This window comes from Xiphias gladius, chromosome 16 (genome assembly GCF_016859285.1).
Source record: "Xiphias gladius isolate SHS-SW01 ecotype Sanya breed wild chromosome 16, ASM1685928v1, whole genome shotgun sequence".
NCBI lineage: Eukaryota > Metazoa > Chordata > Actinopteri > Istiophoriformes > Xiphiidae > Xiphias > Xiphias gladius.
The window spans coordinates 10675308-10747396 of NC_053415.1; the positions used below are offsets into that span (position 1 = coordinate 10675308).

The following is a 72089-nucleotide window of genomic DNA, read 5'->3' on the forward strand; positions in this document are numbered from 1 at the left end:
GGGTGGGATATAAATGCTTGCAGTACACAAGGGCGGCAAAAAGCTGAGGGTATGACAGACTGGCTTACCTGCATATCTACTAGAGAAAAGAGAAGGAGATGCATGCCCGAGGCCCAAATGACAGAAATCTCAGTAGCTAAAAAACACCTTTAAGCAGATAAACCAGTGACAGTAACTTGAACCTGAACCTTACCACTAATCATCGTCAGTATTTTGGCTGAGGACAGAGTTGTGCCAAAAACTGCGAAGAGTTAGGGATGAAGTGTTGACATCCATTTCTCTTTGAGCAAAAAAAGTAACCTATTGCAGTTTTCTACCTGCATAGTCCCAAGTGACTGAAGAGACAAGTATGCTTGACTGAGCCAGAGAGAAAAGGACAACAGAAGAAGACGATACAAGGGGTGAAAGAAGACACGACGCAGCCAGAAAAAGACAAGGTAGGAGAAAGGAAGGCCAAAGAAGACGAGACAAAAGACAAAGTAAGCGAACACATAATAAGACACAAGAAAGGAAGGCAAGGAAACAGATTTCAACAGGACAAGACTTGAAAAGACAAAGGACAAGCAAAGCAGCAATGGGAGACAAGACCATATAAAGAAAGAGAAGGCAAGCGAGAGAAAAGAAATCATTCGAGGGACCACATCAAACTTCAGTGTACCATTGGGATCAGTTGAGTGTGAGAGGCCAGAGAAGAATGGCATGTCAGGCATTCAGCACTGACTCTTTCACCCCGCTGGCAGGAGATTCAGCCTTGCCAATCCTCATGCACCATGCCTCTGCCACTGATTGCCTGCCAACTACTTCCCATGCACACACCATGGTTTCTGCAGGTAAACTGGGCTCTGAGGGTCTTCCGCCCTGTAATTTTATATATTTTCTGTTGTATCATTTTTTTTCATGTGTGCTACCTATAAATAATCTGTTATGCACAAAATTAAACTTTGAGGAGAATGGAAACTCATGGTTCCTTAATGATATGGACCAGACCCCACATAGTGTTGTCATGATGTGAGATCCCGGCTGCAGGAAGAAAGGCCTTGAACAACTACTTCAATCTTCCATTTCAACCTTGTGAAGCTATAAGAAGAAAGGGTATTCGCATTGTGCCTTTTCTTGCTCTGAAAAAGCGTAGATTAGTGCGTTCTGCAGGATTTTCTTGTACTGACAGTAAGTACACTATTGATTATAAAGGAAGTCCTTTGGGTTCTGCAGGTCAGTCATGTCTCATGTAGACCTACAAGTCTCTCTTATAGACCTATGATTGAACCAACTGTGCTGAGCAACCCCACTGATGCCTCCTTATCAAGGTGCAGTTGTGTTGGAGGAAGATGAATTTAAATGAAAAATACATTTATTCAAATCCAGACCAAAATATGTAAATGCATCTGCTCAGCTGGGTTGGCCCAGCTGTCTCTACTGAGTGGATAATTGCTTTGAGGATATGTTTTCAGTATGACAAAAATCCCCAAGGTATTTTTCTCGATGGACTATTGTGGAGAAAACTTCCTGCGGATTTTAGTCCCTGCTGATTGTTACTGCTTAGAATAGTCTGGATTAGATTGTGCGAAACATTAGTCATACACTACATCTATCTAGCAGCCGGTTAAACATAACATGTAAAATGGATTTTTCCACTCAGACAATACTTTACATGTGGTATTTTGAGGATGTTATTTTGCTGCTACAAATTGTTGACTTGGCCTATATAATTGTTTGCTGTCTTCCAATGAGTCAATGAACAAAATGTGTAACGTGGCCATCTAACATAAATAAAGTCTGTAATTACAGAATAAGTAAAATTCACAGTTGCAGCAGGATTTTCCTCAGCGATACAGTATTTTTAGTGTTTTTTAGGACAGCCTCATAAACCTTGGTCAAACCATAATCCGTGACACAGGAAAACACAGAAACTGTCTCAATGGTACTGTACCAACTCGGAGTGCATCGTAACAACACCAATATGATTGCACTAGAGCTTGGAGTGAACACCAAGTTGCATAAAAATATGAATACGTGAATAATTATGTAATTAGCAGAGTACATGACCAGAACAATGTTAACTATATTAAAATACAATTAACAGAGAAGAGCATTCACAATGGCTTGTAAAGCAGAATCTTTATAGAGAAGTCATCCTCTGGCAGGGAATTGGTGTCGTTATAAATGTAACACTTCAAAACCATCTCAAAGTTAATTCCCATGGTTTTAGAAGCACATGATTTGATTTGCCACTACTTCTGTGTTCTTCATAGCTTGGTTTCAAACTAGAGCTGTGCTCAGATCCAATACTACTGTAACTGACATTTCCCCTTAGTGTCTAGTTTAACATATTAATCTGTTCAAATCATACTGTAATAACAGTTCTCCCTGTTCTGACTGCACTAGCATGAGACTAACATAATGGGGTGATATTGGCCTTGGTAAAAACTCAGATATTAGCCATCATCACCATCTTTGTCTGTCTTTCTGTCTGATATGATGAAGCTTTATTCATGAATAAAGCAGCCAAAACAATTTACATTATATTTCTGATCAGAGAAGTAGAAGAATGTCTTTATTGGGCTTTTAGGGGAAAGTTTTAGTGTGCGTGAGGACATTCATGTCTGTGGTGTTAATGTAAGTTCAGAGGCACTTTCATGAACAATTGTTTAAGAGCCCACTCGTCCAAGAAAATAATTTAAACAAATACGGGTACCAGCTGCTATCAGCAGTTCCAATTTAAAAACATATCGTTTTCAAGACTCTTATCTGTTGAATCGTAGTCTGGACTATTCAGATCCTGACTAGCATGTCTCTGCAGTTCTTGGTTTGCTGATCTTTTGTTCTCTGCTCAGACTGTAACCACATTTGTCCCCATCAGTATCATCTGGGTTGTCGCTGGGTCAGACCTCAAAGCGCTCCCACATGCACCTGTCCACCTCCTCCCTCGGCAACGCTCTTGGTAACGGCCCCCCAAGCCTACATTACCCAGTCACCCCCTGTCACTACAGCAACCAGCAGGCCACCTATGGCATGATGGCAGGTAAGTAGTTGCGGTGGCGTTTGTGACCACTATGATAACAAAGCTGTGACAAATTTCTTATTTACACATGTTGGTTTATTGGGTAGCTCATTAGCAAATTTAATTAATTATTTAGGTTATTTGTTAAGCTAAAACTTTCAAATATTCTTTGGTTCCAGCTTCTCAGATGGTAATGGACTATGTTTATAAATCAATTTCATACCAAAGTGGTTTTCTCTGTTCATTGCTGTTTGCCTGAAAAAGCCATCAATCTGACAATTGTCACCTTGGAGATTCTCATTTTTCTGACATCTTATCGACTACATTATTAATCAATGAAAAACAGTAAAAAGTAAACAGATTATTCAACAATTGAAATAATTGTGACTTTATAGACAACATTATTCTAATTGTTGCTGATGAGGATGTTGCTTGGCAGCAATTGCAGTGCTGAAACTAAATAACAATGCTGATGATGACTCATGGTATGGGTAATGGTATTGATCTCACGATGACAAACTGTAGATGACAATGATGAGGACAATGACTCAATTGACTGCTAGTAATTATTATGATGATGTTTAAGATGCATTGAAATCAAGTCTCAAAATCAAAAGTCTGAGGTGGCCTGACTTGCTTAATTATTCACTCTCAGTCATGTTATGTCGGATTTAGCTGGTCACAATCTGCATGATACTAAAAGTAAGGCTATTTATTCGACATGCAGGAAAGACAGATCTAGTCACAGAACTGGAACTAGAGTTCACATTGAAGTGTCTCATGTGGAGACATCAATATGGTCAGACGCTCGATTGAGTCTGGGGTGTTCAAGCTAATATTCGTGAAGATGCAGTATAACAGTGTCGTACTAACAATAATTGCTGTGATAGACGGTTTGACGATTATTATCATTGACAATGGCAATTATGATGATGAAGGCCTCTCTCTCTCTCTCCCTCTCCCTCTGTAGCTCAGGAGATGCTCTCTGCCAGCATTTCTCAGACTCGAATCCTGCAGACCTGTGGTGTCCCTCACCCTAACATGGTGAGCGGTGCAAACCCATTGCAAGGTAATAGACTCTCTCCACACGCTCGTAATCATTCCCTCTCTTGGCCTGCGATTAAACCCAGTAAATTTAGCAGACAATTTGTTTATTCTCCATTTAATTTTAAATCTGCTACCAGTTTAAATCAATTTCAGACTTGATTAGCTGGTCTAACGCTTGAGCTCTTTAGCGCACTTGTTAAACATAACTGTCAAAGACGTGTTGCCACTAAATCCCCTCCTGCAGAGAGAGCAGAAACATGCATATACAAGTAGTTATGTGGAAAACAATCTCAAAGAATGGCATTACTGTTAAGAGATTTGCTATTTTTTCATGGCACAGGGAGACAAATTCAACTCAGTCATCAGTCTTTTAATATTTTTAGAAAATATTTTTGACAGTCAACATGTGATCAAGCAAAGCAGTTTTTGATGCAATTTATCACAGTTGCCTAATTCAAACAAAAACTCATGACTCATGAGTCAACTCATGACTCATTGATATTATAGCCTCTCTAAGCTTGCAATATATCCTACTGAAGCTAATGTGCAGGAACAATATTGTACACTGGATTTATTGCCTTAACTATACGGTCATTACTGCCCGCAGTAGTTGAAGTTGTACACCTAGTTAGGAGGAATGGAGCTGGAACTTATTTTAAATCATTCTCCTGCACAAAGTCAATCAACAGCACAGCGTTTTTGATTTGGTTTTTGAGCATAAAATACACCATACAACTGAAATTTGTTTGAGAATAACATATTTAGATCTCTATTCTACACACTAGGCTTTAAATCTGGACCACAGTCACATATATCTTGTAAAATAGCAATGTTCCTGTGGTAACTGTTACTGTGCACACTCTGCACCCTCTCCTAGGATGGTGAGTAACTTCACGTTTCCTCGTGTTTAGCAGCTCAGGTTCAGAGATGGCATTTTGTAGGGTCAAACCACTGCGTGACACCATTGCAGTTTTCTTTCACAGACCTAAAGAAATGCCCAGACATATTCAACAGGTAGAATCTATCAGACAGGATGTCAATGCACATGAGTCCTGCATACTAATTCATCTGAATAATTCAAAATGAATGTCAAAATGAAATAAAAAGCATAAATGAAGACACAAATAGCCTTTCAAAGGTCTAAAAAAGATTTAAAAAAAAGAATTTAACTTTTGATGCACTTCTTTGTGATAGAATGTATAACTGAACTATTACAATTTCATATGATATAACCAAGTGGGAACAAATACAGACAAAAAAGAATATGGGCTAAAATATAACCTATGTGGCAGAGAACAATTAACATTTGCAGAAGAAATAAAATTGTTCCCTTTAACAGACAGAACTGTCAAAAAATAGGATTCTAATCACTCCAGCATAGTGTGATATGGACCTACTCCTGTAAATGGTCTAATGAAACTTTATGGTCAGCGTTGTCAAAAGCTGTGCTAAAATACAACAAATGCCCACGTTTACTACCATCAAGAGATGATTTTTCACCTAATAAACTCAGTTTCTGTACTGTCAAGGGGCAGATTGAAGGTATAACAAGTATTACTGACAGTCAATTTGAGTGAGATCAACTAGTTTGCAGCTTTTGTCTAGAACCTTAGAAAACAACGTAAAAAAGGCATGTGGGAAACTGGGAAGACAATTGTTTAGGACAAAGGGATGTTGCTGAGCTTGAAGTAAGGAAAGTATTAACAATTAGAAGACTGAAAAAACCAACTGTATAAAAAAAACTCCTTAAGAAATTTAGTAGGAGGCATATGAAGTGTGCAAGGGTTGGAACTTCTGTGAGAAACTACCTCCAATAAATCACAAAATGAAACTTATTCAGAATGGTCAACAACAGCGCTCAGCAGAGGGATATTTGAGAGGAAAGGGGAGAAACAGAGTTAATAGCATTAAACAGAACTTTTGTCCTTTTGTTTGCTTTCTATCTTTGCTCAGCATTAAGCTGCTGATGTTGCTACACCACACATGTAGACCAGCTGTAGGGTCCATGTCCATGTACACAAAGGCTTGTGAGGTGCTTTCACAAACCCACTGAGGCCATATGTGTTTTGAAAGGGGCTGGCTGCCCAGACAGGCTGGGCAGCCAGCCACCCTTCAACAACTGCTGTGGGCACCATAGCATTGCTGTACGTACACCAGGAAATATAAGAGCGGGTATCAGGCACAAACACAGCAAAGTCTTCTCTCTTTCGTCAGAAGGGTGAGGGAAACAGGAGGCGTCAAGCTGAATCACCCAGGACCTAAAGAAACTGCTGTTGTTCTCAGGGGTGAAGTGTTTTGCCTCAAATCTCTCCTCACCAAAAGTAAACAAATAAGCCGCAGGGATACAATTTTTTGATTTTAATGTTAACAGTAGTACCTTAATTGACAGCAGTTTATGAGATTTTTGCCAACTAAGTTCTCTGAAAAGGGCTTCAAATTACAGGCATTTGCAGGAAGGCAGACATACTGCACACTGTACCTGGATATTATCTCATAGCCTTAAAAATAGATTTCAAGAGAGGGAGTCCAGCCTCTCCTCAACACCTTCAGTACAAGAGAAAATCATTTATGCAGACAGTTTTGAAGTAGATTCTGCCACTTTGCTCTCCAGCTGGTGTATAGATTCACCTGAACAATTCAGCGGGTCAATGACAACATCTTTTTTTTCTGTTCCACTTTGGAAGCCCAACCATTTTGAACAGGGGGATTGAGAGGTCTATTATTACATTTAGTATTTCTGCCACAGAGATCCTCCAGAGAGAGTCCAGAACGGACAGAACACTGCTGTTTTCTGGCAATACTTCTACTGTATATCGGAGTTTCAAATGAAGTGTGTGTAGCATTGTTGTCATCTCAAGCTCAATAGGAAAGAGGTTGCCGTGCGCTACATGGTCAGTTTAAATGAGCCGAGCAGCTGAAGGGTTGCAGCTCCTCCTTATTGGCTAAGTAGAAGGATAGATAAATCATTGCCCTGAGCAACGTCGATGAGGGGTTGAGATGAAACCTTTGTGAATGTTGATTAGTCGGGCTGCTCAGAATATTTACCCTGCCGTCACTGGTATAGATAGTGTGGAATAAATATCGGAAACACCTTGTATAAGAAAACGCAGTTCAACGTCACAAAAACGACAGCATCCAAAATGTCCATAAATTTAAATCAACACTTCTCTAAAACAGTTTCAACAAAAACGGAACATTATGACCGTCATAAAGGCAGGATCTATTACAGGGCTTTTGTATTAGACTGCAATAGTGTTAGCTAGGTGTTCCTAACAAACTGACAACTGAGTGTATGTCCACTGTACAGGACCTTCGTCCTGTCTAGTATCTCTGATAAATAACATGTGATAAAACATCAGTGCCCCTTCATTTCAATCCCATTAGTTGAGACTGAAACAATCAATGCTTTTTATCTCCCCAGTCACTGGATCTATAAATTCAGGTATTGTAAAATAGTTTGCACTGCAACCCCACTAACACAAGAGGGGAGTGTTGCATTGTTCATTATAGATGTAGTTTCAGCAATGTTCATACTGTTCATACTGCAGCATGTGTTCTTCATGACAAAGATCAGCATGGACCTGCCGTTGGCCTTTTCTTAGACACTAGGTATTGCCTATTGTCTGGTCTTATATTGTGAACATGATGTAGTATGATTAATTACATATTTTTTGTGAAATTAATCAATTCAGTTATTTTTTCTCCACTGCAGCTGTGTGGAGTAGTGATTCAGTGGGGAGCATCGTATTCCAAATCACAATTAGTCATCCAACCATCTGGTGTTCTGGCAGTAATCTGTCATTAGCACTAAACAAGAGAAGAAACTAGGGATTAACAGCAATAGCCACCAGCTCCACTGCATCTCACCACTTAACATTAGCAGCCACCTTTACAAATAACGAAGAATCTTGAATATTAAGGTTACTGCATGTATGATGAGCATGTTTCAAAAGGTTGTGCAATGTTTATTTCTACTGAATACAGACCTTTTCGCACAAGTATAAGAAGTGAACTCAGCTTTGTCTGGCAACACTGAGGCCACTGACAGGAAGATTCCGGCGAGAAATGTTAAAAGGCCTTGTTAATTTATGGGTAAACTGGAATATATTAAGTTAAGAGACAGTGAAAAGAAGGTCTATTCACCAAGCCCATGAAAAAACAACAATTGTTTAAATAGTAATGTCACATACTTGCTTTTCAGACCTTTCAAACTCATCTCTCTATTTTTATCAGCAAAAAGGAGCAGGCTCGGGTGTCATAACATCCCCCAAGTGTAAAAGTGCAAAATTAGATTTCATTCCATACAACATGCCTGCAACTGTCTGGCTGTAGATGTACTAGTGACAGCATCCTCTGTTTCACTGGAGAATATAAGTGTTGCATGGTCTACTTGGGGTTTCACAAAACTGACAATATATTAAAAAAAAAAAAAAAAAAATCAAGGGGAAAGGAACTGAATTGGCTTAAACCTTCATTTCAGGAGCGGGTGGAAATTGTCGTATTGTTACATTTATTTCTATCATAGCAAAATCATGGACAAACGAAATGGCAGTTTTCATTCCCAGTAGTTCAGTGTGTCTCACAGGGGCGTTTTGTTTGCTGCTGAGACAAAGGCTCTCAGGATATATGTGGGAATAGTGGCCATGCTGTTTTCAGTACCCTTCTGACAGTCTGAGGGTCTCCCCCGCGTCCCCTCGCGTCCCCTACCAACTCATTTTCCCCTCTCAGGCTTTCCCTCTCTTTCTGCCCTGTCCCTCTCTCTCTCTCTCTCTCTTTCTCCAGGGTCTCTTACTTCTTGCTTGTATAAGTTTCCCGATCACAGTCTAAGTGGTGGTTCTTGCGCATTAAGCCATGGTTTCTCTTCGCTGCCCTCGGCCCTCCTCTCGACTGATGAGGCCCCTGGGGGCCCCGGTGTTGGAGAGATGAAAACTGACGCCCAAAGGAAAAGCATGCGGGACCCCGAAGATGCACCTGCCATGGACTCCCCACAGATACGAGAGCTGGAGATGTTCGCCAATGACTTCAAAATACGGAGGATCAAACTTGGTGAGATTCTTAAATAACTTGAAATTATCTCACTGTCCAGCTGTAGCAACTAGATACCACACCACAAATGTTCCTGTCTTTGCACTCACCTAGCTACTTCTCTGCCCAATGATTTCAATAAAATGTTTCTATTTCTTTTTCATTTTGACCTGCAGGCTACACCCAAACTAATGTAGGCGAGGCTCTTGCTGCAGTGCACGGCTCAGAGTTCAGCCAGACCACGATCTGCCGCTTTGAGAATTTGCAGCTGAGCTTTAAGAACGCCTGCAAACTCAAGGCCATTCTGGCAAAATGGCTCAATGAAGCTGAGCTGGCTGGTGGTGCGTCACACACATAAACTCCAATCCAACAACCTCCATTTAGAGCAATTATTTAAACGTAACCTTCAACTGTCTTATCTGAGAAAGGTAAAACAAATAATTTTTATTAGTGTGATAGGATCTGTTAGAAAAAACTTTATTACCGCCAAGCTTTCCTTGCATGATTGTGAAGATCTAGCAGTGGCTCGTACATCATCTAAGACAGTGGTTCCCAACCTTTTTGCCGTATGACCCCTTAAATGAATCAGTCTCTACTCGCGACTCCTCTTTAAGCTGTAAAAAGTTTCAGCTGGGAGAGATTTTCTTTTCTCGTGTATGTTCTTTCTTCTCTCTTATACCAAGAAGGTCTAGGAAACATTACAGAACATTCTGACAGCTGAGATATGTGATTTTTTAAAAAGGTGTCATTAATGTTTGTTCTAAAGGTCATGGGGAAGTCATGGTTAGCCTTGTGTTGACACTTTGGCAAACAGTTGATATGCCAGTTAATAAGAAGGCCCAGTCGTTCAGGTTATTCAGCCAGCAACAATGAGTAGGTCACCTTTATTGCTGTGGTGCTTGAAAGAGGGTGTCTTTTTTTCCTTTCCTTACTAGAAAATACATGTACACTAAAGTAACAACAAATTTTCTTTCCTACAGCCTTGTACAATGATAAAATAGGAATGAATGAGCGCAGGAGAAAAAGGAGAACAACTATCAGGTATCTACTGTAAGGACCAAGCATAAAAAAAACATACCCCACAAATATATGTTTCTTCTTCAATTTTCCCTTTCTTCTCTGTCCCTTGCTCCACACTGCAGCCTTGGAGCTAAGGAGGCTCTGGAGCGCAGCTTTGTGGAGAAAAGTAAGCCATCATCTCAAGAAATAGCCCGGATAGCCAAAGGCCTCCATCTGGAGAAGGAGGTGGTGAGAGTCTGGTTCTGCAACCGACGCCAAAGGGAGAAACGTGTTAAAACGAGCCTCAACCTCAGCTCCTGTTTGACCAAAATCAGTCCAAACTGCATAGCACAGATGAGTAAAACACAAAGGCCACTGACGTAATTTAAGATTCAGACAGAGAGAGTCTGTTCACTGACAGAGGCTCCCTCATGGACACAGCTATACTCCACCACAATTTTGCCATAAAAACCTGTCTGTTTGATTTGAACAGAAATCCCTTACTGCAGTTTTCTTTGTCCCATTTTTATGTTGTTTTTCTTCTTATTTACTAGAATAGAACTTTTTCTTTACAGTATTTTAACCTCCATTTAGCCCAGAAAGATTTCATTAAAAAAAAAAAATAAATATATAAATCTCAAAGAGCAACAGAGCCAATATATTTTCTTTTTCAAAGTTGAAACTGAAGAGAAAATGTTTTTCATTAATTGCTTATGAGCTGCAGATTTGTTGCTGCAGCCACCAGTCCTGACATTTAGATATACTGAATCTTGGCTGTTCCTTGTCTGCTGTATGAATACTGAAAGGACACCAATTACAATTTAATACATCAGGCCTGAGCCTCTCTAAAAACAGATGTTCTCAATACTATCCTTCACTTTTTCCCTTTCTTTTTGTGCATGAGAAGGGAAATTTTCTTGTTCATGAAATTAAGTGTTCTGCATTTACATCTGCATTTAACAGCAGGGCTCTCTGTGCTATAGTTGTATATGATTGTGTGTTTGTGATTAGAGCTGATGCCTCTGTGTCCTCTTTTTACTTACCTGTCACTGTCTTATGAAAAATGTTTGATGGTGATTTATTTAAATGAATATAACCTTGGTAAAAACAGTAATATATTTAAAGTTTCACAACAACCTATTTATTTGAAATGTAATATATTATGCTGATCTACTTACAACCTCTTTGATTTATGCTCTGAAGTCAGGGATATGTGAAACTTTTTGACATTTTTGTCACCAAATGGATCTGAGGTCTGCTGTTTCCGTGTTGTAAGATAGATTTAATTTTTCCTACGTGTTGATGTTATGCTTTCGTTGCTGCTGCCTTGACAAAGTGTCATACGAAGACAAACATCAGCCAGTCTGACCTGATTGGGATGACAGATGTAATATGTAAATATGCCAAAGACATACCTGATTAGTTCAAGATTTTGCACTTGTTTTAAGAAATTGTCCCTTTCGGTTACCAGACAATGAAAGGTAAATCAGTTCAGCCCATATCTGCCAAACAATAAATTCTGTTTTATGATGAACTACATGTGCAATCATTACGCTATGAATATGGAGTGTGTGCGGGTTTACAGCGGGAACTGTACAATTCATGGGGGTGTCACCGGGGATGCATGAATAAAGCCAGAGGACACCTTAATTCAGAAATAAGCAGTCCCCACTGTGATTCATGTACAGCTGTCTAACTGGAGTGTTGTCAGGGGAAATATATGCGGCAGGGTCAACGATTGCCGCCACATTTCTGAGGCTGCACAGCGGAAAGTCATAGCACAGTGTGCTGAGGAGGATGAAGCTACTAAGAAACTTCTTAGTGCTGGTGACACAGATGATGCCATAAGCTTTGATACTACCGCGCTTGGAAGATACGCTTCTTAAATGAAAATGTTTACTATTGGAATTTTTCTTCACTTTTTGTGTATTCAGAGAACATTGGATCCATACCACTTCATTGTTTATTTTATGTTTTTTTTGACATTTAGATGGTTTTTTTTTTTTCATCATCATTCCAGCCATCCATTGATTTCTGTGCATTTCTGCATGGTATGAAAGTCTATCAGCAGAATCTTGGTAATGCAATTTCCTTGCAAACTGATTTTAAGTCTTCATTGCTTTACACCAATCATGCCACCTTGACAAAAATTTAAGCAGACTTGATGCTCGTTGTGATGGACCTAGAGCAAGGTTCTAGAGTCTGCAATTCATATGGAAATAAATCGATGGGAAAAGGAAAACCGTAAGAGGCTCAAAAAAAATCTACAATCACAAAGTTGTACCTGAAGAAACTTTTTATTCCTTATAAAAGCCATAAACCCTTTATAGAGTCACTTTACAATGACAAAGAAAGAGGCAAAGATCAGTATACATACATCTTTTAAAAATTGTGAATTTCCTAATGGAACAGAACTGAGTGTCAAAATCTGTTAAAACATAATTTCTGCTCACAATCACAAAAGACTGTTACAAGTTAAGAAGGATTTTTAAAAAAAAAAAAAAAAAAAAAAAAAAAAAATCCTCACTGAATGGTATATTGAACATGTCAGATACATGCAAGAAAGAAAACATTTTTATTTACTTTTGGCAATCAGTAAGGAAAGGCCGGAGAGAGAGAGGAAGACTACATTAATATGAGCAGATGTCTTCATCACTGAAGCTGGCTCACTGATCAATAAATCACTGTATAGAGGAATCCACTTCAGCTCTGAAGAAGAGAAAACGTCTCTTGGATCACAGTGTCATTTTAGCAAACACTTCCATCATGTTGTTGCTGTAGTGTGCGTTTGTATGTTTGTGAATGAGGCGGCTTAAAATAACAAATGACTGTAACTGCACAGCAGCTGAAAGAGAAGAGGGACTGCAGGACCAGTGCCATCCCACAATCACTGTGTAAATCTTAAGTCCAATATAGGTCACACAATCAGATAGCAAGCATCAACCAAGAAGCCAAAAAAAAAAAAAAAAACCTCATTCGATAACTCAGTGCTATCAAACAATCGATTTAAAAACTCTTTGATTTGACAGTCTATCATTAGTCCCAATTTTTGTTTAGTTAAGTTTTGTCTCACAATCTGTACAGCACTGCATCTTCACTGGTGCTAATTAGATGTTAGCCAGTTTGCCCTCAGATCAATCTGTCTCATCTGTCATGCAAGTAAAGTAAAGGCTTTAATAATAGCCCAAAGGCATCAATGTTAGTTACAGATTTCACATGCAATTGTCTGACTTCACTTCCTATGGTAGGCCACCCAATGATTTTAAAACCATGATAATTAATTAATCTAGCTGAGCAGATTGTTTTTCTTTGTGTGGTTACAGTTATCAACTGTGTGATGATGATGCATTTTCTCCCTTCCACTTGCATGGTAAAGTAACTGTGTGTTCCATCTCTGATACCCGAAAATTACAAAGGAATCAAATGACAGCATTTTACCCACAAAATAATGGAAAACTTGTCCAGACTATGCTTTAAGAAGAATAGTTTGCCTCAGAGAGAACGTAAATCAGACGGGTTTTAAATTAAGCAACGGCTACAAAGATAACAGGTAAATAGTGTGTGTAGGAAAAATACAAGTTCCATCTGCTTAATGAAAACCCCTAAACTCTTTTTAATTACCACGTACCATCCATCTTCCGTCACATGAAAGCTGACAGATTACATGGCTAACTCAAGTTTGACCAAGACATCAGATGGGAAAAAGCTAAATCCAAGGTCATATACTGTAGCCCTTATAAAGACAGAGTTGGGTGGCAAACAACAGTGTAGGTTGTGTTTCAGACCAAGCATCTATTATTGATCCACCTTCAAGCTGTGGACACTCCGATGCCATAATAAATATTATTTGCGCATAAATAGATCAGATGTTCTGAGTTCATCGTCTGTAAGGCAACCTGCCAAAGAATGTGACAATATGTATGTGTTCATGTACATCTTAATGTGTGTGTGTGTGTGTGTGTGTGTGTGTGTGTGTGTGTGTGTGTGTGTGTGTGTGTGTGTGTGTGTGTGTGTGTGTGTGTGTGTGTGTGTGTGTGTGTGTGTGTGTTTGCATGTGTTGATGCGCACCTTTTGTTACACCTGTAGCATTTGAACATGACAAATTCAATTGTCTTACAGAGTCTCTATCAATCAGTATTAATGTTGCACTGGTTTATACTGTGAACATTAACACAAAGACAACAATTAGTCCACTCCCAGAGCTCGGAGCTGTCTCTCAATCTCGTCATCAGAGATGGTGGCTTGTTTGGAGGAGGTGGCGCCGGGGACACTCTTTCCTGCAGCTGGAGCTCTCACCATCTGGAAATGAACATGGGCAGAAAAAGCCCATTAGTAGGCACACTCAACTCAAACTTAACACACATACACAGTCACAAAGCTTGGTACTTGTTTTAAGACTGGCTGCTATGTACAGCTGCGTACTGACACCTCAAAGCCAAATCTAAAACACCTGTTCAGATTCATCACAATTACTGACAATTATACTGGAAAACTATTAGTTTAACTCCGTGTAACAATTCATACTGCATAAATAATATGTGATGTCCCTTTAAATTACTATTACCCAACTAATCTGTAATGTAAGAGGGTGTCAGTTAAACAAGCGTTATTTTTATTTCAACTTAACAGGGTTAAGTTGTTCGAGTTCCCTTTTCAACTTTAATCTCTTCTTTAAAAGGTTTGTTGGTTAATAGTTAATAGTCAAATGTTTTCTGTACTGCAACATTCTTAATGCTTTTTAACTGGTAGTGTCACAACAATCTGGCACTTACAGCCAATAGGCATAATTAAATTCAAACTATTATAAAATGACATTTTGATCTGCTGAAAACCTGTACTGTGTTTGTTGTTTCCCACACTTTATAACATGATACATTGAAGGATAATTCCAAAAACTATGCCCGAAAACACATTGTTGCTTATTGGCTTATGTTAGTTTCTCCCAAACTGCAAGCCTTTATTGTTTTGCTTTTCCGAGAAAGTGCATAATACGATGTCTGCTCAGTCTTTTATTGTGATTTAGCAGGAAATAATTACCCCCGCTAAATATAAAAACAGTTTTGTTGGTTGTTATGAAATCTGCCTGTTTGTTCTCTCCAGGTGTGGACTCTTGACTGGGTTTGCGTTTTGTGTTATGAGATGTAATAACTCATGGAGCCCCCCAGGGGGAGCCAGACACACAGCGCATGGTTAGCCTGGCAGTTACACAGACTACAGTATTCAGAGCTAGAAGGGCTAAAGGCTAGCCCCACCATGCGGCAGCTGGCATACATTTTAACAGTCGAGTAAAAGTCATGTGGAGCGTTTACTGTTCAGTTCATGTTGCTAGGGGTTGTGCACTCCATTAAGACTTGTTTCATCTGTAAAAGGGGTAGTAAAAATTTATGTTTTAACTTCTGTATTACTGTTTCTCTAGTTTCTACCTAAATAGTGGTTACACTTGAATAAAAATAAATGAGATCCATATTGTCCATGTGCTTAAAGCGTTTTCTAACAGCAGATAGTATAAAGTTAACGTCTGTTGGCTATATAAGGTCAGTGATGGTTTCCCTCTCTCTCGCTCTCTCTCTCATTTTTAATTTCTTACCTTTCCTGAAATCTCAATGCCGATCTCATCCAGAACCTGGTTGACAATGTCCTGAGATTCTTCCTCATCCCCAGACTCATCAAAGATCTCATCCAAAGTGTCGTTGACTGGACAGATAGTGAGACAGGGAGGCAAGAGATAAAACCAGTTAAGTGCAAGTCAAACACATTGATTTTCGGTCACCGTCTGGACTTTATAGAGTGAAATATCATTTGGCAATTTTTTGAAAAATGCTATTTTACATTCAGACTAGTAAATGTATGTATTTATGGATGCTTGTATGTTGGCATTTATGTATTCTTTGAAATCAAAAAGCCGGTCTATACGTATCACAAAATCATATTTTTATATTTCCCTTTGCCTCATCAAAAAACAAACTGCAACGTGTCACTCCTCGCACCATTCACACATATCCTAACAATCCGGTTTTGGCAAGCCTGTAAACAACAGAGTTCCTTTTGGGTGTGCATGTGTGAATTATGTGTCCTTACTCATGTCCTCGGTCATGCCCATCTTCATGTTCTCCTTCTGGAAGTCCTGCATGGTCTTCAGGGTCTTCTGTGGATCCATCTTTTTATTCACTGCTTGCATTGTCTGTTGATATAATAAAAGAAGGTCAGAGAATTAATCTTAAGGTTTTTTATTGCTGCTGCAATTGCTCTTGAGCAAAGAAAAAAAAAGGGATGTTGCAAATAAGGAAGACCTCACATAATGCTGGAATTTTTAGGACTGTCCTGTGTCCTGTCCTTACACAGTCTTCTTTCTCATAAGAGAAATATGTGCAAAATTTAACTTGAGCTAGATTTAAAAGTTTGACTCATATGGTCTTCATCTAGAGGAGTTTTATTCTTACAGAAATACAGAAGGTAAATTCCCTTTTATACAGACATGGCAGTTTCCCAAGAAAGATCATTCGAGATGACTTCCGCACCTATTACAAATCAGTGTCCCAAGGAAATATTAGCTTGGTTGAAATAGGGTTCTAGTAAACCTGCTCTGCATATATTAGCACATTTGGATATTATAAGTACTACAACAACACAGACTAACTCACAAATTATGCATCTCCTTCCTTCCTGTGAAGGAGCACAGCACAAATGTGGCCTACTTTCACAGCGGAACCAGACACAACAGAAAAGAGTCTCCTGTCTCCTCTTTACTGTGGTTGACATACTGCTCCAAATCATGCTAACCCACAGCTGCCAGTATCAAGGGTGGAAAGTGTCACACTTTTCACTCAAAAAAACTGAATGGAGGCTGCAACTTTTTTTCTAGGAAAAGCATACTCGTCTGTGTATAAACAAATTTTGCAAATGTCTGACATAAAACAATTAACACATTTTCTCTCACACAAACACAGCCACACACCCACCTTATCACACTCCATTAAACTGAAGCCTGATTATATTTGGCCTGTCTGTGTTTGATCAGTCAGACTCTGTATAGTACATCGCTCCTGGCCAATTACTACCTTTCACACTCCATTTACTACAAGACTTGGTTTTATAAATGAACAGATCCCACATTAATACTTTAATTAGAACACTAAAATATTGATACAAGTAAACACTGAGACTAGTTCATGTTCAAAACAGAAACACACCTAACTTGTGAAGTGAATATAGTGGATATCTAATGTCTAAATGGCCATTTAAGTATTAACCGAAGTGTGGGCAAACCTATAGTATTTAACAAAGGAATTGTAGCTGTTCACTTTTAATATATCCATCTCTACAGTATGCAGAGTTTTCATAAAAAAAAAAAAAAGATTACGAAGACATATAAACAATAAACTCAGCAGACTGTTTTGGTCTCATACAATGTGCAGGTAATGCTTTCGGTTGTCTTTTAACACACGCACATGTTAATAATTATTATTTCTTGCTTGTTGTTAACAGCGCAGACCTTTACTCTTACAAACTCAAGTAAATTTGCCATCTCAACACATCACTCAGAACCAGTTGAACGGAATGACAGTGCCTAGGATTTTACCTTGGCTGTGGTGGACATGGCACCAGCCATCTTCATTTGGGAGTTCATGACCTTTGTCTGTGTAGACATGGAGGTGACCTTAGAGCTGACGGCGTATGTCCGGTTTTTCTGCTTCCTCAGCTGGACAAGCTGCTTGGCGAGGATCTTACATGCCTCCCGGTTACCACTCTTTGCCATTTTCTTGATCTCTGCCTCCTGGAGAGGGAAAGATTAGGATTTGAGCACTGCATACACTTCCCTGACACTTATAAGACTTAAACATTTTGCCTGAATTTTCGCTACTTATCACTAATGATGAAAACTTTAATAATGTCAGTATGCACACTTAGCAAATGAGTGTGAGTATGCACAAGGAAAAACTGTAAGAATTGAGTCAATTTTCCACACAACAGAAAGGTATGGTACGACAGAAAAGACAGCAGGGAGAGCAGCCACTAATTGCGCCAAATTCTAATTCAAATATAATTTAGTTATCTGGAACAAATCCACTGAAGCTATTGAGGGTGCTTGAGCATTTCATTTAGAGATACTGTTCCTATATGCATGCATATAAATTATCAATCTATACTGACTGAGAGAGTGTATATCGCATGCCTTCTTCTTCGTAAACACTTTTTATGTAGTGTAGTTTAAAATGTTTTTTGTCCACTCATAATCAATCAGACTATAATCTTACACAACTTGCATTGGATAAACATACACAAATGAGTATACATGCATACACTCAATATGTATTGATAAACAAACATATCCACAATGCTCCCAGGAGACCAATGTGTTTGCAAATATAGACATAGTGAACACAGTCGTCCAGTTCAAATTTTACTCACTGATAAGCAAATACATGCTTTTAGCTTTGGTAAACATCAGAAAATATACTGATGCCCATAAGGATCCTGTGTGTGGGCATGTATGTGTGTGTGCATCCCAGGAGAAAAGAGTGAAGCTCCAGGTTACAGTAAGCTAGCCAGGCCTCTCAGCACTGCTACGTGCAACAGCTCCAGCATGTCTTGCTTATTTCTTGTGTGTGCTTTGAAAGCATCCTCTTCAGGAAATAACAATCAATTATTTATGTTTTATAGTACAAAAGCAATAGATATTCTGACTCTCTGTCTCTCACTCTCACACGCACGCACGCAATCACGCACGCACGCACAGGTGAATTAGGCGCAGTCTGTATTCGGCTGCTTGCGAAGGGAAAAAAATCTATTTAATGCCAAGGAAAGAAAAATTATAGCTGTGTGAGAAAAAAAAAGGCACACAGTGACAATAACAATGTCAACTGCACTATCATCTGAAAAAAACTATGAATGCATTATCAGGGAAAAGACAGAGTTGAGGGCAGTGGGAATGTAAAGCTTCTAACACCTTATTTACTGCCCTGGCAGAAAAGGAGGTGGAGGGGGTTGATGGATAGAGAGTGCTCTCCTAGATATTTAGGAATGCAGCGAACAACTGGGTGGCTGTTAGGCTTTGCCTGGTACTAACTGGGAATCTGCATGTATTAACGAGGGCCAAAATGATGCGGATTTCTCTGAACAGATAGACAATGTGTTGAATTTTACAGATGCTTCTACAAACGTTTTTTTAATGAATTGTTTTTTTAATGTTTTGAAAATACATGTATTTTTGTTTGAGGAAGGCAAATTTCATCCTATTTAATTTGTTTTCTGCATGGTATAAAATTTACTTTAATACATTTTAACAACTGAGATAAAGAAAAACAAAGCAGATATTTTTACTGACCCCAGCTACTGACACTTGTTCAATAGAAAGATTAGGGGAAAAAACAGGCGACTAACTGTTAAGCAACATCCAACAAGTCCAACTGTGATTAATAAAAGAGATGTAATGGAAACGTTCATGCATTGTGAAAAGACTTTTTAAGGCCTTATATTCAAATTTAATTATGAATTATTTCCTTTGCCCAGCTAGAAAAGAACATGCATGTCCTAATTTTCTGAATCTGGACCTTCATGACATGTCTGTTTCTTTTCTCTTTTCCATTGTCTTTCTGATTTATTAAGTCCTATAAAAATACATGGAAAATGAACAACTTGTCTTTAAAAGTACTTTGATCTTTGGGGGATAATCTCTGCTCCCTGCCATTGTTAAGCAGCATATGCATGTGAATGTGCAAGTCTGTGCATACACTCACTGAAAGCGTGCATCTTGGGGAGCAACAGCAGGTCATGATTGTGCTAAATTGCAAATATAGGTCATTTCCATTTCTTAGCGAAAGTATCTTTTATTCAGAGCATGCAACAAAGCTTTAAAAAACTAGACTAATTAGCGGAGAGCATTAACGAGAAATAAAAATGTGGTTCCCTAGGGAGGTAATTATGTCCTGTATGATATTTACTTAATACAACAGAGGGGAGAGGACACAGCTGGCTTCTTTCATCTTCAGAGACGGGGAATGTTATGTGCATCTGCGAATAAAACCTTATCGTGTACCGGTGTATGAGTGTATGTCTGTAAGAGAGAGAGGTTTCACTTGCCCGAAGCAAAGCCACCATACCAGATCTAGCTTGTCTATTCAATTAGACCCATTAGCCAATCCGGCTCAATCCCAGAGTGTAGGAAATGGATGTTGTTGGGAGAGCAGGCAGTCTTAAAGCATTGATGCAATATGTAGAAATCTATGGAAGATGCATAGGGATATGTTGTTCCCGAAACAGTGTGTGTGCTTGTGTGTGCCTGTGTGTGCGTGCGTGCGTCTTTGGTCCCACCATTTGTTTCTCTTGTTTCTCCAGCGCTGCTCTGTCCCTGGTGATCTGTCTCTGAGTGCCACGCAACTCCTTAGATTGTTCCCTGATTATGTCTTTGAAGAGAGAGACAGTAAGGAGGAAAAAGCTCAGTTAATACTCTGCGAAACATGTAATGCCTGTACATTTATAGCACCCCGCAACCTTTTTCTCATACCAAAATGCAAATACACACTCTCTGACTTGATGTGATTATTTGTATGAACTTTCACTTTTCAGCATATGAAATATGGTTTCATTTCACTTGTATTTTGACAAGAAAGTCAAGCTGAAACACACTTAGTTTTGTCAAAGTTCACCCCTTTAACCCTTTCTCTCAATTCTTGTTGAATAAATATAAATATATCACTGTGTGGTGACTACTCCATTCTCAAAATCTGGCATCACTCAAGACTTGCATAGCCTACATAATCAGAAGCTGACAGCTGAACAGAGAGGACCAGCAGGAAGAATGTGGAATACTATCTTTTTTCTTCTTCTATGTGGTTTCAAGGCAAAACACCCTCAGGCGTTTTTTTCCTTCTTTTTCCTTAGGTCTTTTCAGTGCGGTACATGTCCAGTGGTGAAATATGGACTGCTGAAGAGGATAAAATTAGTTTTCAACTTGGATGCCACTAAATTTCTTGTGCAATGTGGTTAGAAAGGGCAGGGTCTAGGTCAGCTACGTGGAAGAAATCTAAAACATCTATTCAGTGCCCATTGCACATTGAGCATTCACTCTGACACTGCCAACTGTGGAAGTGGCGTCATGTGAGATAATGTATGACCCTGAAGTAACACATTCATCCATGGCTTTAGTCTGGACACTGACTAAAGAGTAAATACACTAGATTCAGTCTAAATTTTGAGGTGCTTCTGGATGCCCTAATATACAGCATCTTTTTAGCCCTTTTACATCTACGTGAATCCTTAAGCAATAAATAAAGTGACAATACAGAAAAAATAAATACAGAAATAAATTAATTAATCAAGCCAAGTAAAGTCAGTTTTATTTTAAATAGCCCAAAATCACAAATTACAAATTTGCCTCACAGGGCTTTACGATCTGCACAGCATACACTACCCTCTATCTTTTGACCCTCAGTTCCAATAATAAAATAGTCCCCTCGAACAAAAACTTTAATAGGTGAAAAAGGAAGAAACCTCAGAGAGAACAACAGAGGAGGAATCCCTCTTCCATGACGGACAGACGTACGAAAGATGTGTACAGAATTACATAAGAACTGGTTCGGTGTGCAGAGTTGAACATTTTACTGGAAAAAACAAATCAAATAAAATAAAGTACTGAAGAATACATTTCTGAACTAGTGATTCAGTTCTATATTCATAAGCTGCTACATAATAGGAAATATCCCTTTTCAGAAAAAAGTGAACCATCGACAAAAAACACTTGTTCTTTCCGAAAAGCTCAGCAATGATGAACTTAGTCAAGATACGTCAGTGTGTTGGACCACTTGTGAGAGAGATACATGTATTCGTATAAGGTGACGTGCCGCCAACGTCTCAAAGTGGGAGGGATATCATCCTACAAATATGTGTGACCCCCCCCCCATCTCCATTCGCCAAATAACCAGAAACCACTTCATCCACCTCACCCAGGGCAACAACCAAAAAACTACGTCCAGCCAGGGAGAGATGAGAGAAATTCAGAACACGAGAGGATGCGGGCACTGCGTAATGTCTCAGCTGAAAAGACTTGACAGTGACTTGGCGTGGAGGTGGAGGTAACACACCACAGTAAGTACATTATGCAGATGATCGTATGAGTGAAACTGGGATTACAATGATGGGAGGAGTAGGTAGGCGGTGCTGTGAAAAGACTCGCCTTTACCAACAGATCCTATTTTTAAATGTGCAGATAATATACTTTGATATTTTTATGGAATTATCTGCACAAAATAAGTTTAAGTGGGGTTCAGAAGAAGTGAAGTTGAGTCTGTCCTTCCACTGGAAATCCAGCTCTAAGAGCGAATATAATCAGTATTTGAAATAGAATGACTGATTCATTAAATTTGATAAAAGAGAAGCTGGGGGCTTTCCATTTTGACCTTGTGAGGGTGATTAGCTAGCCTGGAGAAAAATATATAATATTTAGATTGAAAGGCTTTTAAGAATTTTGACACTTGTTCATTACTGACTAAAATGAACACATCCAATTATTATGACAGCATGACAACCTACCCCTTACATAATTCAATTTTAATCACACCATTTGAGATTACATTGTGGTTCATTTTTTCACAGCACAGCAAGGCAGTTGCTTTAGAGTCTAAGTGTCAAACACACGTGGACAGTAATGTATTCCCTAGAAACACAATGTGAAGAAGAGTAGCTGTTGGATTAATCTGAATAAATAAAAGTCAATGGTAGAAAATAACAGTTAGAACAAATGTTAGATCTTCTAATATCTATTTTTAGTGACATATTTGACGTTTTGACATACACTTTATGATAATTAGGGCTGATGTTTCCGATTTCTATTCAGTCACTAGAAAACAATTACTTAACCTTAGCTCTAGTGTAGCACAGAAAGACAACTTCTTCCTACATGGACCTAACGATAACAGTCAGCTAACGATTACCGTTTCAGCAGCAATATTGTTGCTCAGACTTACACTGTAAACTAGCCATATACAACGTGAACAGGTTCTCCTGAGCTTTATTAAGTCTGGTTTTGGACGTCAGCCAACTGTGTTACTGGTGACTGAGACCCAGAACAAGTTAAACGGGTTAAATGTGAAAAGCTAATTTAAGATGGAACAGCACAGTCGGGCTAAAAACAAGTTAGCTAGCTTTTTACACAGAGCAAACTTACCGTCGACAGTCTTCTTCTTGAAAAGGGAAGCCATGTCGCTGCTCTGTGTCCACTTAATCACCAAAAACAAATCTTGTATTAATATATTGTGTTATTCCTGATGTTAATACCGCCGTTTAGCTGTCAGACCGGGGCGGCGGGTCAGTTTAGCAGACTCGGTTTCCTGGTTGACTTTCTGTTGTCGGAGTTCCTCCCTCAGCTGACTGACTCAACGGCTCCGCGTGACGTCACGGCGGGACTCTCACGCTGCCTTCACTGGTACCTCGTAAAATGCCCCAACGTGATCAGAAAATTGTTGGCCGGCAGGTCGAAAATGAATGACTGCGGAAACTGTTGAGTCTGAGTTCTGCTGGACACTCAGGCTTAGGACTGTATGTGTCTGGGGTACAGAGGAATAGCACACGAATATGGATCTGGATCCAGATATCTATAGAGTACAGTACAATAGCAAACCAGGAAAAGCTGGACAATGGTAGTTCTGCTGCCGTTGCCATTTCATGGTCAGTAACTGCTTGGAAAGTGTCCACACTATTTATGTCGTGATAAACATATTATGTGTCATAGTCAATAGTTATGATATTTCAAACCCAATGACAGCTGCTCTGGTGATCCATCCAATGAAAAATAATATAATGAAGGTATTAGCAATGACAGTAGTGACAAGTATAGAGGCATCACTATAGAAGCTATAACAAAAGAAAATAGCCACTTTTATTAAAATGAAATTATACTGAGACACAAGTCCACTTTTTTGGGTTATTGGTGTCCATTGAAACTAGACCTGCAATATTTCATATAGTCCTTGAAAGCAGCATAAAGGCAGGGAAACTGTTAAGAACATGTTCATTGGCAACAAAGAAATGTCTTATTTTGCTTAGTGATAAGTTCAGGCAAGCAAATTAAGTGATGTTGACACATGTGGGTCACATATCATCTATAGTTTGAATGGATTTTACTTCTCATATTTACATGATATTTAATACAACTGATGTTGTCATTGGTTTTCCCTTCCTTTTAGTCTTTTACATTTTACCACAGCATACAAATATGTAAACTGTCATGAGGAAACAATCCACAGAGGAAGATACTGTCTATAAAATCACACCTTAGGCTTCCCATAGCAGCATAAATTCTGTTACCAATTTCATTCTTTGCCTCTTCATCCCCAGAAGAGAGGGCTTCCTCACATTCCAGCGTTTCTTCATATATTCATATTGTTTTATTTCATATTGCAGCTGAGAGCAACTTTATGTGAGGTGGTGGGTCTCTTGAACCATAACCAACTCAATTTGGTGCATATGTGTGTCTGAGGGTGGTAGTGGGAGATAGCAAAGGAGGTGCAAAGTGGGAGGGGGTGTATCTCAGCCCAGAAATAGTGAGTGCCAAGTTATGGATGGAGCAGAGGAGAGAAGGGTGACTTTGAGGAGAAGGAGAGGAGGATGGGTAGCCCTTAGCTCTTTTCTCTATCTCCAAGGGAGTGTGTGTGTGTGTGTGTGTGTGTGTGTGTGTGTGTGTGTGTGTGTGTGTGTGTGTGTGTGTGTGTGTGTGTGTGTGTGTGTGCGCGCGCGTGTGAGTGAGTGTGTGAGCGTGTGTGCAAGTGGTCGCCTGTATGCATCAGCATGCCGTCCTGAGGCGTTGTTCTTGTTAAGGTTATTAGGGAAGATGTTTGCCGCTAATCAGTGGAGGACTACAGGGACCCCCACTAAATGTCCTCATCATCAGAGGGCCCCAGTGGTGATAAATCTAGCCCCAAGCACCCAGAGGGCCTGCAGGTACCAAGCCTGTATCTGGCTCTGGTTTTACTGTTACAGTGTAGCGGCATGTAGCTCAGTACTTGAGGATCAAATTTGGGCAAGAGACGTCTCCAAACCAAGTAAAAAGAACACAAAAAGCAAAACAAATTAAAGAGATATGTGGCAAAACCTTTCCACTTTACAGACAGTGGATACTGGTGCAACATATTTTATATTAGTAAGTGCAATGAAGGAAAGTTACTGATAAAATAGAATAAATAAATAAAATCTGAAGAAATGCTTCTCTTTCTTCCTTCACTTTCTGCAACTATCTATCTCTTCCATTCTCCTCCTCTTATCTGTGATCTAGCCCAGGGCAAGCAGACATCTAATGCTAAGGCACTAACTACAGAGTTTATGGACACACACACACAGCAGAGAGAGACGTTCATGTGTGAAATGAGATCTCCGCACAATCAGTGGGAGTCGCAGCCATAAAGCGCACCAAGCTTTTAAGCTTTAAGGTATCATCAAACAAATTGCACAAATCCTTTCACTAGATGACTGTGGAGTTGCTGTATTCTTTTAACTGGATTTTTTTTTCTCTTCTTCACAGATAAACCCATTCATGGACATCCGAAAATGAAACTAAGTGTTGTGTCCAGCCGTGAGGGGTCTTTTTATTTTTCTGAAAAAGACGAGCAGATATTTTGTCCCAAATAACAATTCATCCATTTTTTGTTCCTTACAACCCCCCTAAAATGGCAAGTGTTCCATATTTCCAACCACCTTTATTCTTGCAACCTTAATAAACAGTCATTTAGACTCATAAATTACGGTAACACATGAACTCTAACTTGAAACACTTCCAAATAAATTTTCCTCTACTTTAGCTTGAAAAATTGCAGAATGTCACATTAGAAATCAGATTATATCATCACAACAGACAATCCAGACTCATGGTGTCTTATTTTCTACAGTAACAGGGGGCTAATATCCAACCCACATATCATCACATATTTTTTTCTATCTTGTCATTTGCATTACAATGTCAACAAACCTCCCTTAGGCGTCTGCTGGTTGTGTATCTCATTCCCATATTTATCACACATAAATCCTGAATCATACTAGGATATAAGATATGACTATGTGCTGCATTCTTCCTTCTGCCACTGACATGTAAGTGGGCTGAAATATGTTTGTATGCAAACACAGAGAATAAAGGGCTGTGATGGGCGGCACGGGATTTCAACCGCACTTTTTCTCTCTCTGATGGATGGATACTTCACCGCTACCCAAATGGAGAGAGATATATAGAAATAAGCAGGGAGGACAGATGGAGTACCAGGGGGATAAAAGAAAGAGGAGAGTAGAGGGCAAAATCACAGAAAAGAATAGAGGGATGAATCAACAGAACAAATAAAGGTAAGGGAGAGCAAGGACAGTTGGAGAAGATAAAGTTTACAGGCTTTTCAAAAAGTCTAGAATAATTGGGAAACCTTGATCTAAACAGAAACCAAAGATCGGAGGTGAAGTTAGACCCATCGCCTTTACTCAGAGACATGTTTGACAAGGCCACCGTAAGAGGGGTTACACGGCTATATGCTGCTAATATCGTCCTTTCTATTGAAGAAATTGTTTGACATTTCATGAAATATGCTTATTTGCTTTCTTTGCTTGAAAGTTTGGTGAGAGGCTTGATACATCTCTCATAATATGTAAATAGTGGAGAGGATGTGGGGCATATGGAAGACATATGGAAGACGGGTGGCAGAGAGAGTGGGAAGACATAGAGGGATGGTAGAACGCAGGAAGACAGGGTGGCAGCAGCAGGGAAGGCAGAGGGCAGGGGAGTTTGGGATGGTCTAATAAATCGAGTCAGTGACTCCTCTTATTTCTACCCATGGGATGAATCCAGTCGCGCTCACCAGCGCAGTGCAGCATCCGGGAATTGTGGGTAATGAGGGCTTATGCTCCCCTGTAGTGTTTGCTCATCATCATTGCCACCGCCAACCTCCCCAGCCTCCCACGAGGCGCACACACACACACACACACACACAAACACACACACACACAAGCATGCAGATTTAGCATTTAGATACTGGTATGGAGTTATACATATAAACATGTGCCGAATTACACACACATCTTGCAGACATGCTTTTGGTTTTGTGAGTAAGGTCAAACAGCGAGGTGTTATTGTTTAAATCGGCTGCTGGCGCCAATTTTGGATGTCACACTCAGTGAGGCACGCACGGTTCAGTGACACCCTCTTCTATCCACAGGTCCTTTTAGCCTGAGGAGGCCAATCTATCTGAGGGTAGATCCAACATGCATCAAACCACAACCCTCCTTCGCCCTTTCTCTCTTTCTCTTCTGTCTCTGCGATCTGTGGTCCTCCTCGCCCTGGGGCCAGTCAGTGACCACAAGAAGTAGGCTGGTGGTCCCAGCAGGGGCCGAGGCTCAGACATACCATTAGCATGAGGGAATTAAAGTCATTACAACTGGAAGGGCAACGGAGGACGAGTCCTTCGCTCTGTTGAGGAGGTTCAGGAAGTTGGGTGAGGAGAAAACACTTTGGGAAGATTTATTAATCAGATCGTTGAGAAACATATATCCAATATGTAGTATGTGGATGTACTTATACTGATAATATATATTTGTACATGCAGTAGTGTTGTGGATGGACCGTACTCTGAATGCCATATTCGGAAAGGTTTAAAATAAAAACGAGATGAAAATCCTGTGTAAATCAGTGTTATTTTTAATGAGAGGTGAGCAAGTAGGTAAGGTGAGTTTGTCAAGTGAGAATCATCAAGCTGGAAGAGCAAAGAAAGAAAAAAGATTTCAGTCTCACACCAACATTTTAATTTTGGTTTTGTAATAAATAATTCATGTTAAAATATTGAAGGCCCTCTGTTTTGATTTGGGTTTTTCTTGTTTGTTTTTTTGTTTTTTATACAGTTACTTAGCATCTCCAGTGTAAAGGTTACTTGCTGGGATCTCTATGGTGCTCGGGAGAGCCTAACAAACAGAGGCTTGAGAAAACAAGGAACTAAAATAATCAAAACCAAATACAGAAAAAATACAGATAAAACAAGAAAATACAGAAACACTGCAAAAGACATGTATCACAGTGAAGCCCATCTAAGACACATCAGACATGTTCCAGGACACAAATGATTGATTTAAAATTTCTTTTAGCTTTGAGATTTATTTATTCAGTCTTAGGTCAAACTATTATTTGCAGTTATTTGTTGCCCACAATGAATCGTGAAAATATGAGCACAAACAGCACAAACGCAACATTTTATTGCAGGAGTGAGCCAATAAGACTGAGATCGAACTCTTCAATCTGCCCTAAATGTTGGCATCAATCTGCCCCACAACTTTGTGATGTGGGACGCCCCCAAAATATCTCACCCAGGGCCTCAAAAGACTGGCCCATGGTAAAAGTCTTCATTTATTCAGTGTTTTTCACTCATCCTATGTGTCACTCACCTCTGCTGGAGAGTTTGCTATTAGTGTCACAGATATTATGAGTCCATACGACATTCTTCCCCATGTCATTGTTTAAACCAGACTTCAGAGTTTATCTCTTAGAAGTGATAGAGCAAAATATTATGGAAAGAAACCTGTATGCATAATTTCACACATAACCAAAATATAAACCCAAACGTCAAGCATGAACAGTATATTTTTCCAATTTGCTAAGGATTTTCAGGTTTAACATTTAAATCCATGTCCAGCTTTTGTTTTAAAGGAAAAACCTTCCTAGAGTGGCCCTCTGGGGGGGTGGGGTACATCTGTCAAGTGCATAAACATGACCCTGTCTTTGAGTCTCCATCTTCTCATTAACTTTTGCCAGGCAGCCTGGGCAGTTTCCTTTATCTTTACACATGCAGAATATGAGTTAAAACCAGAGGATGGACTAAGCAATTATCTGCTTTTCAAGCAAGGTCAGCATGGAGACTCTGAGGGAACCAAGTATCCACTGGTCACTTCATTAACAGACAGGCGGTATGGGTGCAGACTGTCAGACATGCTTCTCTTTGTCTAGTCTTTGCAATTAAAACTCCCATTTCCATTTGTAAAACATGCAATAATGGCTAGAACAATTAAAACTGAATATGTGAGATCACTGAGATAATGAAGTGGCAAAAGAACGTTGCTTCTGTTTAATAAAAAAGCCCTTATAACAGTGGGTTTTTTTTCTTTTGGCTTCACATGGAAACTCCATTTCCATTAACTTACAAATGACTCTGTTTTGCTCATTAGAGTGAGGCCACAGTGTAAATGATCCAAACATGTTGTTTTTTCTCTCATTTAAACTGAATTATACATCAAGACTCATGCTCTAGTTTTAACTAGAATCAAATAGTCTTGTACGTGCAGTAAATAGAGTATATTCTGAATATGACCGTGAACAAAAAACTCATATTGCATCACTCCAGGTTCTTGGAGATACACTAATGATTCTTTAATTAGACTTTAATGTCTGCAGTCCTCCCCCACTTCCAACACACACTATGAATAGGGTTTCTCTAGTCAGAGGATACAGCTTTACTAAAGCAGCAATGGCAGGGAGATATCCACCTTGAATATACAGGCAGACACATATCTATAGCTTGTGTGTAATAGAGGGAATTACTTTATATAACTGGTATATTACCAGTTAGGTAAGGTGGCAGATGTTTGCTCTGTTTGTATATTATATATTTATTATATATAGTATATAATATATGATATTTTTTGACTTAAATAAGGGAATTCCACCAATTCTACACATCAAAATTTGTTAAAATGTTTTAGTGAGTACTACGTACTACTATGTAATCATATAAAGTAGTTGATAAACTGCCTCAAGGGACGTCACTTGAGGCAGCACCAGTTGGGCCCAAAGACTATGGGTTTGAAAATAAACAAAATATATGGGGGTATAAAGTTGGAAAAAAGTGAGCTTACCACACCACTGTAACCCGCTTCTCATCTCTGTTTGAGGGCTAGCAGCTCGAGGCCACATTAGCTGCATTTAGCACACCTGAATCTCTGAACTGTTGGCGGTCAGTTGCATTGTGGGTAATGTAGGCATCAGATTTTGCCAAGGAAGAAGAATGCGTGAAAAAAATAAGATGATATCTCTGGATCTGTTGCATCAATTTTGATCCTTTTTAAAAAAAAAAAACTGTCCATCATGAGTCCATCGGTGTTGTAGTAACTCTAAATTGTTTGAATACTCTTTTAATGCTGTAGCAATTCAAAACATTTTAATTGTAAGGTGTATGACAATGTCATATTAAATGAGTGGTGGTATACACTAAGTAAAATCGTCACTTAAAAACTATGACATTGTCTAAATATAGTTTTGTTGGATTAACCCCTGAGAATAAAAACTGTAATTTTAGGAAGGACAACTGTCAAATTTTAAAAAATGACACGCACGAAGATATTAGCAGATTCAGTTCAGTCACAAATGATTTTGAGAACCCAAACCGATGTATAGTAAAGAGACCCTGCATGTGCACCATATTAATTAGTTTGCCTGATTTTGTGCAGGAGCCTTGTTCATTCTCATCATCACCGCTGTCATCATCATCTTCAGGTTGTGCAGCTAGTCAGCGCAGGCAGGTGTGTGTTTTCTATAGACTCTCTCCAGGGCGAAAAAATTTATAGCAACCATACCACAAAATTCATGATGCTGCACTCTGCTTAATGTGAGAGATCATCATCAACAGCACTCAGCGTTCTCTCACACCTGCCTCATCAGGAGTGCAGTGTAAGGTTGAAAAAGATAGATCTTTTAATTAGAAAAAAATCATTTGGCAGGATACTGTGCTTTTTGCCGAAAAGGAGTTTGACTAACGCATTGTACATTAACACTGGTAAAAATCTTTTTAATTGTCAGGATTGTCAAAACTTAAAGGGTTGGACTTCAGTGATTTTTTTTCTTCTTTTACCTCTGAGACTCAGATCTGGGACACAACACTTGAGAGCTGTTTTTTGGTTTCCTGGGATATATCCCCGAAACAACCCCCCCTCCCAGAGAAGGATTTTTCTCTGAAGTGTGTCTGTGATCTAAAGTAGTGGAAGTTTATTAAGCATGTAAATTTTCTTTAGATCTAAAGCACTGGAGGTGAGCCTCGTTCTTTGAGGGCTGTACAGCAGGAAAAGCAAACAGTTCTCTAACTCCACTTTAATTTCTGTCCCTACCCTTCTCCTCCCTCCGTTTTCTCCTCTAAAACATCCCCTAATAATCATCTCTGATCCTCATTAAGGAGCAGAGGAGGGGAGGCACAGGCTGCTCCAGATGTTTGGCGGAAAAACCCCTGAGGTCCGGCGTCTGTGTCAGAGAACTTGGGTGTATCTGTCTGTTGTAACATGCGCTATCAAGTGTGCACGGACGTGTTCGCAATAGCGCTTTAAATCTGTGCGTTTGATGCTTCCTGCAGTGTCTGTAGGCATGACTCTGAGTGTTCCACTGTCCCACTTCCAAAGCAGGCACAGACAATGAGCGACGAGATTTCCTCTGAGAGAACACTAGATGGAGATGTGGACAAACTCTGCCATCTCTGAATGATTTTAAAATCAGTCTCTTTGTCTACTGATGTTGTCGCACTGAGCGATCTGTCAGGTTAAGACATGCAGGTGACAGTAGGATTTGAATGATTTATGGGGCTGATACTGACTGTTCCAGCCACTTTTCTGCATCTTTGTTGTGAAGGATATTTTCTTATTGCTTATTCATTGTAAAATTGATCAGTAAATTTCCCACACACTGGCTATTACTTATCTTTAAATACACAAAGAGGAAACAACGAGAACTTGCTATTTTGGCAGTTAAGGTATTACAATTCATATAAATTAAAAAAGGAGTACATAAATATCGTTGCTTCAGTTTACCACCTTTATTATCTGAAGATTTTAGCGATATAAATTTATACTTTTTATTATCATGATCCCTCATCATGGACAAAATGAATGTTTTTGCAATTCCTGTATAAGGAATAATTTTCTTCCAAAGTGCTTCATTTTTTCCACTTCAGCATCTCCAGCTTGTGACTGAACTATTCACGCCCCCTTTATGAAATCAAAGGGCATGAAACATGAGTGACAATGATGAGTTACTGTTACCAAGTTGTCGTAGTCCCCGAAGTGTTTATCAGATCTGGCGACTCAAGCATCAAATGTGGCAACAACAGCATGCAGGGCTGGTCATGAAATAAATAATAAATCGACATTCGCCTTTCACCAGAACCCACACTGGGTGAATGTAGGAATGAGAACAGAAAATTAAAAAGCAATGTGACTAAAAAAACATGTCTCTGATGTAGACATTGAAGCTATTCTATGAGAAACCATTGTTTTTGCCCCTTTTTTGTCACTTTGCCTTTCATGTGTAATGTAAAGATTCACTTTATTTTCAAATTGATCTATGGATATAAAATATTACATGAGATGTTTACCTTAAATTCTATTAATTGCCAGGACTGTGTACTGTAATAGTTTAGGTGTTAAGAAGCCCCGCACAGATCAGCCTTTTGTTCAGAAAAATGGACTAATCCAGTGATTATCAGAAAATGATTATTTAACTGCCTGCTTCTTACATAAGCAGTATCATTTTTAACAGAGACAACTGCAGAATACAGGTGAGTTTTAATTAAATGTTGTTGTGGTATCTCAACAGGAATGAGAATCATTTGTTTCATAAGATGGAGTTGGCACTCATGTTTAAATATTTAAATGCCCCTTATCATCATGACCCCAAATTCTGCATGTTTTTATGCAACACAACACCTGTTTTAATTACCTGTTTTGTTTTTGTTTGCTTGTTTGTTTTTCCTTTGTTTTGAGATATTATGTGATCACTTTTTTTTCATACTGTGTAATCTGGACAACATTCAGGCCAGCCTTTTCTCCAAGAGGACCGAGGCACGCAAGGATGGTACCAAGTTTAGCTAAATGTTTAGTGGCACTGATTAATCAGCAGATGGAATTAGGTTTGGTATTGAGACACAGTATACTGGTTTATGCTCACTGAACAGGGACAAAAGGTGAACATGGGCAACTCTGCCTCCTAAAAATTGAAATTTCTATTAACATAATGAGGCTATATTGTTAATTTACGTAGAAACATCATTTTTAGGAGACACGGTTTACATGGGACGTAATGTATATTCCTCAGAAGATGCTCCAAGAGTTCTAGACTGCATTTTGCAATTGCCTTGTTTGTTTTGTATCTTAATGTCCATAACATTGACATATCTGGGTTATGTCCATAACCCTGATATGTCTTTGTGGCAACCATTCGTTCGCAAATGATTTGTTCAAAAAAAACAAATCTTTTGGGTGAACAAGCTGAACTGAATCACTTCCCGAAAAGATCCATTAATTTCTCAGTTCCACTGAACTCTCAGTCGGTTGCGAGGGGAAGGTGTGGGGATACATTCGCTCAGTGATTCAAGTCATTGATTCACTCGTGCGAATGTGATTCGTTTGCAGGGAGTGAGTGAGAGACATTCACTAACGGAGTGAGTATATCCCTGCAAATGTGATTCGATCACGAACGAATAAATGACTTGAATCCCTGCGCGTGATTTGTTCGCAGGGAATTTTGAATTTTCATTTATAACTCGAATGGAAATTTAAAACCAGTATTGAATGGATAAGGATAAATATGCTCTGAAATAAGAAAGAAGTAAATTTTTCAGTGTGTATATCTAAAGCCACTATAGTGGCAAAAACAGTGGTTTTATGTACATAGAGCAAATAATTGGTGGAAATGACTTTTATTGTTTTGTACAATTCAGACATCATCTTACGTAAATTATGCATTTATGTTGTGTTGAAGTGTATTATCAGTGATATAAATTCAGCCTACTAAAGATGACCATCTTCTACTTGGGGTCCTTTGCTTCCTTGCGTGGATGAAGTGGCTGTATCCTCTGTGGCTTACATCAGGTCTCCTTTAGGGAGAAGCTGACAACTAATTTCATGTCACTCACCTCACCTCACCAACAGGTGGCAGCAAACTGCTCTCAGTCATCGAGGGAGTTTCATTCAGAGATGGGAAAACTGACAACAAACAGTCAAATTAGATATGGCATTAATCAGTGACCTGAACAATCCTTTTCATGTCAATCTAAACATGTCCGGAATCAAAGACACAGAGGCTGGGGACCAAAGGTCACCAATGATACAAATAAACAACAGAGTTTCAATATGGAGGAATTGTAAATGTTTCTTTTTATTTTAGACACTTTAAATCTTCATCTCAAGGGTGAAAACCGAAATAGTTCCTTAAAAATTTATTTGAAAGATAATAATGTACCTGCCTTTGAATAGCACCTGTTGCTGCACTAGACGTTGTTCACACTGGATCCAGTACCTTTCATTTAAATCAGCTTTTCCTACAAAAAAAAAACAAAAAAAACCCCTGACACTTGATGGATATTTTGGATATTTATATTCGATATTTAAAAGTCTGATTCCAGTATTTGTTTGACTCAGTATTTCAAAGTCTGGTTGTTTTTCAGCAAACATAAACATAATAAAAAATTAAATCTGCATTTAGTCCTTCATGGGAAAAAATACGGACAGATTAAAGAGTTAACTGAATAAATTGAAAATAAAATGATAATAGTTAAACAATATTGTGACATTTTGGTGTCTGGTCAAAATTTTCTGGGTAGAGCAGACTGGGCTCGTGGCTTTAACATTTCCAAAATCCTGGCTATGGCCCTGATCCTGTGCTCTGACACACTCCTGAGGTCAGAGGTCTCTACTATGAACTATGAGGTCTTAACATGACATACTGCAGCATACCATGAGTACATTAGAAGTTTTATGAATGGGTGCCCTCAGTGGGAACAGAACCTTTAGATGCAGAGTTATGTGAGTGCCTTGCTAGACTCCACTGCGCCATGCAGGCCCTTCCCTGGTGGGCGTGCGTAAACGGCCCCAGCCCTCTCTAAATATAACTCCCCTCCAAAACAGAAAGAGAGAAAAAGGGGGAAAGGAATGCTCACCCAATCAGAAGGGGTCTAAAAACTTGTCAGAGAAAAGGGTTGTTTTTTTTCGGATACAGTGTGTGTGTGTGTGTGTGTGTGTGTATGTGTCTCATACCGTTTTGATCCATTCTGTGGCCCCGGGTGGTGCTGGTGCAGCGCGCGGCGGGAGGCGCATTGTCTGTATGCAAACTGGACGACATGGCCATTGTACGCGTTTGGGCATATATGGAGGCGCCGATGGCTCAGAGGACACCGCCGGTCTGAAGTCTCAGGGAGAGTCGCCCTCGGCTGCGTTGTGCGCGTTTCTCTCCTACGAATTTCCCCCCCCACTTCTTAACCGCTCGGCTCTGTCGCTATGAGTTGCCTGGATGTGATGTACCACCAAAGCTATGGAGCGCACTACCTCCCTGCAGCGGCGTACAAGGCGACGTACTACAACCACCATCACCAGCAGCAACAGGTGAGATCCTCATCACTGAACTTTCGCGGCTCCCGAGGGGAACTTGAAAAAATTAACCTGAGCTGGGAGACCTTTATAAAAAATGATTATTAGTCGTTTGAGAAGAAGGTATTACTTCCACGAGGGCTCATGTGATCTAGGATGAAGTGTGTGTTCTTTGTTTTTACAGAATTACGGATAGCAATAGTTGTTTATGATACTAACGAAAGTTTTAAAGACTAAGTACCAGAGCTAGGCTAAAAAAATGTACTTAATGTACTAGAAATGCACCTAACTTTGTGGGTACAGTACCATATCAGAAAAAAGCTGGACAATGTCGTCAGCCCTAAAATCCCTTCGTTTTTGGTCAAAATGGTTTATCCTCGGTTGACTTCTGTTTTGGCTAACTTTCTGTCGGTCTCTCTCTCTCTCTCACACACACACACACACACACACACACACACCTCTTAACTTCAGTTTCAGTTTTGAATGATTAAATTCCAGTCTGGGGCTCGGCATTCACCTCAGGTCAGGCGTAATGACACGGAACGATTAATCCTGCGGTCAAATGGTGATGTAATGACAGCCAGTCAGTCACTCAGGAATGTGGATGAGGCACACAGAGCTTCACAAATAGCTGGAATGCAGTATGGGAAAAAAGAAACTCGTTTTCACACAACTCCCAAGCTGCTCCCAGATGCAATAATTGCTCCCATGTAATGTAGTTTATCCCTGGTCGGATCTGTTCGTTAATCTCTCCCTGTGTCCCCCTCCAGAGGAAGCTGAGTGTTTACAGTAAGATGCAGGAGTGTATGGAGCAACAGCAGCAGCAGCAAGGAGGAGGAAGAGGGATGCTGTCCAGGGATCAGGGCCTCCGGCATGGTCCTGGAAGCGAGTCGGGTCGCAGATCGACAGCCGACCCAGAGCTGAAGGATGGTACTCAACCAGCGGAGGCAGAGTACTTGAGCTCCCGGTGCGTTTTGTTCACGTACTTCCAAGGCAACATCGGCGATGTGATAGATGAGCATTTCTCCCGGGCTCTCAGTCAATCCAGCACCTTCAACAGCGAGACCAAGCCAATCAGAGTGACACAGCAGTCAGCTTCGGCCACTGCCGGCTTATGGAAAGGTGAGAGGGGCAACAAATCTGAAATAATATCCAGAGAGTAAAACGCTCGCAGGCTGGGTTAAATTAACGGGGTTGTTGGTAAAGCACTTGAACTATTGAAGATGATTTTTTTAAAATGCGGCGTTAAAGTGCTAAAGTCTTTGTGGTGTGTTTTTTCCAGAAGGTGGTTCTCTCTCTGAGGGCCAGAGCAGCTCCGTTTGGAATAGCAGCACCTATCCATCCCAGACCAGTTCCTGCCTCCCACCCGTGTCCGTCTCAGTCCACCCAGAATTTTCCCCCAGCCCCGTTTCCTTCAGCCACCCAGATGGAGCTCTGTGGGCCGGCCACATGCTCTCCCAGGCCAGCATCCCGCCTCCGGCTACCCTCCCTGACAGCTGGACCTACAGCCTGAACCCCCAGAGCACGGGTAGCTACCCCAATGTCCACGACGCATACCATCCTCACCCCCACGCCCATATCCACTCCCGGCACCACCACCCAGTGCTCCATTCATACCCAGCCCACAGCCCGGCGTTGGATCCCCGGTTTAACCCTCTCCTGCTGCCTGGCGTTAGGAACCAGAGCCAGCCGGCTGCCAACACAGGGAGTTCCCCACACAATGAGGGGGTGAAGACAGAGATGGATCCCAGCAGCAACAGCCCTGTAACGGCCACCTCTGTCACCTGGACCCCCTCAGCACTACATGGATCTCTGGAGGCATACGACTCAGGTAGATACTACAAAACAATGCAGCTGTAAGCATCTGTCAGACTTCACATGTATTCTAACTTGTGCTATAAGTGGTAACAATCACAATAATCATTTGACCTTGTTTCTTTCTTCCTCCGCAGTTCTGGATCAGACCAAAGCAAAGACGTCAGTTTGGTTCTAACTGATGTACTGACACACGGCAGAATTTCAGTTCACACCAAAAAGGATCTATTATGTGGCTTCATCAATGTATGGCTGCAACACCAGCACTGTATTGTAAATGTAGATATAGAATGCTAACTGTAGCTTAGACTATGAGTCCTGCACTGTCCACACAACTTATTATGGAGATGAACTCAGGCTTTGGACTTCAATGACAGTGATCTACTGCTTTGGCTGCAGGTCAAGGCCTTTGAAGAACGATAAAAACAGACTACTAGCTTTAAGGGTGGGAGGCCTCCTCTTCTCTGTCAGCACAAAACACCTTTTGATGCAATGTGAGACCAAGTGGTTCTGTTTCAAGAGCTTAATTTTGATCCACATTTTGTTTTGTGCAGTAAATGTGTCTTGATGACTGTAAATGTCTGTGTGTGTGTGTGTGTGTGTGTGTGTGTGTGTGTGTGTGTGTGTGTGTGTGTGTGGGTGTACAGTTTTGCCATGCTAAATTGTTGTTTGCGGGATGACTTCTGCTAATTTGTTGCCTGAATGCTACTATTACTATTTTTGCCTTTTGGGAATGTGTAGTGTAAATATTGGTACTGTATGTTTAAGAAATAAATTTGCTAAACTGTATTTGCAAATGGGAGTTCATTTTCAGACATTGGTGTTATTAATTCCAAACAAATGTGTGGAATGCAAGCGGAATATACACTTCCAGCTAAATTTATCACTGCAATTTATAAATCCGGCTTATTATTGGCTTCTCATTCAAAGAAAGTCATGCTCCTAAGGGACAGTAATTTGTTGTGCACCTCATCGTGAATAACTTTACCATGGCATCCCAAGAAATGGTAGCTTCGTCACCCCTTGTAAAATCCATCTGTTTCCCTAATTTCAACACTAAACACACTGATGTCTAGCATTCCACACACTCTGACGTGATGCTGATGCTTTTTTCCAATTTTTTTACAGTGCGTCTCAGCACCAGGACCTTTGTCATTCTTTCACCAAAATCAAAATTTAGAGAGGTGGATGACCAAACCAGAATATTTATTATTGAAGAAACAGCACGTTATTAGGCTAATGTATATACAAAGTTATTCATATACCAGAAGTATACAGATATTTGTCTCAATGCTTTAAAGATAACAGGTAAGTTTATAAAATCAAAACTCTATCTTGGAAAACACTAACCTGTACGATGGGGATGTTGCTCAAAATAAGAATACTAACTCTAGTAGCTTTTACAATACTTAATAATTTCAGACCATCTGGTATAAATGCTGCCAAACAACACATTGTACATTATAGACCTAAGAGGAGCTTAACTGTAGAACCAAGGGAAGTGCGTTGCATTCCACAGATGGCTATTGGAAGGTACCATGACAGGTCTGTTGTCTGTCTCCACACAAACACACATATAAAAACACACACAATCCCAGACTGATGAACACACAGCAAAGAATGTTTTTCCCGTCTGGACAGGAAGTTTGTCGGACAGTGGCACACTACTCACACTCCCACATCGACACACACATACACAAACACACGCACACACACACACACACACACACACACACACACACACACACACACACACACAAAGACACCAGGTACCATGGTTAAGTTTTGTTTGGCTTAATTAGAATAATGTTTTAAAAAAATGTTTGTCAAGTGTTTGAATGAAGAGCTGGACTGATTTGCATTCCGAGATATTAACGGGTTGATCACAATGTATAAGGAATTCTGAAACTGAGACTGAGCTCTAAATGTATCTTTCTGACCCATTCGGACATAATCAACAACTGGCTGAGCTTGTGCAAGCATGGCCTTGTGTGTGTGTGTGTGTGTGTGTGTGTGTGTGTGTGTGTGTGTGTGTGTGTGTGTGTGTGTGTGTGTGTGTGTGTGTGTGTCTGTGTGGCTGTGTGTGTGTGTGTGTATCTGTGTGTTTGTGTGTGTGTTTGTGTGTGTCTGTGTGTGTCCGTGCGTGTGTGTGTGTGTTTGTGTGTCTGTGTGTGTGTGTGTGTGTGTGTGTGTGTGTGTGTGTGTGTGTGTGTGTGTCTGTGTGGCTGTGTGTCTGTGTGTTTGCGTGCGTGCACGTGCACATGTGTGTGTCTGTGTAGTGAGTTGTCTGACCAGGTGGTACAATCAGCAGTAGTAGCCCACTAACATTCCAGCCTCCTCTCCCACATATCTCGTTCTCCATTTCTACTAACCACCAGGACTTCAAATCTGGACCTCAGCAGCTGTGTTTCTCTCCAAACTATCAACAAATCATCATGCATCGAAGTAAAAAAATCCCGGGTGGAAAAGGCTAATGTAACACTGAATTGATGATATTTGTACATTACCAATTCCTCGACCAGCTTGAGTTGGATTTCAATTTATTGTCAGATTTTTCTACAGTTTTTCCTACAGTGTGACACGAAACAAAGTTCACAGTTCTTTCTACACGTTTGCTTATTCATAGGCCTTTTTCACACCAGACATTTTAACTTGTCATAATAGGAGAAGCACGGGTGTTACTATTCATACTAACACTGGCTTTGTTCTATTCAAGTGTCCTGGGAAAGCAATGACAGCGTGACAGTGAGCCAGCATGCACAGTACCAGGATCCCGAAAGTGAAGCAGCGAAATGGAATTCAATCATCATTCATTTTATCATTTACCCCAGTGCTTTTCCCACTGTTGCTGCAATGCTGCAATTTTCATGTGAAAGAGATTTATTCATTCAAAAAATGTGTTGGAAACGGCATCATTTTTATAATGGTGTTTAATGAACGAATTTGCTCTATGAATTTTTCTGTGAAATCCTTTATCAGAGCATTTAATACAGCAGGCCTCAGGAAGACAAAGGGTGGAAAAACACGGTGAAAGGAAAAAAATAGAAAAAGATCGTGGGATTTAGAAATATTTTCCAGCAATATTCTCTCCTCTCCTCTACTTCAGAGCTCCTAATCAGCATTAGCATGTAGCCTCTGCATCAGCATGTAGGGCACTTATATGCTAACAGACATCCCACTGGCAGCCTTGGAGAATCACCACAGGCACTTCCACTGCAGGAAGAGCACTAAAAATACAAAAACACAGACCTGGAAGCTCAATGACAGTGAATTAATATATCAATTATAAATGACCGAGCCAGAGATTTAGGAAATGTTGCATGTGTAGCATTAGTTATTAATTAAAGTTTAAATAGCCAATGCTTTGTGCTGATATTTAATATCTTCAAAGTAGTAACTGATGACACCATCATACAGTATACAAGCATATGCAGCGACTTTATATCACTATTTGATAATATAGGACAGCAATTTAAGCAATGTTTATTTCTTGACAGGTTGTATATTTATTGCTATAAACACAATGTGGTATATCTTTCCAAATGAATGCAATTTATTCTTTTATCTTGTTGACATAGCTCAAACTTATACTTACACATGTCAAACAGACCCAGTTATTGGCCCATACAGGCAAACCAAAAGACACAGACACAGACACACACATACACACATTAGTTTCGCAGCTATCCTTGTTAGGACATTGCATTGACTTCCATTCGTTGTGGATAGCCTACCCCAAGCCCCGACCTCAATTCACACCTTACCGCTAATCTTAAACAGGGCTTCAGGAGTGACGTTTTGCATCATTAGGACCAGACTTTGTTCCCCCTGAGGACGACTGGTCCTGACAAGGTTGTTGTTTATACCGGAAAAACACACACACACACACACACACACACACACACACACACACACACACACACACACACACTCACACACAACCATGCTTCCATACACAAAATACATCAAATGAGAAATGCTTGAACCTGAAGCCAATCTGGGGCTTTGGATGCTCATCTCCTCATTGCCATGATTGCCTCTTTTGTTACCACTATTTATTTCCTTTTTGCGACAGAGACCTGCATTCATTTTAAGAAATGACAGGAAATAGTTTTATTGTCTCTTCAGTTTTCTTGGAATTCACAATTTCTTCTGACCTGGTGAGCCCCGTTTGAACCTATCATGATTCCAGTTCCGACTGAACCTCCTATCATTGCTGCCCTCAGCCTAGTCCAGAGGAAAGAAGGATGGGGGGAAAGACAAGTGTTTTCCAATCCTTCATTTTCTGAATACCAAGGCAAAAGCATTACTACTGACAAAAGCCAACAAAGTCAGTCTGCATCCTTCAAGTTATTATTGGCTCCATTATGTACGTGTGTGTATATGTATATATATGTAGCCATGGCACAACACACCACAAACTAGCATTATTAATTAAACAATGAAGACAAGTAATATTTTTGTCACACACAATGAAGTGACTGAGGAATAATACAGAAGAATGTTGATGCTGTAGTATGATTAATGTGATTCATTCTTTTCAGATTTTCTTCGGTAAAGTCTTAAGGTAATATCCTGTGTATGTGTAACCAGCCACTGAACTGAATTGAATTGGAAGGAATTAAATTGAATTGAACAGAAATTGAATTGAGCCGAGTGCAGAAAAAAAACAGCAGGAGAAGGGGAGACTGAAAACAGATGCTGAAAGCAAGTAGCAGACTAAGAGAGTCAGAGTCCACGAAAAAAGATGGAAAAAAAAAAGAGTGAGAGACAGAGGGAAAGCTGATCAGTCATAACACGACCCAGCAACACATTCCAGAGTAATTGAGCAGATGATTAGTCTCACAATCACCAACATAACACCAGCTGTCTGAACACAAAACTATTTAAATACAGCGGTCGGGGGAGAGGAGAAGAGAGGTGAGTGGAGGAGATACAAAAAAAACAAAACAATAAAAAAGGCATTTAAAAGAAGGCGTATGGAAATTATAATCTCTCCTCCAGCCCTGTCATATCCTTCTACTCCCTTGTCCTCTATTTTTAATTCAATCATCTTTTTCTCACTTACGCGAGCCAGCTCCACGCCTACAAATCACAGTGGTAATTAGAGTTAATTTGCCCTCCTCGTGCCAGTATTAGGGGTGTTAAGGGTATTAGTGAAAGGCTCCGCTTTCACCACTCGGTTTGTGTCAACAGGGCAGCCTAATGAAGCATGCTGGGAGTGTCACAGAATACTTGTCCTGCTGATTACGCTTGATTCGCCAAACTCTTCTCTGTTTTAAATGATACCTGATTCCTTGTTAATAAACAAGGAGGAACACCCAAGGAGAAGAGAAGACTGTGAAACAGTGGATTTTCCTGACATTCAGCTTGTCGAGACAAGTATTAGTATCAGTGTTAAAATTAGTATCAGATCAAAATTCGCATTTGTATTTTTTTTCTCTATCCTATCTTTACCATTGACTAGCATTAAATTTCCATAACATTTCTGACCTTAAAATCAGCTAAAATTGGCTTCATCTAATTTAATTTAGATTGGATGGAGCTATAATGATACCATGGAGAATAAAGGGTCACAGCACAAGAGAAGGGGCAATAAGAAACTGCTGAGGGCTAGACAGCAAAATTTAACAGCTGTAGTTAAAGTGCAAAGGTTCAAACATTTGCTATTTACAGAACAGAACTCGTAGATGTGTCCAAATTTCTAAATGTACAAATGCATGGCATGGTTTTTAGCAGGTTTATGATCATTTGAATTTAACATCAGCTTGCTCACTGATCTTAGGCTACTAAATTTAATTACATCTTTGAAATAATCTGTTAAAGCTGCAATAAATGAATTTTTTGGCCACTTGGGGACAGCACAAGACGCTGTAAACACAACACGGACATATTATCACCTCATAAAATAGATATGGGGTTAAGTGTTTCGCCCTGTTTTCAACTCCTGAGAAAAATATCTGGCTCTTTAGCTGCTGGATTCACCTCTTTGTTCTCTACCAAATCACTAACGAGATTTGCACAACTTCAAAAATTACTGCTTTTAAACCAGTCTCTCAGTACAAACGGAAGTAGAGAGTGGAGGATGGGTGTAAATAAGGATCCCATAAATATTCTCTGTTGTTGAACCATTTTACTTATCTTAAGAACCAAGTAACGCAAACCAAGCAGACAATTTTGGTCATGAAAACTGTTGGAGGGTTTTCTAGGCGGGTAGTATTCAGTGAGTTTATCAGGGCTTTTTCCTGAAAACAGCTGCTGCTGGAAAACCGGATTGCTGAGAGCCGTGTAACTGAAGCAAAACAGTAAAACTGTGGGCCAGAAAACCAAAATGATCAGCTGAAAGAAAGTAGTAAAAAGCTCCATAGCGCTGAGGGGAACTGCAGAGTTGGGTGATTACTTTCTGTGGGTTTGTAACTATGAGCAACACTTGATTAGAGCAGCTTTTGATTGCTTTTACAGTTTTAATAGAATTTTTTTTTTTTTTTTTTGGGGGGGGGTTTACTTTTATCTTCCTTGCTGTTGTTTCTTAGTTACCTTTACATTTCTTTACAGCTGCAAGGGTAAAGGTAACTGTATTTGAAAAGTATTAGACAGCACTGGTTTGGATAAGATAGCTATCCAACACGGTTCACCAGTTCATTGACATCCGCAGCACGGCTCACTGTGTTATTTTCTCACAGAAAAAGGAATAAATTGAACAACTGTATGGCTTCCCTTTTATCGTATCAGGGTGTTTAATAGCAACTTGAGGCAAAAAAGAGGCATTTGTAACAGTTTCAACAGGGCTGGTGTTTATATGTGTGGTCCCATATGGCATGAGGGAGGGAATATTTGCACAGGTCCATGATCTTGAGCACAGACAGCATGAGGTCTGTTGGAGCTCCAACAGCCGAGGGCAGGCTGTTAAATCAAAATTCAATACACAGGAAAAGATCAACATTTACGTCTGTTTACAATGTACAGCATGAACATCCACCCATAACACAGGCCAGCCACATTCCTCTGCCTGCCCACACACAGTGCAGCCAGGACCCATGATGATGTTTCCCCTCTTCTGATTTCTTGAAATTTCCTTTTAGTTCTTGTACTTTCTGTTCTTTTCCGAGCCCATTTGCTAAACTAAAAACCTTCCTCCCCCAGAAGAAAAAGGCACTCCATTCATAAAGGCCGGAGGAGCTTCAGCAGCAGCAGCAGCAGCAGCAGCAGCAGCAGCAGTAGGTTGTTTCTGTCAACTCCACTCTGGGTAATGTGCCAGTAACCACAGAGGCCAGTACATAGCTGTCATTCCTCTGCTCACTGAAAGCACATTTAGCAACCAACACCTGTTTCCCCTGCTCAGTCTCCACTGTAGGCTGCTCGGCTACAGCTCTGTCTGCATCCAGAGGAGCGGGGATTCAACTCTTATGACTTTTTACGCACCAGTACCGCTATTTCTGGAATGTCGCTAATAGACTATTATTATTGCCAACACTAACAGTTGTAGACAGCCCACTCCAAGCCGTGACAGCAAAATATTACAACATTTCAGTCTTTATAAGATGTTCGAACTTTCCCATGGCTGTGTTATAGCATCCTTAGAGGTTGATTAGTGGCTCCTTAAATGGACAATTTAATGTACAATACTGTTTTATTTTTCATTTAATCGCATGCAGTTTAATGGTTTAATGAACAAGAGAAATAGTAGCAAGAAACTCCATTCAAGGGCAATACACCTTTAAATATATCTTTGAACTTATACTTTAGCTGGTCTTACCAAACGACACATTGTAATTTACATACTTCTAAAAGTATACTACTTTCAACAATAACAAAGAAATAGGGTTATAGTCTTGCTGACAGACTTCATCATGTACAGTCAGCCTGAACTCTCTGAAAACTAATCATCGGCTTACTCAGCAGGTTTCAACAGAAATTTTTAAAATTCCTCCGTATCACACTGATGACGAAGCCGTTGGTCAAACATTAACTAGTTATAACCTAATAAAACATAGTCACCTACTGTAGTGAGGAGGGAAAGTGCATAGTTTAAGAATAATATTAAATAATAGCCGCCGATTACACCAGCAATTTGGATAACAGTTTAAGTTTGACTCTCCATGTTTGTGTTCTGCAGAAGTTTTCCATTTCCCATTTCTTTTTATTGTTTTGACCTGGTCTTGTTTTCATTGCATAGCAGTGTTTAAATGACAAAGAAATTGAAATGAAGTTAATCCATTGATAATGTGCTCAACAAATCTCGGATAGCTGTGTGGTGCTTCACTGGATTGAAAATGCTCCCTTTAACCAATAGGAAGGTCAGAGGTCAGGGTCAACTATGGAGCAGTGCACCATGAGATGGTGGGGATTCTCAAAGACTTCAGCAGGGCAGACACCTACCAACGCGGGGGCTTGATTCTCGGTCCCCTGGTTGAAGGGCATGTGCTCTACTAATATGTTGTACTTGAACGTTTCTCCACTGATTTTGCCACTTCCTTTAATTTTCAGGCTTTACTTTACATCAGTCTCTCTCTATTGTTTCTTCATTTGATTTTCTTAACTATCAAAAACCCCCTGTAGCGTAAAATAAACCCACCTAAACTAAAACAAATAAAATAAACCACTCCCTAAACTGACACACACTCTCTTTCTCTCTCTCTCTCTCTCACACACACACATACACACAGAAACACACGCTTCCTCTCCCACCCATGTTTTGTCATGTAATTAGGCTAAAGCAGTGCTTAGTGGTCATAGAGAAAATCATCTATCGCTATCCTTTCTTGCTGCCCAGTGGTAACATCTACACATATAGGAACAAATATTTCCATTAATTAAACTGTCAGAAAGAAATGATATTTCAAAGAGACCATTTAAAGGCAATTGTCTGTTAGGGACCTTATCAAAATGCATGGTACTGTACTTAGTGTGATGCTGTCACAATGAAAAACAAAGTTTAGACATTGATGGCAGACATCTGTGAAATATCTAAGAATGACCTGGAAACAAAGCTGAAGGAAAATGGGACTTTTATTCAGAACTCAGTAATAATATACAATTTATACAATACAATTGTAATTAGAATCTGTAAAATGGTAAGAATGTCCCCATAAAATCTAATTCTGTGACTATTTTAGTGCCAAATCAGTTGAAAAGGAGCTGGAAACAAACAGTTACGCAGCAGCGGGGAATCCCTTGCACTGCCACCTGCTTGTCAATCATCTCTGCCTGTGTTATGTGACCCTACCTGCTGCTACTGTCGCATGCTGCCCATAATGACCATACCACACATACCAGAGCCACAGAGGGGCATTCCTGTACCAGTGACCCAGACTGTTTTTTTTTTTTTTTAACTTTATCAGTCACTGGAACCAGGTTTCCACTGAGGATTAAAAAACAAAAGGATGGTTTCCTGAGGGAGATGTGGAGTCACAAGCTGCGCAGCATCAAAAAATACAGTTAATAGACCTTTACAGATGAGAGAGAATTGGCTTTATGTGTGCGAACAAAGGGTGGAATGATATGGCAGGTATTCCTAGTATTTCCTCTGGAGTCTGTGTGTGTGGTTTTTGTTTTAAATTCAAAAGGTTATCAGCATTACATTTTGCCCTCCGATTTTAGCTTTTGGTAAGGGCCAGCTATCCCAGCATGCATTCAGTGAAAGGCAGAAAAACACCCAGACATCAACAGGAGGATAAGATGTAAAATTTAATAATAATTTAATAATAATTTATAGTTTCCCATTCCCCCGACAACATGTTGTTATTGAACAACAAAACGTCATTCAAGACAGTGGCAATGACAAGGACAGGTTTATATCTACATTTATCAAATATAGATAGATAGATACACACATACATACATACATACATACATACATAGATACTTACATACTGTATTTAAAAAAAGCCGTACCAGTAAATGGACCTATCACCAATACTGTCCCTGTCTTTAACAATGTGTATATGCATAGAAAAAAACAACAATTTAACTTGAGAGAGATACAAACTACGTGTACTTTTGCTTAAATTACAGTATTATAGAACAGTGCTTTTATTTTAAACATCTTACTTGGGCTACATTCCACATGTAAAACACCACTAGCTGACTCTGACTGGATGAGCCATACAGGAAGAATATAGTCTTTTAAGATAGTTTTGACACCAGTCTGCAAATACAAACTGATTTTAGTAGTCATGGTTACAGTTATGGTGGTCATGGTTAGTGTCCGTGAGTGTTCACACAAAGATAGAAGTACAACTGTTTGTGTTTGTGTGTGTGTGTGTGTGTGTGTGTGTGTGTGTGTGTGTGTGTGTGTGTGTGTGTGTGTGTGTGTGTGTGTGTGAAATCATGTCAGTAGACAGTGTAATCTTAGGGATAACATGGTACTTATCTAGCTGATCCCCCCACCTCCCTGGGTTCTGACAGGTTGACACCCATCATTCTGCACATTAACTCTGCCTAATTGGCAGGTAATTCCCCACTCCCCTACTGGCGCTCCACTGTTCCACTATTGTCCAGGTACTTAGCCCCTACTGTCTGGGTCTTTATTCACCAATCTAGCCGGGCACCCTGCAGCCAAAGAGCCGCTCAGCAGGACTTCTTGTCCAAGCTCAGAGACCCAGTGGGTCCTGTCACTGTAACCTGGGGAAGTGAGGTTGGGAGCTTCCTCTATGTTGGTTACCCCCATACTGGGAAGCTCTCTACGTGGCTGACAGGCGAGCCGGCCCCAAAAAGTTTCAACCTGTCAGCATCAGCTGCCCACCCACCCCTTTCCACACACACATCTCTTAAATCACCAGATATAGGGTATCAGAATTATGTTCTAAGGCAGATCTAATGGTTTAACTGTATCTTTTATTGAGATATAGTTGGCGCTTTTCACGTGTGACCCTTTCCTCATACCTTTTCCTGCTCTAAAGAGCAATCTGACCAACTAAAAAATGTATAGATTTTATTGGAGAGATGGAAGTGTCTTTTTCAATGGTATATTAAGAGAGTACTAGAGGTTTGCTCCCCCTTCGGAAAAAATATGGAAAAAAACGAGCAGCATCTGTTGAGCACCAAAAACTAACGGCTAAAAGGTGACATCAGCATAAATGTCTTCTTTTTTTGATGTTAAAACGCACACAGGCTTTTCTTCCCACACAGCCCAAACCTTTAACATTTGAAGCCTGCTCACATTCTTTTTTCTACCTCTATATCTCAAACATACAAACACACATTCCAGCTGTACTGTAGCTCTCGTCCTACCCTGACAGTGATTGACAGGTGTTTGTAGAGTCACTCTGCAAAGTCAGACATGAGACATATGGGAGCTCCACCCTCCTGTCATGTCCACCCTCCCATGAGTCTTTTGTGGCTGAGGTGGAGGTGGCAGGAGCAGTCAGGAGCTTGTCAGAGCAACAGGAAGAGGATAACACACTCCCTCCCTCTCTCTCTCTCTCTCTCTCTCTCTCTCTCCCTCTCACACACGTACACATAGACACACACACACACACACACACACACACACACACACACACACACACACACACACACACACAGACAGACAGCTTCTCTCTCTCTTACAGGAACAACCCACATACACTTATACTGTCAACCCCCCCAGAGTGTGTCAGCTGTCATTAACTTCCAGTGAGCAGGGGAGCTTCCCTACCCTCCCACCCCCTCACAGGTGACTCTCACTGGGGCTCCATGCTGGGAATCCCAGCCTCTCTGCCAGAAGTCTCCATCCTGTCAATACAGCCAGCTAGAGGCCACAGAGATGAAAGGGAAAGAGACGGAACTCCTGTTTATGTATGGTTAGGATTTTAACATAGTTATGTTTGATCATGCCTATGTGAAAACTGCATGTGTATGTATGCATGTTAATGGTGTATGCTTTTTTCTTTGCATGTCTGTACTCATTTGTGTGTGTTCACATTTATAGGTTTTAGAGTTTCGTGTTCATGTTAATGGTGAATATGGGCATGCATGTGCATTGTTAATATTGTAAGTAAAAATATAGAGCACATATAATGTTTTACTGTTTGCATCGTTATCTCTAGTTATATGTTAGGTTCTTTATTTGTGTATTTGTATGGGTTTGTGTGTGTGTGTGTGTGTGTGTGTTTGTGTGTGTTTGTGTGTGTGGTGGGGGCATGCGTGGAATGTGTGTGTGATATAAAGGCTCTCTCCTCACACCACAATGGTGTCTTTGACAGGCGGGAGAAGGGAAGGCTTTGTTTGGTGACACCACACAGTGTTGTGAATGCCCAACATAGCTGCCATACCTCTCTCTATGCCCTCTGCCATGCTACTGGCTTATCAGGGATTCCTCTCCTTTCTATCTGCCCACGCACACCCCTCACTATGTGTGTGTGTTTGTATGTGTAAGTGAGGGAAAGAGTTTGTGAAGCAGAGCTGCTAACACCAAGGAAAATGCAAATGAGCTCCAGAGGAGAATAGACCCTCTGTTTGATTACATATTTCTCCACAAGTGGACCAATTTGGCTGCCACATTTTTAAACAGTTTCAAGTAGCTGGCTACCATGGCTTTGATTTGATTTGATTTGATTTTGTCCTTTAAATGAAACAACCTAAAACCATAATAAAACAATCTTGATGTTGAAGCAATCATAATCATGGTAATGATAATGAAAATAATGACAATATTTATCAGAGCAATGGTGATATAGGGTCCCATTTTCCTGAATCAAGGCACTAAAGCTCAAATCAGTGAAAACCTCAGTGCATACAAGGCCATGGAAATTATTTTCCACAGCTGCACTTTGCATCTGTAACACAGTTAGAGAAAGGAAGGTACTGGGAGTAAAACATCAGTCAGTATGCTGGAAACTGACATCAGTGGCAAGGTAGAGAGTCCAAACCAGTTTTTGTTAGCCTTGGATACATTTTATACTACTATTTCTATATTTTTATTTATTTATTCAATCAGCACCCACATAATGGGTATGTCATTGCTAGCATTTCCAGAATAAACAAATGTTCCACTTGTTATGAGGTCTTGTCATATTTTTTCACCCTTTATTCAGTCACTGTCAAACTAGTCGTCTGGGTAACTAGTTTATCAGCCTTATCAACTTAAAACCTACCTACGTTCTAACTTGTCATGTACCACACAAAATACAGAAGAACAGAAAACATACACATCTGTACAGATAACTGCTCAAGATAGTCAAGGGTTTTAAATTAAAACAAAAGCACACCTGAATGGTAAATTAATCTAGGACCAAGAAACCACAGGTGCATAATACATAACTTTTTACACTTCCCAAGTATTCTCTTTTCACATTTGAATTCCGACTATTCCAAAATGTCCAGTCTGATATTTTTTGAGTACATATATATATATGAGAGATCATCTACTCACTCCTAGACCCAGGTTACACAAGTAACCTTTGGTTGCGCATGCCTGCCATTAGCAGACTTGATTAACTTCAGGGACACACCGACCACTTGGGCTGGCGTGCAGCTGTGCCTGCTGCAGTTTTTCTGGTCAAACTAATAATCGAGTAAAATACATGAAAGCAAGTCTGTTATTTGAGCAGCGACTGGAGAACCAGGACTGATTGTGGAAGCCTAAACTCCTCAGGCAGGTTATTCCAGATTTCATACTTTGTTCCTCATTTTCCATCCTATAATCCTCCTCTCTCACCAGTCTGTTTATCTCACAGCTACACTGCGAACTAGTATGTTAGTGAAGAGCTCATTATTCACTCCGGTTTTAGTAATTATACAGGTCCTTCCAGCTCTCATGCTAACGTAGTAGTTGCCAAGAGGCCTGATACCCAACTTAAAGCAGGTATGGTGCCCACATGTGCAAAAATTAGGAATTCAATACACATTAACTCATAGACACACACACAAACACACATTTACAGACAGCTGTTTCTCTGTTTTCAATGCCAGGGTGTTGTTATGTGTTTGATGTGTTTATATGAGCTTTGATGGGACTTACAGAGGCTTGGCATCAATAGCGCATTAGCAAAATGAAGTGGGATTAAGCCGTTATACATCAATTTGCTCGATATTATCCTTTAAAGGTACAGTCAATATTTTTTTAGCACAAAAATTACACACATGTACTGTTTATTTGAAATTTTAACTTTTAGATGAAATAGATGAAACATCTTGTGTCTCTTTTTATTGTGTTGCGTTCATTATTGTCTTGTTAAACTGGCTCAGTAAGTCATAGAGCCTTATTTTGTTAGACATTTTGCTGACCACCCTGTTCAAACATAGGGAGGCGCCTACAGGTAAAGGGTATAAGAGTTCACTGGGCCACTTTGAAATTGTTTCATCAGACTTGAGGCTATTTCTTAAGGACCCACAGCTGAAAAGTAGGGGCTTGGATGTCAGCGTATCTCCATCTGGTGGTGAGATGGATCAGGTTGAAGGCGTGGTACACCCAAACATCTGTTGGGAGACTGCTTGATGCAGTTTAGAGGAACCTCTGCCTTTGGCAACGTGAAAATAGAAGGTGGTGGCTGGTGGAGGCAGTTAAGCAGTGTGTGGTAGTTAGAGAAGAACAAAAAAAAACAACAACCGGTAAATCAAAGGGGAATGGTAGGATGCTACCCAAGCTGTTCTGCGAGGGCAACGCTAACCTTAGCTAGGGATGTTATCGAAGTGGAAAGAGCACTAAAATAAACTCAGTGAACTCAAACTACCAGGTACCATTATTAGAACCTGATTCATACAAAAAAATTACCCTTTAAACTGCAGGTAGTATTATAAATTGTTACCATTTTTTATGCCGGAACTCTCTGCACTTGGAACCCCACAATCCTACACTAGGAGTCCCATGGAAATTAATGTTTTTAATTTGACACAATGCTCAGTCTGACCATCAGTCTTTTAGAGATCACTAAAGGCTTTCATGGACAAGTAGACAACAAATCATACTTCTTGAGTAGTCATCACTGTCCACAGCAATGGACGAGTTGGACAGATATTACATTACCAGAGCCTAACAAATTTTCAAATGAAAAGCTGTGGTTTCTGGAAGAAAGTTATTTGAGCTGTTAAACTGAAAAGGATCAGGAGGCCACCAAGAAAATTTTGAGAACTCGCAGTGTGAAGTTTAAAATACAGTCCTGAGAGGAATGGGGTGGATTTGTAAGAACTCTGGAGAATGTATTCAAAGATATTTACTGATGTTGTGATATTCTTGGTGTAGAATATGGCATGAATTTCTCCCACTTCATGCCTGATTCTAAAATCATAAGGAAAAAGTCAAGCTTTTTGGTTATATGGTGTTTGTCTCAAATATCACATTTTACAAACCATGATTTTCAAGCTCATAGACAATACCAGTTAAGAGAATATATGCCTTTCTTCAAATGTCCCCAATGTTTCATTGTTTTATGAAACATAAAGCAAAACTAGAGCTCTTCTATCTAGAGGTCCACTAAATGGTTGCCAGTGTTTCGCCTCAGATGTGGGAGGTTTGAGTTATTCGTGTCACTTTCCTAACACTGTGCCCTTAGGGAACAGTTAGGTTCCTTTTATGTTGTCATAGTTTGTTTCGTCACACTCCTTCACTGGTCCTCCTTTTTAGGCTGAAAAATACACACACATACACACACTTACGCACAAACAGATGATAATATGAACACACACGGTCCATTAACTCCAGCAGTCTCCCAGGAGCCTCCTGCAGTTGAATCACAGCCATTCCATCAGACTCATCAGCGCTGCTGTGGGAATACTATTAACAACAAAGATTCAGCCTCTCTTTCTATCACAACACCCACAGACTCACACAAACACACATCTGTACTGTACATTTGTTGTTTGTGCCTGTGGCCATGTGTAGGTTACTCTTTGTACAATATGGGTTTTTTAGTGTAATTCCAAACAACTGTATATTTGCATGTGCAAATGAGCTGCACGTGCATGTTTAAGCATAAAAGCAAAGGGGAATGCAGTGAAAGACGAGAGGTATTTCCACACGGTGTGCTTGGAAGCATGCCCGTCCATGTTTGTGCATGCATGTGTGAGTGTGTTGTGTATTGGCAGACTTGCTGCTCCCACGTCCCTGAGAATGAGGCCAATCAGATTGGACCGACAGTATATTTCCAAACACTAGAGTCTGGCCTTCTGCCTCACACACATTCCAGTACTTCCAGACAGACTTTCAGAAACAGGAATTAAAAGGCATTGGAGTTGTTAAAACATGACATTCCCAAAAAAGGGCTGCTGGGCCCCGAGACTACCCAGAAACATCCCACATGACTCAACCCTGCAGGAATTACAGCACCGCCAGGGTCGCTGACGAAGGTCCTCTCATAGATACAGTCTCTCTATAATATTACCTCCTCTCCTCTCTCTGCTTCTGTCCTTCTACCTCTCTGTCATCATGCTCTCTCACATATTAGATAATCCTTAACTGAAATGTCTGTCTGTGTTATTGTTTTGTGCAGCCAGGGTTTAAAGGTCTTGCACAAGGAGACATCTGCAGTGGTAATGAGGGAGGGGCAAATGTTGCTCTTTCACCTTCCAGCCCAGATCTATTCTAGCAGTACAGGGAACACACAAGATGACCTTTGTGTCACAGCCTTTTCTAACTTTTAGGCCAGTGCTGGCCCCTGTACGTAAACTGTACATACAGGATATAAACACATGCAAACACATGACCACATACTGAACATTTAGAATGAGTTAAACAGATATACAGAGAGATACAACATATCATCATCTATAAATGCATTACACTTAATGGGATACACATTGATATCTGCTTCTGATACTGGGATTTAAGGCAAAAGGGTTGATTATACAGTATCCATACTACACTGGGCCAATTTAGAGATATTTAATATGAGTATATGAAAAATACTGGTATCTGTATCAGCCTTCAAAAACCCTAGTACACACACGCACGCACACACTCTCGGAGGAATGTTGTGTGTATTGTGAGTGGGAGTTGAGGTCAAACTTCACTATCAGGGACTGTGTTAATGTATTCCGCTCTTATAGAGGCTGACTTAGGCAGCTATCTGTTTCACAGTGTGTCAATTCATCCTGCTAGCAAAAGAGGGCCACTGGCATTAAAAACTGGGGCTTTGACGCAACTGAAGTGACCATTTCAAAGTCTTAACTGGGTCAGTCAACTTCCAGTTATGTCCACTGTTTCACATATATGCACATGCACACACATCACTTTGAGGTGGGGTTTATTAAAAGTACCATGATAAGAAATATCACAGGTGATAAATATCCTTGGCAAATGCAAAGTCACTAATCAAAGCGGCATTTTTTGAAAGGAAATTAAAACAAAATATAGGCTACTGTGTTATCGTGACTTTATAAAAAGACAGTGTCACTTTTTGTCAAACATGTTTGTTATTCTTTGGTATAAAGTCAGAAACTATAAAACAAAAACAAAAAAATGGGTGAAGCATTCCTGGGCATTAAAGGGGCACACCTGTAATTTAGTACCGCATTACCACAAAGATAATAGTTTGCAAAAGACAGAATTTAAAAAAACTTAAAACTTTAAAAATATACTGTATACAATATAGGCTGAGATATCCTGACTTTTTGTCCCTAGTATGAGTCAAGCTTTGACAAATGCTGGATGAACCTTGCTATAATCCAGCTCTCTTCTCTTAGACCCTCCTTGTGCGGTAAATACTCATGTCAAAAACTGATCCCCAGGCCAAGATAAACCTGATAACATCATCAAATAACCCTTATGTAATCATTAGGGTTAGACTCAGATTTTAAAAGCTCACTCCAGATCCTAAAAGGGTTGTCATACGCTAAGTAGTACTATTGTGTGATGGTAATGTACTTATTAGGTCATTTACTGTATTAGATTGAAATAGGGATATTAAATCATTAAAAAATAATATAATTTTGTAGGGTCTTTTATGTACATGTACAAGTATCCAACCAACCTTCTTCTCTCTATCTACAATACATCTCCCTCTTTGTTTGTGATCTGGATTTGATAAGACAAAATTAATCAGGCATAATGACCTTTATATGGATGAATCTCATCAGCAGACTTAATGAGAAAGAAAAGAACTGTCCCAATTATTTTGTACTTGAACTGTACATCTTGCATGAATGACATTTAATATAGATTTACAGATACATTTTTGTCCTGTCTTTTCATATTTTAAGATATATTTCAAAATATATATTTTCACATGTGGGAGAAAAGACAAGGAAAAATAAACTTTACACAAATGAAAATGGAGACAGATTCTACAGTCCATTTCTCTTAACAGTTAATTGTAGTGCTTGAGATATTTTTAATTGATTATACTCGGATGCCTTAGGAAAACCTTTACATTTAACTAACAACTAAGCAAAGTGAACAAATACTCAGAGATTAAATTTAATTTTTTAATACTTTAGGTGCAAGGAAAACATTTCTCATTCAATCATACTGACAGTTTAGTTAAACAGTGAAACTCAAACCCATCTAATTACCAGGAAAAAAAAACACACACACACACACACACACACACACACACACACACACACACACACACACACACACACACACACACACACACACACACACAGATCACATTCCACAAGCAGCCCTGTTAGCCCTGTGATTTCAATTTACCCCTGACCCTGATAGCAATTCTTTCTTGTCTTTCATACTGGCACCTCGGGCAGCCCAAACAGGTTAATCCACACATCTTTTCTTTACACTATATTTGAGTCCACAAAGAGACCAGGAATATTCACTGACAGACAGAAAGGGCAAGCAAGCTAGCGTAAAAACCAAAAGGATGACAGAAAAAGAGAAAGGTAAAGAGATCAAAAGGACTGGGGAAAGAGAGGAGAATAACAGAAGGCAATCACTCTGCAATACAAAACTTTCTAAATGCTCCGCCCAGCTTTATCCAGTGTTATTTTCAACTACTTTACTATAATCAGTAAATCCCATTTATATTTCAGCACCAGAGTCATTAGACTAATCTAAAAGTCTGATTAAACTATGAATCCATTGAATAATTAAAACATTTTCCTACATTGCCACTAGAAAAAAAGTCGGTTCTAAGGGGCTTTACGTAAAGTGGATTTACTTTACTCCTCCTCCCAGCTTCCCGAGGTCCCAAAGGCCTTTTACAGTATGTAAGGGGTAAACATTAAAATATTCATGCATCAATTAAATCTGTAGAAATTAATCTAATAAATATAACCTGACAAAGCAATTACAGGCTTTTAAACAGAAGAAATTATTATGAGGATAAATCCTGTAGGGCTTTGGTGGTAATGCTGATTGGATGAGTAATTCTGACTATTAGAAATCTATAGTGCTGGACTAGAGAACTAGTATGGTTTTTGTTACAGGTGTACCATGAACTACATTTTGTGCACTCATTGTGTTTAACGTGTCATGATTTGGTTACAATAGATATCTCTAGTTGCTTTTTTAATTAAGACTTATAATACCTTAATCCATAAGGAGTATCACTGGAAAAACCTCTAAACAATGATAACATTAAATAAAATTAAAAATCAAATGCCCTGGCCCTTGTTTAGTATATTAATCTAATGGTATAGTATAGTATAGAATAGTATAGTATTCTGGTCAGTTATTTTTTTGACCATTTAAATTACACATACACAAAAAAGATTCCAATATTAAAAGTTGTCACGGTGTATACATAAAAAACTCTGATTAAGCTGTTATGTGGTAGTATTCCTCTTACTAAGACCAGTTTGAGTGTGACTACAACTTCCAGTCATGTCTTTTTTAAGGGTCTTTTCAACAAAATCATATTTTTTACGGGGACTACTTTGTAGGTCCTTAGATTAAACTGACCCTACACAATTTTTACATTTAGATGATGGATTGTGTCTTTAAAAAAATTTTTTTGTAGGCAATTACTGTAACATTGATTAATTATGATGTAACAATATCAAATTAACTCATAAATCAGTCTATCCACCAGACTAAGATAATGTGATTTGCTTTAATTCTGCAGTGTTTTGATCAGAGGAATCAAAACACTGCCGTTCTCCTTCCAGCTTTTCGGAATATTGCTCTTAACTGACCTCTGATATCTGGGAAAATGTGAATATGGATAACTACTGTTCTCAGAGATGAAACAGCCTTATTCCAAATTCATAGCAATTTTCATCAAAGGCCATTATTGCCCCCTTATACTTATGCATTGATCTTACCCTAAGGTATCTATCAGGCCTCGCAATTTTACAGGCTTATCCCTATGATGTTTCAAATATATATTTTTAATATGGAAAAGCCCGTAAAAGTGCCTAGCATACCCAGGGATGCAGTGTCTTGTCTGGGCTCTGAGTCTGTGTAATTGCTCAGGGGCCCCCCCGAACCCCAGATCCGTCTTGCATTAGCATACATAACACTGCTCTGTGGACTCTAAGAGTCATGCCAATTGAAAAGCAATCATTTTCACAGCAGAGAACTGCCTTCGCCACTTTAATTGAGTATGAGAGTGCTTGCATGTCTATGTGCATGGTTTTGTATCATGAGACAGGAGATAATTGCTTTTGCAATAGGCTACAACATAGCAATATTTTGTTAATTCAGTGATAGGAGTTGATTGCTTTTGTCTAGATGTGCCCCATGGGCAGGTTCATGTGTTTGTCATGTTTGTCAGAAAACAGAATGGGCAGACGATAACTGCTGGCTACGTCCCTTTAGACTGTCTGCGCTGTGTCTGTAACCGTTTTTACACAAACATACATACAGTATACAGACGAACACACAAAACAAAAATAATTTGAGCTGCATGCTAAACACAGGGGCCTCAGGGTTCCATAAACTCTGCTACAATAAAGATGAGCATTGCACTTGATATGAACGTCCCACTGTTCAGTGACTATTAAACCCAATTACCTTATCGAGTCTTATCTGTGGATTGCTTTTATCAAATTACAAACTGCGTAAACAGAGACATGGATTTGTTGTAGAGCCAAAGAGGGGCGTGTTTGCTCTTTATGAACATCTCTACAGACTCTCTCTGGGTCCCTGACTGTTGTTTTAGTTAAGTATGTGGCTGTGGAGAACCGGGATAGTGATCACATACAGAAGGTGGGTATTACTATACAACTGAGGACTTTCCGTTGACTACATGGCCTTTAACCCTTACCCTAACCTATGGCCTGATCATAGTTCTACTCCGACAACCTATACTCACACTCACACACACCGCTGACAGTCCAACAGTATAGCCCTGAATGAGGAACTTCTGTGACCAATTAACAGAACAGTACAGTAAGTTCCACGCAAAGTGGACAGAGCAAATAGCTTTCTAATGAGGATCAGTGTTAATATATTTGCCGGCTAATTTCTCTCAGCATCAGTGAAACCCTGCAGGGACAAAGTGATTGAATCATGGGGAAGTGCTTTAATGGCATTGGCTGTTAATTAGCCAAACAGAGGAAGAGGGCATTAATCTTTAAGCCTAGGTTCAGGCCATTCAAGTCAAGAGGAAACTTGGCACTGCCTGCCAAACATAATGGTTAAGTGCAACGCTGGTGGCTAGAGAGGGACTCAGGGTGCAGCAAGGTTAATCTGTGGATATCCCAAACAAAGACTCACTTTAATGTCTTTATTGTATCACTGTAGCTCCTCAGAATGTGTCTGTGTTACTGATAAGTGAGCTGACAGTGAGTTTGTAGCATTGTACTTTAGAATTCATAATGGTACTCAATGGTATTCATAGGGTGTGATTAGCATATTCCAAATTCATTATTAAGAGTTCAGTTTTTCAAAATTGTCATTGTTATTCATTTTATTAAATGGGTATAAGCAGTTCAGGGGCACTCAAATATTCTTATAGAGTTGTATTGTTTTTACTCTATACATACTATAGAAAGCACTTTATTGTATATTTACAATATAATTATACCCTACAGTACCATTAATATTACACTTTTGCTTTGCTATGTATACGGCAAAATAACTGATAAATCAGGACAAGCTTACAGTACATGTAGAAAACAAAAAGATGTGGATCCTTCTTGTAGGTGAGAGTGAAATATTTTTTAGACTGCTGTTGCAGCTGTTGCAAAGTTTCAACACTAGGCAACACAAAGACAAGCGAGCTAAGCAGACAAAGTGGGAGCCTGACACTCACTGGCTCACTGGTGTAACTACACTGTGGCTGAGTGGGAAAGGCGGTCCACCCTTCAGCCTCAGGAAACACATAGTTTGCCTGAGGACATCCCAAAAACGGAAATCACTCTAAATTTGCTCATTTATAAAACTCAGCTTAATGGAAGTTTTAGACAAAATGAACACCTTGATTGTCTCTTTCATCCAAAAAATGCAATTTAGCTCCATGAGGTTAATCAGCTCAGGTTTTGCAACAAATACAGTGACGGTGACAAACATAGTAAAGCAAACAGACAGAAAAGGTGCTAATGGTATATTATACCTAAAGGCCTATCTTACAAATCCAGTAGGCAGAGGACCTATACATATTAACTTTAAATTTTTAGAAGGATACAAATATCATAGCAAAATGGGTGTTATAGCCAAATCATAAGGGCGAAATTAATTCAAATTTGCTTTTTTTTTTTCAAAGGGCTGCATTGGTATGACAATTAGACCGGCTACTGCCAAAGCACTGTATGAATATGGACATGAACTTTGTTTTATTGTTTTGTTTTTTAAACATGGCCCGCAACCAAGTCGGTACCACAGTCTTACTTTTGTTCCAGTCTATTGGCCTTACCATATGTGCATTGCAAATGTTTAAAATAGGTTTGGTTGCCGTTTCCGACTCTTGCCCTTCAGCTGTCCTGAAGAGGGCCTACAACCAACAATATTCAACCAACAATTTTCGCCATACATGGTTGCGTATCTGAATGCTACTGTTTGGCGCTGCCCTCCCCCGCTGGGGGGGGCGCTACTAGCGCTGAAGAGACGCTTTAGCGTCACATGATCATTCATCCGCCAAATTCGGACTGTTTTCGTTTCTACAGTCGGGCCAGCACGGCGGGTTGAAGCTGCGGCAAGCTGGCTAGCGTAACTAGTACTATATCGGAAACGTGACGATTAGAGTTTCAAAATAATGTGACTAAAATAAGCCTCGGCACGGCTCATACATTCACGAGAGCGATTATAATTTGAAAGTTTACAACGGAAGTTTACTTTGATTTATGTTTACTTGCCACTATTGGTAGCTGGAGGTGCAGATAACCCAGCCTCAGTCATTTTTGTCGGCTTTTAGTTACAGTTGCAGTAACTATGAACCAGCAGTTTAAAGACACCGAGTCCGACGTAGCTGATACAGTGGAGAAGCTTAAGCATAAATATTTGGAGAGGAGGAAACAGGTTTGAAAGTAACGACAACTTAAAGTAGAAACGAGACAAGCTCCGTTTATCTGATAACTTCAGAGCTATGCTAACCCAGGTTACCCCCCATTATCAAGTTAGTGAAATTAACGTGAACGGGAATTCACGCTTTTCCGTCCATACTATCGCCTTGTTGTCTGTTTACCTTACGTTAGCTAACTGAAAAACATCACACCAAACTTCAATAGAACTAAAAACTCTGTACTCTGTACTGTATTTTACAAAGGGTCGGTTCAAACTTGTTGAGAAACACGTCTTGTAAACGCTAGCTAAACTGTGAAAAATGTGTTGCGCTGCTCGCTTGTAGTAACGTTACTGAATGCGCGCCTGAGCCATAAGAAACTTAATCTGTGTTCTATCAGCTATTCTTATGGATATGGCAGAAAAGCCCAACCTTAATTGATATCAATATATTGATATACCGATGTCTTGTTTTTTTTTAGTTGCCACCTTCAGAAGACATTATCTCAGGAACCAGTGATGGTACGTGTGGCCTTCAGGGGATCGTTGTTGGTTTCTAGCAAGTCTCCAGCATTATCCACCCTCATTTATATTAACAAATAATTCACTGTAGAAAAGTAACAAGAGAATGTCAGTGGTGACTGTATTGATCATACCTTCACTGTCTTCCCTACGGTCTACTCACCTGCTGTATTTGCAGGTTTATAATTACAGTTATCTTACAACAAAAATTTTATCAGATAGGGTTTTTTTTTTTTAATGACTCATAATCAGGGCACTCTCCTTGGTCTTAATCCACATCTAATTGATGATTACTATGCCTGATGTGCCTAACATTGCGTCATGTTTACTCTTTTAGAAGCAGCACAAAGGCCCATTTTGGGCCACAGATCCAAACGGTCAAGCAAGGAGTTGAAATGCTACAGCAAAGCTTTAAATGAGCTGTTCAAAGCAGTTACCAGCCATCCTGAACAGTAAGTCTCATGACATTACTTTTACAAGTACAATATTACATGTTTGTGATTAGTATTATGTCTTATCTAAGGTTTGGCAGTGATCACACTCTACATGGCAGTAATGAGGACCTGAGTGGGGACTTTACACCCGCCCCACTTCAGGACTCTCAGGTGCTGTTTACAGAAACGGGTGAGTGTGTCAGAGCAAAATACTAGTCACTGGTGTTTGTGCTTCCTGTTGTAGAATGTAACCAATAACTGACCAGCTTTATAGCAAACTCAAAGTAGCTGCGGCTCAAATCATTTTCTGAGGTTAATCAGTCATTTAAAATTAATGACTTTCCTGTGATAACACAATAAAATCTTGCCTAAAAAAATCAGGCCTTCAGGATTATACCTTGAATTTAATTTAACCAGTTCTTGCAATTTATTTACTGACTTTCCTGTTACTACTGAAATTTCTGACTATACAGTTTTTTCTGCACTGTTATAAATGCTGTGGATAATTAGCCCACTTTGGGCTCTACTTTACCTCCGTTTGTCCAGATGTGACCCTGCCTTCCTGTCTGGATGTTAGCCCTGGGTTCAATGAAACTGAGGAAGACAGAGAGTTGCAGAGAGCTCACCAACTCCCTGACCCATGCCGCTCCTCATCCTTAGTACCAGTAAAGGTTTACCAGGAGATGATGACCATCTATGAACAGCTAAAGGTGAGAGAGCAAAACCCCTGAAATTACAGTTTGTCAGTAAATCCAGATGGGGAAACACAGAAAAGAAAAGGTGACTTGGTGTAAGGTTCCATGTATGGCACTAAAGGATACTTACAGATGTGTATCCAGCGTTACATACCAACTCAGATGCAGGGAATATTATAATACCATAGTGTTTGGCTGTTTTTGTTTGTATTTTCACCAAACTGGTGTTTTGTGATGGTGATGAGTAGTTTTAAGTTCCTGACTCAGAGGTTAGTTTGGGGTTAGAGGGGGAATGTTGTATATAAAGTATAGTAGGATGAAAGTGCTTGTGTGTACAGGCAGAGCGACAAAGCCAGCAGCAATGGGAGAACGAGCTGCACGAGCGAGAGAGGAAGCTGAAACAACAGGAGGAGGCTTTTGGGAGACTGGCCGGGCTGGAGGAGATGCTCCAAACTTGCATTCTTGCTGTAGAGGAGGTAAGACACACATACACTCTATCCAGTTATGTTCAGCACAAGGGATGTCTTTTATATTTCTTCACCACACCTTGTTCCCTCTCCTTCCACACTACCACTTGTCTCCTTTCAAGTAAGTAACTCTGTGGTCCACAATCACAAACAACTTCCAAATCCTGCAGCTAGTAATACTATATCATTATGTATTAGCATGATTATATTTATTCATAATTAGTGGTTTGACAAGATGATTTTCACAACACTCTACTTCTAAACAAAATCTAAATCTACATTTTATATTAGGATAACAGGTGTAAACTACCCTATGTACTAAATAAACTAACCTATGCTCTAGACTCTAGACATTTTAGGTAGCTTAATTGAACCTCAGACACGTTTCCAGGAAGACTTTTTTGAAATGTTATAATGCGGCCTGATGTCTTACCAGAAACACCAGCAGGAGCTGAGCAAGCTGCAGGATCTTCTTCGAGAGCGGGGCAAAGAAAACAGGAGGCTCAAATCCAGTTTTGACACCATCAAGGAGCTGAATGACAACATGAAGAAACAGGTTAGAAGTGTTCACAAACAAACAACTATTGTCTGTTTGCATTTTGTTAATCTTGATAAATGGTTAACCGATGACCACTGTATTTTGTGTGTTCTTCTTGGAATCTCAGTGGTGTGATAAAGTCATACCACATCTTAAAACTATAGTAGCACAAGGCCCACAAGTACAAACCTTTTAGGGAAATTAAATTAATTAAAAGCTCCTCTTAGTTATCAATGTTTTCACTGAGTCTAAACTAGCAGGTTTCATGATCTCCGTCCTCAAAATACTAAAAGGTCTGAACATTTATTAAAACAACTTTTTTGGTTATAACCAGTTTTGAAAGTAATTTCCAAAATGAAGACTATACAGCCAATCTTGTTACCCATCTATCGTGTCAAAAACGAGCTAATGTTTGACTGGAATTTTCTTTTTTCCAAAAATAAAGTGATTGATCAGATCTTCATTACATCATGGCTGGAGGACCAGAGGCTCATACGAAGCAATGAGTAACCTGGACCACAGGAGGGCACTACAACATAACCCTATTGTATTTGGATGTTGGATGATGATAATAATAACAATAATAATGATAATGATACTACTACTACTACCACTAATAATAACAATAATAATAATCATCATCATCATCATCATCATCATCATCATCATCTTTATTTATATAGCGCTTTTCTAAACCCACATTAAAAAGTGCTTCTCACATAATAGTAATAATACAGGAATGATGTAGGGTAACTGAGTCTACACTTGTTTTCTTGGTTTAAGTGTCCCTTGGGAGCTCTAGGCGTTTTTGCTGCTGTTGAATGATGGTCTTTTTGCTTCAAAAGCAAAACCCAAAGACAGATTTGTTTATAAGGAAGGCGATTAATTGATTTTATATCCACTGGTCTTGCATAACAGTTTGACATCCACTGTTTTTAAATCAACAGCTGAATGAGATCAGTGAACAGAATAAGAAGTTGGAGAGCCAGTCCAGGAGGGTGCAGGCTCGACTTGAGAATCTGCAGGTAACAACTACTTCATTCATTCAAAGATAGCTTTTCCTTCATGTTTTAAATAATTAGAGTCATGGAAGGTTTATATGGAAAGTTGCAAAGTTATGGTGATCTGTCTGACAAATCAGTTTTTAGTATCGTATGATGGTCTGAATGATGTTTGAAGCCTTTCCACACTCAAAATTATTCAAAAACATTAATTTCTTCTAGCCTTGAAATTGCTGAACTTTATTTGTTGAAGATTTTTAATATCTAATATTTTTGGTTCAAGGTTAAAAAACAGATGTTCTTTCATACATTTATTCATTGACCTATTAATTAATCCCTCAGAGAAAATATGAACACAGCATAGCATCAAGAGGCTGTCAGAAAGGGAGTGTTAAAAACATGGAGTATATTAAACCATCCAAAAAGGAGAAAACGGCTGCCTTGGGAAAACCCGGGAAGAAGGTACTTCATCAACTCTGTGTGTATGTTTGTTTGTTTGTTTTACAGTTAAATGTACTACCAGTCAGCAGGATTTGCATTAATTGTGGCTGCAGTACTTCATTTTATAGTTAATGTGTTTATTGAAAAAACACTGTGCATATCATTTAGCATTGTTAGACCGGCACTAAGATACTCACTTAAACATACCCAGGCTGGAAACAGTACAAAACTAACTCTTCACAAACCACTCTCACCCTGTCAGCTGGCATGATAAATCATTGTTTGTTATGTTATCATCATTGTTTTTGATGAAGTTGAATGTATTTAGCTGGACATAGTTGCACTTGTCATTTAAATGATTTAAAGGATGTTTTTTTTGCTGTCTCTGTTCAGAGAACATCGACTGAGCCATACTTTCCATTACCATACTTTTGACAGTTTAATTAACACCTTTAGGCTCCCCACTGAAATCACAGTCCCTTTTCCGAATACGCCTGTATGTCCAATGGCTGAACTGCATATAAACATAGTTCTAAATTTTACTCACATTTCTTTAAATCGTGGCTTCTTTGCTCTTGGGATCAAGATGTAAACTTGACAGATGATATTGGTCTAATCAAAATAAGATTTAAAACTATAGTCACCATTTTGTGACAAAGTAAGCTGCAGATGACAGATTTAGCTTATATAGCTTTAACCCTTTATTTCATCCTCCTTCCCTCAGGGCAGCTCTAGTCCCACCCCATTAAAGCTCCTGGCCCTCTTATTGGACTGGGTACTTGATGGACAGACGTTCTCATCAGTAGCAGGAAATGAAGGGAAAGGTGTAGGCCAGTGTCTGCCTCTGGAGGTTGTGCTCAACGACAGATGCCTTAAGGTGGGGCAATCACTCCAGTTTCACTCTTGTATTTGAATTTTGTTATGAGTATCCTCCAACACAGTTTGTTGTCATTACCATGAAAACCGTTTTACTGCAATCAACGTTATGAGTTATCTTTGGTTCCTTAGGTGCTGCCGTTATTAGCAGATCAGCTTCATCACACTCCCGTGTCAGACCCGGACCTCCTCCTCAGCCTTCTTCGCCTCATCCACTGGGCTTTGAGACACATGGACAATAGCACACAGGTAAATATACGATTATTTCTGTGGGTAAACTGGGCTGTTGCAGAAAGTAGTTATAGGATACATGAAGGAACTTACATAATGATTACAATAACAATAGAAAATGTATGGTATGTTGTCTATTAGCTTCATTGTTTTTAGCTTTTACTGATTTTTTTCATTTGTTTTTTTTTCACCAAGGAATATATGGATTTTAGCACCCAGGATAATGGTTGAAATTGTGACAATACATAGCGCAGAATATGTTCAGGAAATGTCCCTGTTAGCTTGACAAGCCATTTAGTGACTGTGTGCCAAAAGGTTACCTGTAGGTCAGATGGTGTCAGGTGACCTCTGTCTGAGATCACTACACCAAATTCACAGCATGTCTGTCACTATTCTATTTCATGAGACCTTTTAGTGAGTAGCCATTACGAACAAGCCAAACCATCTTAGCTACAATGCTAAAAAGATGCGTAAGCAAGACAGTGACCTGTTGGTAGCTAGATAATAGGTGCTATCTTGACAAAGAAACAGAGAGAAGTACTATTTTGTTTTTATGTTATTTTATAGTCAAACATTTCAAAACAAAGGCCTGTTTATGTACTATTTAGGTGGCTGACTTTTAAAAATGTATGCTGGTGTTGTCAAAACTTCTGTTCTCCCGTGTCTGCCAGAGGGAGCGTCAATTGAAAAAAAAAAAAATGTATATATCAACGCTTTTCAGCCGCATCCACCTTCTTTTGTAATATATGATCTCGGCTGTCAGAAAGTAAAAATACAGAGAAGTGGGAATACAATACCATTCTACAACAAAGTGCTGTTAATTCCTACATTTTTCTTATTTATTGGTGTCTGACCTTGCAAGAGATGAGTGTTTTCCTGCAGAAAGCTGCTGGGTAACTTTCACAGCACTATGCAGCAGAAACCAAACATGACACACAATTTTCCCTCAACACACAGAGAATACACATCCTCTTCAAACAGGGGAAATCCATTTTATCGCTGTTTGGAGGTCCTGTCGAGTTCCATCTTGTGCTCAGTTGAGAAGCCTGGTTATCTGAAGCCCCCTGCCTGTCTCTTTGTGTTGAACAGAGTCTACATTAGAACAGGCTGTCCCTGCTTTATGGCTTTGATAAGGATGTGTATCCCATTCCATTATACAGCAACATGGCCAGAAGGGCCTCAAGAGCCCCTCTGTAACAAATACTGTGCATCAGTCATTGCTGGTTGAAGGGGTGACGGGTAATAGGACAATTTTGCAATACCACTTTGTAGGCTTAATAATGTGCGGCAATATTCATCTTATTTAAAACACAGAAGACCAGCCTCCAGCCCATAATCCTTACGTTCAGCACATTGTCAGAACCCTTAATCCCAGCTATGGGCGAAGCTCCAGCCTTCACCCCCTGCCCCAAGCCACTTATTCTCTCCCGACAGCCTCCAGATTGCAAGCTTCGGTGCTGTACTCCAGCCCTGCTGCAGGGAGCTCAGCCCCTCCATGTTTGTTTGTCAGGCCATGTCATATCTGCTCAGTGACATGCTTGATGTTCAACTGGAATCACATGCTCCTTTATTGTTGCAATATGTGTTCACTTTTAAGACAATAACCAACCACTATTTGGCCACCATACATAAATGGAGTAAGGAAGATGTTACTTAAAGTATGGGGGTCCCTACGGAGCTGATGGAATCATTGAGGAGAGGGAATAGTAGACAGAAGCCTCTTTTAAACAGATATCCCGCAATATTGTCATTAAGAACATCCCTCATTATGCCGGCTTTGCTTTTTTACACTGAACCAAACAAAGCTGACGTACTGTCGCCCCAGTGTGTGATTTAGGATAGCATGCCGGCATTCCAGAATCAGAGACGTGACGTGTAACACAACAGCGTCAGCATCTCTCCCACCATGCTGGCTCTCCTTTTTACACAGACGTCGATCTGGCTCTGTGACTACCTCAGCTGCTGGCTTATTGCCTGAACAACTATGCCCCCCCACCATTCTATATTTGTAGCTTTTATACAGAACGCCAATGCGGAATTAAGGCACAACATTCCCGTCTTGAACAGGCTGGATAAAAGGGGCTAGAGAGAGGGAATTACTGAGTTTGAAACCACCAGCTCTTCATTGCTTTGGAAACACACAAACCTTTGATAGTAGCTATAGTTTACTGCGTTGATTTATTGGCTTGATCAGTTATTTAGAGAAGAAGCCTGCTGGCCCCTTATCAGGACGACCTTGTATTTTTTACACTGACTTTTGATGAGGATCATTCTAGGCATATCTTTCCTGTTTTTGACAGTTATGTAACAAAAGTAACTGAGCACGGGCAGTTATGTATTTTTTTCAATAACCAATGTGTGGATGTGTGTTTGTGTGTATTTTGCACAGCATCTAGCATTATCTGCCACTCTTCGGCGGATCGGAGAGGAGGTGTCAAAGCCTGCAGCCCAGTCAGGGCTGCAGTCTGAAGATCCAGACCTGCCTAAGTCTTGCAGTGATGCAGCCGGACCCTTCAGGAACTGGCCCCTTTACCGGAGCTCCTGTCCTCACACACGTATCCTCTCCACCCTCATCATCCTCCGCACTGTCACACAAGGTATTATTACTGAATGCACATGTATATACTGTATCTTTGTCATTTAATTTGGAAAATGCAAACAGGTGTTAAATTGTGGACTTAAAGCAGGACAGTAGGGTTAGAGTAACGAATCCGCAAAGGCTGTGATTATTTTCATTTTCAATAAATATTGATTATTTAATTGATCAATCAACAGAGCGTTGGGTCTGTAAAGTGTCCAAAAAAAGGAAAAAAATTCCACTGACAATTTTCCAGAGCCCAAGATAACATATTTAAATTATGTGTTTGTTGACCAACAGTCCAAAACCCATAGTTATTAAATTTTTATTGATATTAAAAAAAAATAATTAAATAATATAAAGCTGAGAAAAGCAACAAATCCTCACATTTGAGAAGAAGGAAACAGCAAATGATTATTTGCCCGTTAAATCATCATTATCATTCATTTATTCCTTATTATTTTTCAAGGGAGAATTTTACTGTCACCATAGCTACAAAGATGAGATCTGAATTTCCACACATGACATGTTAGATTTCCACCCGGGATGTGCTGAATTTCTGCAAAGCGGGATGAGAAACCAGACTTCATTTCACTATCGGTAGCATCACAGACTGAATTGTAATTATTCACAGTAAATTTATGCTGGAAGAACACAGCAGACATTAGTCAACAATAACAATAACGGTTACAAATTCTCTTATTAAGGTCTAGTAGTGATGTCACAGTTACCATGGCAGCGTAATTTAAATTTAAGATTAAACCTAGAAAAGGGGGTACATCTGTTGGTACTTATCACTTCCCACTGTTTTAGCAATCCAACTGTGTAGTTGTGAATCCACAGACAGGGCAGAGTGTTAAAACATTTATTTTGTTACCATACATACTTAGCATGAAGTGTAAGCTTCTTACTATACATGCCAATTAAAATTTCCATGTTAGTACTAATACAGTTAGATATATGTAGAAGTTTGAGTGCAAAGAGGAGACAAGGCCACATATTTAATGAGTGAGTCACTTATTTAAATGGTCATCTAGTAACTAGATTGATAACAAGATGAGATGCATCAGAAGCCCCTGAGTTTTTTCCAGTCAGAAAAAAGTAACAGCTCAGTCAGCCACAATCAGAAGCTGATGTGTGAGGAGATGGAAAAAAAAAAAACCTCTCTGCTGGCGTGCAGGTCAGACACAATGGTGGAGTCAGTAAGATAATCATCCATTGGACATTAGGGCCGTCAACAAATATTCTAAATTCGATTATATAATTGGGAAAAAAGAAGCCACGAACGTGTGACTTTTTTTAGTAAGAATAATAAAACCTCATTTTTGTCCAGTTTTGACAGTGCTATTGGACACATGCTCTACCCAGTAGATTCTGCATCAAGTTAAAGTTAGTTTACAAAATTTCTTGAGAAAAACCCATTAAGCTAAGTTGGTGAATATTCTACACATTATATGTTTAACATGAGTATGTTACTAATGTAATTCTGAGCATGTTGGCATCACAATCACTGCGATACCACTTCCACCACGGACTCTCATTTGATCAAAAACAACCTTTGTATCTCCGGTGTTCTATCTTCCAATTTTGTTTTCTCTACAAGGAACATCAGCCTCACCGAGCCACTAGCATGGCTTTAGCCTTGTTCTGATACAGATATTTAAAAAGGGCATGGAGCTTTTTTTTACTTCCTAGACTCCCACACTATAAATCTTAGGGCATTCAGTGGAGGCAGCCTTCATATCCTGACATATTTTATGAAACTCTCCCTCTGAACTGACCCTCCATCTGCCGGTAATGCTTCTGGGCTCCCTCAGTATGTCTCTATATAGACTATTTTCTGTCAATCTGTTTACCAGCTTTGCTGTCTCCCCTCATCGGGATTGACATAAAACTAGATTGATCATAATGGCAAGATGTTTTTTCTCATATTTGCTGGGATTTTAGACATAATGGTTACCATTCTGTGACGGAGGTAATCAGACTCGGTCCAAAATAAAAATGAATGCTTTTATCTGATGGCAGGTTATATAAATCCAGCACTTTTGGACATTTGAAAATTAGTACTTCAGAAATTCTCAGAAATGTTTTAGCTGATCACAGCTCATATATTTGAATTCGACTGGCATGATGGGTTTTGGATTTAGATACTTGAAATACTGTATGTCTCTGTCCTGTCTGCAGCTGATGTGCTGGCCCAGGCTCTGGACAACCTCCATACTGACCTGATGTCTGAGGAGAGCCGAGGCCTTTTCATCCACTACGGAGGACTGTGTGTGCTATTGACGGTGTTACGGGCCAGCCGTGGAGGTCTACACACACACATAGACATCCTGATGCAGCTAACCGAACAGTCTCGTAAGTAGGCATATGTCAGATGACTATAGTCTACAACCCACCACCTTTGTATTATTATGAGACTGAACCAAGGGGGAAGAGTAGCAGGTTTTCACATCAGTCGTCATATGTACATCAATTAAACATTCAACTTCAGTTTGAAAGTAGAAAATTACTGTAATATCTCAGGTACATTTTAGATACTGTGGTTATTAAGAACCAAATCAAATCTTATAAAGAAATCGAAATTCTTCTTACTTATAGATTTTATTAGACACTCATCAGTCTGTGGGCCAGGCATGCTGGTAAATACACATTGATCTCGTAGCAGGCTGAAGTAGAAAACAAAGTTTTGTCTAAGAAACAACAAGAAACAGAAACAATATATTTTATCTTTGCATTCCCAAATTATATTTAGTCACAAGTATAATCAAACTGTAAAATTCAGTCATGGCAGTCACACTCTGTAAAGTGAAGTTTCCTTTGTCAAGTAGAGTGCTTCAATAGCACCTCGTCTATGACCTCAAGATTCAGTTTTAAAATGTTAAAGTAAGTTTGCCTGGAAAAATCATCTGTGGTTGATGTAGCCTTGTATAATCACTCTCCTAGCCCAGATTTATAGACTCTCTTTACAATCACTGTTTACTTTGATTTATACCAGGTCCTCCTGCAGTATCACTCCATATCATCCCCACCTAAAAACCACATGTTAAAAGTAATGATTTGTCTGAGTTCACATCAAGCACTGGTCAGGGAAAAGATTTGGAGGTTGATGGCATAAAACCATTGGACCTCCGACACCTCCTGGCTCTTTTGAAGAAAGACAAAAGACCTGACAGAGCTGGACCTGGAGAAGAGAACAGCTGCAGTGTGTTTTCATAGAAGGGTGAGTTCGGCAGGGTTATGAGCCATATCATTTAAGACTGCTGTATGCTAATATACAGCAGAGCCATATGCCAGAGGCAACTGAGGCCGGAGCTGTACATGTGTACACAGTTGTGTGTTTCAGGGGGACTGCAAGTCTAGCAAAACTTGCTAATTATTATGTTTTACAAGCAGTAATGAGGGGAGACGGGAATGGGATGAGGAGGAGGGGGAGAGAGGCTTGCACCTGAAGATTGCCAATAAAACAAAACAAAACGAAAAGGTCTAGTTGTACACAAAACACACACACACACACGCACAGGATGTCTGTGGTCATACTGCGACAACTTGACTGCTTGTATAAAGTTCCGTCACATACTCTAAAAGTTACACAACACATCTCGTGAATAGCGCATTCATGGATCACAAAAATGCACTTGGCCACCTCAGCAGTCACATATACACAAACACACTCAGTAACAGTGTTTTACTGGCTTTGACTGATGTCTGGTAAACAGTGTGTAAATTAACTACCAAACTGCTTCATGCATTGGATTCAACTCACATGGCCACATATGGACCTACTTTCTGTGTGTGTTTGTGTTCTTTTC

At 39.7% G+C, this 72089-nt stretch overlaps 4 protein-coding genes across 8 annotated transcripts in view; 3 read left to right on the top strand and 1 right to left on the bottom strand.

Annotated features, from left to right (window-relative positions):
• Nucleotides 1-694: 694 nt before the first annotated feature.
• Nucleotides 695-10456, top strand: pou1f1 (POU class 1 homeobox 1). The gene is made up of 7 exons (XM_040149053.1): nucleotides 695-830; nucleotides 2861-3022; nucleotides 3972-4070; nucleotides 8831-9094; nucleotides 9250-9414; nucleotides 10054-10114; nucleotides 10216-10456. The coding sequence occupies exons 1-7, from the start codon at nucleotides 695-697 to the stop codon at nucleotides 10454-10456; spliced, it is 1128 nt and encodes a 375-aa protein (XP_040004987.1).
• A 3607-nt stretch (nucleotides 10457-14063) lies between these two features.
• On the bottom strand, nucleotides 14064-23432 carry chmp2ba (charged multivesicular body protein 2Ba). Its single transcript, XM_040149462.1, has 6 exons — nucleotides 23235-23432; nucleotides 20384-20475; nucleotides 17652-17846; nucleotides 16151-16253; nucleotides 15660-15766; nucleotides 14064-14371 (listed from the first exon to the last, which is right to left on the bottom strand). Exons 1-6 carry the CDS (start codon nucleotides 23266-23268, stop codon nucleotides 14258-14260), a joined length of 645 nt encoding a protein of 214 aa, XP_040005396.1. The 5' UTR covers nucleotides 23269-23432; the 3' UTR covers nucleotides 14064-14257.
• An 11531-nt stretch (nucleotides 23433-34963) lies between these two features.
• Nucleotides 34964-37997, top strand: vgll3 (vestigial-like family member 3). Its single transcript, XM_040147744.1, has 4 exons — nucleotides 34964-35434; nucleotides 36190-36541; nucleotides 36702-37250; nucleotides 37372-37997. Exons 1-4 carry the CDS (start codon nucleotides 35330-35332, stop codon nucleotides 37410-37412), a joined length of 1047 nt encoding a protein of 348 aa, XP_040003678.1. The 5' UTR covers nucleotides 34964-35329; the 3' UTR covers nucleotides 37413-37997.
• Nucleotides 37998-60345: 22348 nt separating this feature from the next.
• The window catches only part of LOC120802027 (coiled-coil domain-containing protein 138-like), a 31716-nt gene continuing 19972 nt past the window's right edge, over nucleotides 60346-72089 (top strand). For 2 of the 5 annotated variants that reach the window (XM_040149456.1, XM_040149455.1), the window contains exons 1-13: nucleotides 60346-60512; nucleotides 60977-61016; nucleotides 61354-61468; nucleotides 61522-61640; nucleotides 61997-62160; nucleotides 62484-62621; nucleotides 63049-63168; nucleotides 64098-64175; nucleotides 64494-64613; nucleotides 65317-65469; nucleotides 65601-65717; nucleotides 68089-68296; nucleotides 70462-70635. In XM_040149456.1, coding sequence (XP_040005390.1) covers nucleotides 60426-60512; nucleotides 60977-61016; nucleotides 61354-61468; nucleotides 61522-61640; nucleotides 61997-62160; nucleotides 62484-62621; nucleotides 63049-63168; nucleotides 64098-64175; nucleotides 64494-64613; nucleotides 65317-65469; nucleotides 65601-65717; nucleotides 68089-68296; nucleotides 70462-70635 — 1633 coding nt within the window. In that variant the 5' untranslated portion in view covers nucleotides 60346-60425. The other 3 variants (XR_005709160.1, XM_040149457.1, XM_040149458.1) reach the window with 3 other exon arrangements.

What these genes read in the sequence shown, in the direction of transcription:
- pou1f1 (XM_040149053.1), top strand. Translation starts at nt 695, where the DNA reads ATGGCATGTCAGGCATTCAGCACTGACTCTTTCACCCCGCTGGCAGGA. An exon ending in CACCTATGGCATGATGGCAG is followed by an intron (nt 3,023 to 3,971) that starts GTAAGTAGTTGC and finishes CTCCCTCTGTAG; the next exon opens with CTCAGGAGATGCTCTCTGCC. An exon ending in AATACGGAGGATCAAACTTG is followed by an intron (nt 9,095 to 9,249) that starts GTGAGATTCTTA and finishes TTTGACCTGCAG; the next exon opens with GCTACACCCAAACTAATGTA.
- chmp2ba (XM_040149462.1), bottom strand. Translation starts at nt 23,268, where the DNA reads ATGGCTTCCCTTTTCAAGAAGAAGACTGTCGACG. An exon ending in AGAAACAAGAGAAACAAATG is followed by an intron (nt 17,847 to 20,383) that starts GTGGGACCAAAG and finishes TTCCCTCTCCAG; the next exon opens with GAGGCAGAGATCAAGAAAAT. An exon ending in GCATTGAGATTTCAGGAAAG is followed by an intron (nt 14,372 to 15,659) that starts GTAAGAAATTAA and finishes GTTCATTTCCAG; the next exon opens with ATGGTGAGAGCTCCAGCTGC.
- vgll3 (XM_040147744.1), top strand. Translation starts at nt 35,330, where the DNA reads ATGAGTTGCCTGGATGTGATGTACCACCAAAGCTATGGAGCGCACTAC. An exon ending in ACCATCACCAGCAGCAACAG is followed by an intron (nt 35,435 to 36,189) that starts GTGAGATCCTCA and finishes GTCCCCCTCCAG; the next exon opens with AGGAAGCTGAGTGTTTACAG. An exon ending in CACTGCCGGCTTATGGAAAG is followed by an intron (nt 36,542 to 36,701) that starts GTGAGAGGGGCA and finishes TGTTTTTTCCAG; the next exon opens with AAGGTGGTTCTCTCTCTGAG.